Below are 56,662 nucleotides of genomic sequence, written 5' to 3' on the forward strand. Positions count from 1 at the left end.
TACTCGCAGCGTAATGGGACTGCGCTCAATCGATTTCTCTCGCAAAATTACGTCGGAATAGTGCCTTGAAGAATTAATTGCAGCACTTTTCAAAGTCATCGAAATTTTCGCCAAAAATCCAAAGGGGTTAGCCTTACTTTTTTTTGCGATTTTTGGAGTCGAAAATTTCTGATCTCCGAATTGATTTGTATGACCGTTTTTTGGCTGATTCGAACCCCAGGAAGTTAAAAAACACGTTAAAACAAGCGTAGGACCAACAACAGAGAAATGACGATGAAGATCTGCAGTTTTTTGGCTGTAACTTTCGATCCGTTGCTCGCAGCGTAATGGGACTGCGCTCAATCGATTTCTCTCGCAAAATTACGTCGGAATAGTGCCCCAAAGAATTAATTGCATCCCTTTCCAAAGTCGTCGAAATTTTCGCCAAAAATCCAAGGGGGTTAGCCTTACTTTTTTTGCGATTTTTGAAGCTGAAAATTTCTGGTCTCCGAATTGATTTGTATGACCGTTTTATGGCTAATTGGAACCCCCAGAACTCAAAAAACACATTGAAAAAAGCGTAGGACCAACAGCAGAGAAATGACGATGAAAATCTGCAGTTTTTCGGCTGTAACTTTCGATCCGTTGCTCTCAGCGTAATGGGACTGCGCTCAATCGATTTCTCTCGCAAAATTACGTCGGAATAGTGCCTGAAAGAATGAATTGCAGCACTTTTCAAAGTCATCGAAATTTTCGCCAAAAATCCAAAGGGGTTAGCCTTACTTTTTTTGCGATTTGTGGAGCCGAAAATTTCTGGTCTCCGAATTGATTTGTATGACCGCTTTATGGCTAATTGGAACCCCAGGAACTCAAAAAACACATTGAAAAAAGCGTAGGACCAACAGCAGAGAAATGACGATGAAAATCTGCAGTTTTTTGGCTGTAACTTTCGATCCGTTGCTCGCAGCGTAATGGGACTGCGCTCAATCGATTTCTCTCGCAAAATACGTCGGAATAGTGCCTGAAAATATTAATTGCAGCACTTTTCAAAGTCATCGAAATTTTCGCCAAAGATCCAAAGGGGTTAGCCTTACTTTTTTTGCGATTTTTAGAGCCGAAAATTTCTGGTCTCCGAATTGATTTGTTTGACCGTTTTATGGTTAATTGGAACCCCAGGAACTCAAAAAACACGTTAAAAAAAGCGTAGGACCAACAACAGAGAAATGACGATGAAGATCTGCAGTTTTTTGGCTGTAACTTTCGATCCGTTGCTCGCAGCGTAAGGGGACTGCGCTCAATCGATTTCTCTCGCAAAATTACGTCGGAATAGTGGCCTAAAGAATTAATTGCAGCCCTTTCCAAAGTCGTCGAAATTTTCGCCAAAAATCCAAAGGGGTTAGCCTTACTTTTTTTTGCGATTTTTGGAGTCGAAAATTTCTGATCTCCGAATTGATTTGTATGACCGTTTTTTGGCTAATTGGAACCCCAGGAACTCAAAAAACACGTTAAAAAAAGCGTAGGACCAACAGCAGAGAAATGACGATAAAGATCTGCAGTTTTTTGGCTGTAACTTTCGATCCGTTGCTCGCAGCGTAAGGGGACTGCGCTCAATCGATTTCTCTCGCAAAATTACGTCGGAATAGTGGCCTAAAGAATTAATTGCAGCCCTTTCCAAAGTCGTCGAAATTTTCGCCAAAAATCCAAAGGGGTTAGCCTTACTTTTTTTTGCGATTTTTGGAGTCGAAAATTTCTGATCTCCGAATTGATTTGTATGACCGTTTTTTGGCTAATTGGAACCCCAGGAACTCAAAAAACACGTTAAAAAAAGCGTAGGACCAACAGCAGAGAAATGACGATGAAGATCTGCAGTTTTTTGGCTGTAACTTTCGATCCGTAGCTCGCAGCGTAAGGGGACTGCGCTCAATCGATTTCTCTCGCAAAATTACGTCGGAATAGTGCCCTAAAGAATTAATTGCAGCCCTTTCCAAAGCCGTCGAAATTGTCGCCAAAAATCCAAAGGGGTTAGCCTTACTTTTTTTGCGATTTTTGGAGCTGAAAATTTCTGGTTTCCGAATTGATTTGTATGACCGTTTTAAGGCTAATTGGAACCCCAGGAACTCAAAAAACACATTGAAAAAAGCGTAGGACCAACAGCAGAGAAATGACGATGAAAATCTGCAGTTTTTTGGCTGTAACTTTCGATCCGTTGCTCGCAGCGTAATGGGACTGCGCTCAATCGATTTCTCTCGCAAAATTACGTCGGAATAGTGCCCTAAAGAATTAATTCCAGCCCTTTCCGAAGTCGTCGAAATTTTCGCCAAAAATCCAAAGGGGTTAGCCTTACTTTTTTTGCGATTTTTGGAGTCGAAAATTTCTGGTCTCCGAATTGATTTGTATGACCATTTTTTGGCTAATTGGAACCCCAGGAACGCAAAAAACACATGAAAAACAGCGTAGGACCCACAGCAGAGAAATGACGATGAAAATCTTCAGTTTTTCGGCTGTAACTTTCGATCCGTTGCTCGCAGCGTAATGGGACTGCGCTCAATCGATTTCTCTCGCAAAATTACGTCGGAATAGTGCCTGAAAGAATTAATTGCAGCACTTTCCAAAGTCGTCAAAATTTTCGCCAAAAATCCAAAGGGGTTAGCCTTACTTTTTTTGCGATTTTCGGAGTCGAAAATTTCTGGTCTCCGAATTGATTTGTATGACCATTTTTTGGCTAATTGGAACCCCAGGAACTCAAAAAACACATAAAAAAAAGCGTAGGACCAACAGCAGAGAAATGACGATGAAAATCTGCAGTTTTTCGGCTGTAACTTTTGAACCGTTACTCGCAGCGTAATGGGACTGCGCTCAATCGATTTCTCTCGCAAAATTACGTCGGAACAGTGCCTTGAAAAATTATTTGCAGCACTTTTCAAAGTCATCGAAATTTTCGCCAAAAATCCAAAGGGGTTAGCCTTACTTTTTTTTGCGATTTTTGAAGTCGAAAATTTCTGATCTCTGAATTGATTTGTATGACCGTTTTTTGGCTAATTGGAACCCCAGGAAGTCAAAAAACACGTTAAAAAAAGCGTAGGACCAACAACAGAGAAATGACGATGAAGATCTGCAGTTTTTTGGCTGTAACTTTCGATCCGTTGCTCGCAGCGTAATGGGACTGCGCTCAATCGATTTCTCTCGCAAAATTACGTCGGAATAGTGCCCTAAAGAATTAATTGCATCCCTTTCCAAAGTCGTCGAAATTTTCGCCAAAACCCAAAGGGGTTAGCCTTACTTTTTTTGCGATTTTTGGAGCTGAAAATTTCTGGTCTCCGAATTGATTTGTATGACCGTTTTATGGCTAATTGGAACCCCAGGAACTCAAAAAATACATTGAAAAAAGCGTAGGACCAACAGCAGAGAAATGACGATGAAAATCTGCAGTTTTTCGGCGGTAACTTTCGATCCGTTGCTCTCAGCGTAATGGGACTGCGCTCAATCGATTTCTCTCGCAAAATTACGTCGGAATAGTGCCTGAAAGAATTAATTGCAGCACTTTCCGAAGTCGTCGAAATTTTCGCCAAAAATCCAAAGGGGTTAGCCTTACTTTTTTTGCGATTTTTGAAGCCGAAAATTTCTGGCCTCCGAATTGATTTGTATGACCGTTTTATGGCTGATTGGAACCTCAGGAACTCAAAAAACACATTAAAAAAAGCGTAGGACCAACAGCAGAGAAATGACGATGAAAATCTGCAGTTTTTTGGCTGTAACTTTCGATCCGCTGCTCGCAGCGTAATGGGACTGCGCTCAATCGATTTCTCTCGCAAAATTACGTCGGAATAGTGCCCTAAAGAATTAATTCCAGCCCTTTCCAAAGTCGTCGAAATTTTCGCCAAAAATCCAAAGGGGTTAGCCTTACTTTTTTTGCGATTTTTGGAGTCGAAAATTTCTGGTCTCCGAATTGATTTGTATGACCGTTTTATGGCTAATTGGAACCCCAGGAACTCAAAAAACACATGAAAAACAGCGTAGGACCCACAGCAGAGAAATGACGATGAAAATCTGCAGTTTTTCGGCTGTAACTTTCGATCCGTTGCTCGCAGCGTAATGGGACTGCGCTCAATCAATTTCTCTCGCAAAATTACGTCGGAATAGTGCCTGAAAGGATTAATTGCAGCACTTTCCAAAGTCGTCGAAATTTTCGCCAAAAATCCAAAGGGGTTAGCCTTACTTTTTTTGCGATTTTTGGAGTCGAAAATTTCTGGTCGCCGAATTGATTTGTATGACCATTTTTTGGCTAATTGGAACCCCGGGAACTCAAAAAACACATGAAAAACAGCGTAGGACCAACAGCAGAGAAATGACGATGAAAATCTGCAGTTTTTTGGCTGTAACTTTCGATCCGTTACTCGCGGCGTAATAGGACTGCGCTCAATCGATTTCTCTCGCAAAATTACGTCGGAACAGTGCCTTGAAAAAATTATTTGCAGCACTTTTCAAAGTCATCGAAATTTTCGCCAAAAATCCAAAGGGGTTAGCCTTACTTTTTTTTGCGATTTTTGGAGTCGAAAATTTCTGATCTCTGAATTGATTTGTATGACCGTTTTTTGGCTAATTGGAACCCCAGGAAGTCAAAAAACACGTTAAAAAAAGCGAAGGACCAACAACAGAGAAATGACGATGAAAATCTGCAGTTTTTCGGCTGTAACTTTCGATCCGTTGCTCGCAGCGTAATGGGACTGCGCTCAATCGATTTCTCTCGCAAAATTACGTCGGAATAGTGCCCTAAAGAATTAATTCCAGCTCATTCCAAAGTCGTCGAAATTTTCGCCAAAAATCCAAAGGGGTTGGCCTTACTTTTTTTGCGATTTTTGGAGTCGAAAATTTCTGGTCTCTGAATTGATTTGTATGACCATTTTTTGTTTAATTGGAACCCCAGGAACTCAAAAAACACATTGAAAAAAGCGTAGGACCAACAGCAGAGAAATGACGATGAAAATCTGCAGTTTTTCGGCTGTAACTTTCGATCCGTTGCTCTCAGCGTAATGGGACTGCGCTCAATCGATTTCTCTCGCAAAATTACGTCGGAATAGTGCCCTAAAGAATTGATTGCAGCCCTTTCCAAAGTCGTCGAAATTTTCGCCAAAAATCCAAAGGGGTTAGCCTTACTTTTTTTGCGATTTTCGGAGCCGAAAATTTCTGGTCTCCGGATTGATTTGTATGACCGTTTTATGTCTAATTGGAACCCCAGGAACTCAAAAAACACATTGAAAAAAGCGTAAGACCAACAGCAGAGAAATGACGGTGAAAATCTGCCATTTTTTGGCTGTAACTTTCGATCCGTTACTCGCAGCGTAATGGGACTGCGCTTAATCGATTTCTCTCGCAAAATTACGTCGGAATAGTGCCTTGAAGAATTAATTGCAGCACTTTTCAAAGTCATCGAAATTTTCGCCAAAAATCCAAAGGGGTTAGCCTTACTTTTTTTTGCGATTTTTGGAGTCGAAAATTTCTGATCTCCGAATTGATTTGTATGACCGTTTTTCGGCTAATTGGAACCCCAGGAAGTCAAAAAACACGTTGAAAAAAGCGTAGGACCAACAACAGAGAAATGACGATGAAGATCTGCAGTTTTTTGACTGTAACTTTCGATCCGTTGCTCGCAGCGTAATGGGACTGCGCTCAATCGATTTCTCTCGCAAAATTACGTCGGAATAGTGCCCCCAAGAATTGATTGCATCCCTTTCCAAAGTCGTCGAAATTTTCGCCAAAAATCCAAAGGGGTTAGCCTTACTTTTTTCGCGATTTTTGGAGCTGAAAATTTCTGGTCTCCGAATTGATTTGTATGACCGTTTTATGGCTAATTGGAACCCCAGGAACTCAAAAAACACATTGAAAAAAGCGTAGGACCAACAGCAGAGAAATGACGATGAAAATCTGCAGTTTTTCGGCTGTAACTTTCGATCCGTTGCTCGCAGCGTAATGGGACTGCGCTCAATCGATTTCTCTCGCAAAATTACGTCGGAATAGTGCCCTAAAGAATTAATTCCAGCTCATTCCAAAGTCGTCGAAATTTTCGCCAAAAATCCAAAGGGGTTGGCCTTACTTTTTTTGCGATTTTTGGAGTCGAAAATTTCTGGTCTCCGAATTGATTTGTATGACCATTTTTTGTTTAATTGGAACCCCAGGAACTCAAAAAACACATGAAAAACAGCGTAGGACCAACAGCAGAGAAATGACGATGAAAATCTGCAGTTTTTCGGCTGTAACTTTCGATCTGTTGCTCGCAGCGTAATGGGACTGCGCTCAATCGATTTCTCTCGCAAAATTACGTCGGAATAGTGCCTGAAAGAATTAATTGCAGCACTTTCCAAAGTCGTCGAAATTTTCGCCAAAAATCCAAAGGGGTTAGCCTTACTTTTTTTGCGATTTTTGGAGCCGAAAATTTCTGGTCTCCGAATTGATTTGTATGACCGTTTTATGGCTAATTGGAACCCCAGGAACTCAAAAAACACATTGAAAAAAGCGTAAGACCAACGGCAGAGAAATGACGGTGAAAATCTGCAGTTTTTTGGCTGTAACTTTCGATCCGTTGCTCGCAGCGTAATGGGACTGCGCTCAATCGATTTCTCTCGCAAAATTACGTCGGAATAGTGCCCTAAAGAATTAATTGCATCCCTTTCCAAAGTCGTCGAAATTTTCGCCAAAAATCCAAAGAGGTTAGCCTTACTTTTTTTGCGATTTTTGGAGCTGAAAATTTCTGGTCTCCGAATTGATTTGTATGACCGTTTTATGGCTAATTGGAACCCCAGGAACTCAAAAAACACATTGAAAAAAGCGTAGGACCAACAGCAGAGAAATGACGATGAAAATCTGCAGTTTTTCGGCTGTAACTTTCGATCCGTTGCTCGCAGCGTAATGGGACTGCGCTCAATCGATTTCTCTCGCAAAATTACGTCGGAATAGTGCCCTAAAGAATTAATTCCAGCTCATTCCAAAGTCGTCGAAATTTTCGCCAAAAATCCAAAGGGGTTGGCCTTACTTTTTTTGCGATTTTTGGAGTCGAAAATTTCTGGTCTCCGAATTGATTTGTATGACCATTTTTTGTTTAATTGGAACCCCAGGAACTCAAAAAACACATGAAAAACAGCGTAGGACCAACAGCAGAGAAATGACGATGAAAATCTGCAGTTTTTCGGCTGTAACTTTCGATCTGTTGCTCGCAGCGTAATGGGACTGCGCTCAATCGATTTCTCTCGCAAAATTACGTCGGAATAGTGCCTGAAAGAATTAATTGCAGCACTTTCCAAAGTCGTCGAAATTTTCGCCAAAAATCCAAAGGGGTTAGCCTTACTTTTTTTGCGATTTTTGGAGCCGAAAATTTCTGGTCTCCGAATTGATTTGTATGACCGTTTTATGGCTAATTGGAACCCCAGGAACTCAAAAAACACATTGAAAAAAGCGTAAGACCAACGGCAGAGAAATGACGGTGAAAATCTGCAGTTTTTTGGCTGTAACTTTCGATCCGTTGCTCGCAGCGTAATGGGACTGCGCTCAATCGATTTCTCTCGCAAAATTACGTCGGAATAGTGCCCTAAAGAATTAATTGCATCCCTTTCCAAAGTCGTCGAAATTTTCGCCAAAAATCCAAAGAGGTTAGCCTTACTTTTTTTGCGATTTTTGGAGCTGAAAATTTCTGGTCTCCGAATTGATTTGTCCGACCGTTTTATGGCTAATTGGAACCCCAGGAACTCAAAAAACACATTGAAAAAAGCGTAGGACCAACAGCAGAGAAATGACGATGAAAATCTGCAGTTTTTCGGCTGTAACTTTCGATCCGTTGCTCTCAGCGTAATGGGACTGCGCTAAATCGATTTCTCTCGCAAAATTACGTCGGAATAGTGCCTGAAAGAATTAATTGCAGCACTTTCCAAAGTCGTCGAAATTTTCGACAAAAATCCAAAGGGGTTAGCCTTACTTTTTCTGCGATTTTAGAAGCCGAAAATTTCTGGCCTCCGAATTGATTTGTATGACCGTTTTATGGCTAATTGGAACCTCAGGAACTCAAAAAACACGTTAAAAAAAGCGTAGGACCAACAGCAGAGAAATGACGATGAAGATCTGCAGTTTTTTGGCTGTAACTTTCGATCCGTTGCTCGCAGCGTAAGGGGACTGCGCTCAATCGATTTCTCTTGCAAAATTACGTCGGAATAGTGCCCTAAAGAATTGATTGCAGCCCTTTTCAAAGTCGTCGAAATTTTCGCCAAAAATCCAAAGGGGTTAGCCTTACTTTTCTTGCGATTTTTGGAGCCGAAAATTTCTGGTCTCCGGATTGATTTGTAAGACCGTTTTATGTCTAATTGGAACCCCAGGAACTCAAAAAACACATTGAAAAAAGCGTAAGACCAACAGCAGAGAAATGACGGTGAAAATCTGCAGTTTTTTGGCTGTAACTTTCGATCCGTTACTCGCAGCGTAATGGGACTGCGCTTAATCGATTTCTCTCGCAAAATTACGTCGGAATAGTGCCTTGAAGAATTATTTGCAGCACTTTTCAAAGTCATCGAAATTTTCGCCAAAAATTCAAAGGGGTTAGCCTTACTTTTTTTTGCGATTTTCGGAGTCGAAAATTTCTGATCTCCGAATTGATTTGTATGACCGTTTTTTGGCTAATTGGAACCCCAGGAAGTCAAAAAACACGTTAAAAAAAGCGTAGGACCAACAACAGAGAAATGACGATGAAGATCTGCAGTTTTTTGGCTGTAACTTTCGATCCGTTGCTCGCAGCGTAATGGGACTGCGCTCAATCGATTTCTCTCGCAAAATTACGTCGGAATAGTGCCCTAAAGAATTAATTGCATCCCTTTCCAAAGTCGTCGAAATTTTCGCCAAAAATCCAAAGGGGTTAGCCTTACTTTTTTTGCGATTTTTGGAGCTGAAAATTTCCGGTCTCCGAATTGATTTGTATGACCGTTTTATGGCTAATTGGAACCCCAGGAACTCAAAAAACACATTGAAAAAAGCGTAGGACCAACAGCAGAGAAATGACGATGAAAATCTGCAGTTTTTCGGCTGTAACTTTCGATCCGTTGCTCTCAGCGTAATGAGACTGCGCTCAATCGATTTCTCTCGCAAAATTACGTCGGAATAGTGCCTGAAAGAATTAATTGCAGCACTTTCCGAAGTCGTCGAAATTTTCGCCACAAATCCAAAGGGGTTAGCCTTACTTTTTTTGCGATTTTTGAAGCCGAAAATTTCTGGCCTCCGAATTGATTTGTATGACCGTTTTATGGCTAATTGGAACCTCAGGAACTCAAAAAACACATTGAAAAAAGCGTAGGACCAACAGCAGAGAAATGACGATGAAAAACTGCAGTTTTTTGGCTGTAACTTTCGATCCGTTGCTCTCAGCGTAATGAGACTGCGCTCAATCGATTTCTCTCGCAAAATTACGTCGGAATAGTGCCTGAAAGAATTAATTGCAGCACTTTCCGAAGTCGTCGAAATTTTCGCCACAAATCCAAAGGGGTTAGCCTTACTTTTTTTGCGATTTTTGAAGCCGAAAATTTCTGGCCTCCGAATTGATTTGTATGACCGTTTTATGGCTAATTGGAACCTCAGGAACTCAAAAAACACATTGAAAAAAGCGTAGGACCAACAGCAGAGAAATGACGATGAAAAACTGCAGTTTTTTGGCTGTAACTTTCGATCCGTTGCTCGCAGCGTAATGGGACTGCGCTCAATCGATTTCTCTCGCAAAATTACGTCGGAATAGTGCCCTAAAGAATTAATTCCAGCCCTTTCCAAAGTCGTCGATATTTTCGCCAAAAATCCAAAGGGCTTAGCCTTACTTTTTTTGCGATTTTTGGAGTCGAAAATTTCTGGTCTCCGAATTGATTTGTATGACCATTTTTTTGGCTAATTGGAACCCCAGGAACTCAAAAAACACATGAAAAACAGCGTAGGACCAACAGCAGAGAAATGACGATGAAAATCTGCAGTTTTTCGGCTGTAACTTTCGATCCGTTGCTCGCAGCGTTAGGGGACTGCGCGCAATCGATTTCTCTCGCAAAATTACGTCGGAACAGTGCCCTGAAGAATTAATTGCAGCCCTTTTCAAAGTCGTCAAAATTTTCGCCAAAAATCCAAAGGGGTTAGCCTTACTTTTTCTGCGATTTTTGGAGACGGAAATTTGTGGTCTCCGAATTGATTTGTATGACCGTTTTTTGGCTAATTGCAACCCCAGGAACTCAAAAAACACATTGAAAAAAGCGTAGGACCAACAGCAGAGAAATGACGATGAAAATCTGCAGTTTTCCGGCCGTAACTTTTTAGCTATCGCTCACAGCTTATTGGAACTTTTTCCGTGATTTTCGGAGCCGAGAATTTCCCGGCTTGGAGTTGTATCGTATGACCCTCTCTGGATCAATTGGACGGCTAGGAACTCAGAAAGCACAGCAAAAAGCGCGTAGGACCAACAGCAGAGAAATTACTACGCAAAGACCAGCAGCAAAAAAATGGAGAAACTAAGTCATTCGTATTTTTGCTGTTACTATTGATCCGTTGCTCGCAGCGTATTGGGACTGCGCATCGATTCCCTATGCAAAAACACGTCGACACTGCGTTTCGATGAGTTCCTTCTCGTACTTTCCAAAATCGTTTAAAAATGCACCGAAAAAACGTACAGGGGTTAGCCTTACCTATCTCGTCTTTTTCGAAACCAACAATGCCACTGCCAAGTATCTGTTCAAGCGACTTTAAATCATCACATGTATGGGATGCAACGGGATTTACCACGGATTAGAAGCTTGTTCAGACTAATGGATTTTGAAATTACCAGGCGAATGTATCGAGAGGGAGGTAGATGAAATTTCAGTTTAGTACGCTTAATTCAAGAAAAGGGTAGATTAAAACCACGGCATATCAGTGTTGATTGAGTAAAAAATAAGATGAAATTCAATTAAGATACAAGCACTGGAATGCGTGACAGATCTAGATAGAACGTCCAAAGGCACAACTCGACGAAACAATTATAATAAATACTGCTTTTAGCAATACCAGTAATCGATATCTAGGTACTAGAAAAAAAAATTCACTGAAGAAATCTGCGAACAAATCTTGATTCTGCTGTAAAATCATAAATGATCAACTAACGATATACTTATTACGTTCTATAAACGACTTTCAATAGAATACTGACTGTCACACATCTGGCATTCCTGATACCACTACAAATACAAGGATTTGCATGTTGAGGGGATTATACAGGATTCAGGATTAATGAAGATTGTAGACAAGTTGTGGGTGAGGTACACAGAATTTATTATCTTAATAAGTAGTTTACCAAAAGTCATCAATAACGTTAGAAACTTAATAATGTATTTGCCAGTGAGAAAAAAACAATTACATTTCACAAAATAGGTGTTCATCTTTGATTCCACGCCTGGATTTACAGTTATTATAATTTTATCGCAATAACATATACAGCGCGGCAGCGTGACCTAGGACCAATGGTCGATTGGCTACAAATTTGTTCCTCGATGATATCTGCCACTTAGACGTTTTTACTTTCGGTGGAAAGTTATCGATCGCGAATTACAGCGTTTTGAAATTGGCCAATTCGGTTGCATATTATGGCTCACAATATAGCTGCATGATGATCATATAACGATCCATCAGCCCCTGGCTATTAGATGCTATCGGATAGGCCAATTACAGATAGATGTAATTGTTGGGACATGCGCTACGCGAAATACTGTGAATTGTAAAATTCACCATAAAATGCTTCCAAAAAATTTGAGATGATACTTTAAACATGTATAAATATAACTGTTTAAACATATATAAATATAAACAAAAACACTGTAAATTAATTAAATGTTTTCTAAAATTAAACTAAATTAAATTCCCCCTTAAAGTTGAAAGGCTCGGCAGGTTGATCTACTCTGCAAATTGTCTCAATAACGTTGAAGTAGCCCAAATACTCAGCAGTATCTGGAGTCGTGTCAACGTGGAAATGCCCTCCTTCGCCATGATCAGAGAAGGTATGGAAATGTTCAACTAGTAGATCCAAATCCTGTAATAACAATCAATATCAAATCTCTCATCTATAATTCTGTCGAAATCGAAATTTCAGGTATCAAATGCTTAAAAGAATAATATGATTATTAACTATCGAAAGTAATAAGTGACATAACAATATTTCTTCAATTACTCATATCATTATACCGTGTTTCCATGAGGAAAGTGCGCACCTTATGCGCGTGCGTCAAAAGAAAATGTTCCTAGGAGCCTGCCGTTAGCTGTGGACTTCTAGGGACATTTTCTGATAGTCGCGATTGGTATTGCATCGGGTTCTCAATCAGGCGGAAACTGTCGGCCAATAAAATTCGAACGATTTGAGGCACGCACATAAGGTGCGCACTTTCCTCATGGACACACGGTATATCATCACTATCATATATCATTATCTTACTGTTCTTGCAGTGGCCAGTGTACCAAGAGCTACCAGGGGTGCAGACATTTCGTAGAAGCGGAGCCATCCCTTCAAGTCATCATAACTTATTAGTGGTTTCTCCTTGTCAGTAAAATCCGACATAATGTGGAGTGTGGCTTTACCTTCTTTTAGAAGAAAGGCTCCACCCAAACCTGAGATCATGGAATGATAATGAAATTATCATAGAAATTATAGGGACACATAGTAAGCAATAACAAGCTTTTTAAAATAATATTATTGTTTGTTGATGTAATAAAAATTAAACTTACAAACAACTTGTTCGGTGTAACGAGCTGCTAGGGCTGCGCGAATGCTAGCAATAAAATCGTTACTACCCGTTCGTTTTTTGGCATGAACCTTTATGACTTTGCCAGGTTTGCCCTCACTTAGAAACAGATTGGCTGATATAGAGAAACGTGTTTCACTAGAAGATAAGGTCTGGTCAACACATTTTCCATCACCTTTGTCAACCATACAAATGTGAGTAGCATTCTTAGTAGAATTCTCTGCCGGAGAAATTGACATGTTCATCATCAACTGTAAAAATACAGTTCAATAGTCGAGGTGATGGAGACAAAAGATTATGATAAAATAGCGAGAAAATCAGTTTTTCGAGAATATCTTTTCTCCATCACCAACCAGGATGAAAATAGTTATTATATTAGCGATGACAAGAAGATATTTTTATTAAGAAGAGATTTTCTCGCCAGGGATCGTCCAAGTTTGAAATCTTAGAACCCTAATTAGGACACCAAACTGTACAAATCTACCAAATAAAAACTCTTCTTGGCCCTTTGCAACTCAGAACGTACCCATTGGCAGTAAAAAAAATGAGTTGTGGATTGAGAATTATTGGCAAGATGTTCTAGTGTATACAAATAATTGCTGAATTACCTCGCAATTTGAGTTAACAAGTGGCCATGGCCCAACTCCAGCACCAATGATGAACGCTTTGCCACTGTGATCTATGTTCTGAATTATGGATTTTATATCATACACCTTTTCTCTGTTGACATGAGGGAACAAGTATGAAATGCCACCGATTTCAATAAGTTTTGTACCACCGCCAAGACCTTTAGGTAAAAAAAAAAAAAAATTTTAAAACTGAACAATCGAAACTACATTATAAATTTATTACAAAATTCTAGAGAATAATTAGAAAAACTGATTGTCTGTGAAAAAGATGGTAATATTTTACAAATTTTTTCACTAGATATTATTTACCTGATTCAGCCAAAGAGAATGGCCGTTGAGTGAGGTCCGGACAATCAACTACATCTATTGTTACTTCGGCAAAGTTTGCAGGCAAGGCTTCCCTCAGGACTGTAACAGGTAAGTAAATACTATGATATACGTTTCACAATGTTCATTATTAAATTATTTTATCAATCGGTTACTGTCTCTTATTTCTTCTAGGGGTGGAACATGCAACCCTCTCTTCACTATCGGCAGTTTGCTCGAATCCAGGGTCGCCATTATATCTGTAATAAAGAAACATGCTACAGAAATGTAGAATAATATTCATTGTGATGTCCTTTTGAATATTTTGTATTCGAAAGAATTATTGTATTTTTGTATTGAAGAATTAACTGATTTGAACTAGTTTCGTATCAGAATAATCTGTTTACAAAGAAAAAAATCAAATTGAGGTAAAAAAATTAAGTTGTATCAGAAAAAAAATTCGCTGAATACATTGAATCTATAGTACGGTCTTGAAATTATATACACAAAATATTGAAACCCTGATTCACAGCGGGTTACAAACAGGGCATAATGTGCAAATAACGCAAGAAAATTTTGAACAGCTCGGTCAATAAGTGCAGTTGACGTGGCTTACAGCCTCAGATGCCAGCTTTGGTAAAGATTTCGTTAGATGTAGATGGATACGTTCAGAAACTGTGCCAAAACCGTATAGAAACGGACACAGAATAAATTTTCTGTCCGTTTCTTTGCGGTTTTTGGCACATATGCATCATATTGAAGTTAGTAACGTTATCGTTACGATTCACGCTGAGGAATAACCGTTATTTCGCGATTTTGGAGTTGTCTGAAATTCAGTAAGCCGTAATAAAACATAACACACTCATATTTCGAAATCTTAGCTCCTTCAAAATTATTGTAAGGTTAAGAAAATAGCGATTTTTCCCCAATGGTTCGTTACAAAAACGTTACTAACTTCAGTCTCGTACAAATTCTGTAAGTATCTATATGGATGTGAGGTTTACGGGGTCACTGATAACGAATTTGGAATTAGATTTTTGAAATTCAAGATGGTGGATCCAATATGGCGGACAAAAATCCAAAAAGTCACTCTACGCAACCATATTGGATCTACCATGATGAATTTTGAAATCTCGAGTTCAGATTCGTGATCAGTGACCTCGTTAACCCTCGAATACCGAGTGTCATCCAAATCAAGTGACTTTTCGGATTTCGGTCCGCCATCTTGAATTTCATCAAAAACCCCTGAGTACAGAGTTTTGATAGATTGCTTCACAGTGTCTATATATAGATTTTCCGGCGGCCTAAAGGTTAAGAGTTACAGCTCTTTACAGCTTTCGACGGATAGAAATGGCAAAAGGCAAGTGGATTACGTGGCGCGATTTATAACAGTTCAGAAAATATTGCAGTCGAATAGGTTGATGCGTGCCTCAGATGATCTTCGATAAGCTTGTATTAAGAACATATTTAATTGCGATGATTTCAGGAGAATGGCAAGAACTTCGAGTACAGTTTTATTCGTCTTAGAATACCGGTAATTAACTAATTTATTAAACAACGAAAATGAATCAGCTCGCTTGGCGTCTCAGGCAAAATTTAAATTGAATAAAACACTTACACTAATTTATTTTAACAGCGACCTCGACGTGAGAACTTTTAACAGCGCACAGACTCGTCTGTCTGTCGCTACGGAACATACTCTTCCTTTTACCTAATCTCTAATTTCAAGCACTCTCTTCTATACCACTCATACTCTCTCGCTCTCTCTCTCATACATACGTAGGTACCTACATTCAAATGCATGTTCATTCCTCCTCAGTCATATCCCATTCGTTCTTGCTCTCGCGCTCAAGGTTGTTTGGTCAAATGATTAATATAAGATCGTCTTTAACACTTGTATGATTTTATACCCTTCTCCGTCGTTAACACTAACGTGATAACTCAATTTGATGGAACGGAATTATACCGGATGCTAGTCTCCTCGCCTTGACTTAATTAGAATTCCGTACATTCGGACCCCACTCACCTGTGAAGCGTAGAAAGAGAGAGAAGGACACGTGACCCACACTCGAAAAAAAATTTGGTAATAATGACAGAAATTTGTTCCCGGAAACGAAATTTACATCCGACCAGATACTATTTTCACACAAACAAAAAGTTTAGTACATTTTATATTGTGTAGAAAACAAAATGCTTTAGTAATGACTAAAAAAAGGTTTGGTACCACATCCCACAGATTCTGTTGCGATTACGAAATAAGATCTACATAGTGAGATAATTTTATAAATATTGAAAAATGATCAGTTAATTTTTGTAACTGAAATAAGTATCCGTTGATTTTAATTTATGCTACATGAATTAAGTTTCACATGAAGCAATGACATAAAAATATTTTTTTATTATTTTTGGGGTCTAATCGTACGAACCATTGTTACATAGGGGAGGGGGGGGGTCTGAGATCGTCCAAAAAAAGAACGTACGGCCCCTTTTCCCCTTGACGCAAATTCGATCGAATTCGACCGAATTCGGTCGAAGGATCAAAATCTTTTCAACTCCATTAACCACTTTCATTTAACCCTCAGTGTTAAAGCTTCTAATTTTATGATTTCATTTTTTCTTCTCTATAACAGCTATGTTTCGCATAGTAGGAATTTGCAATGTATCTTTAATCTTTTGACATTACGCTTCCCATTGAAAAATGAAAATTTCAAAAAGATTACTGTTAAGTTGTTACCAAACACCTGCGGCGAATGCGATGATATCGAAAAAAGTCTGAGGGAATTTTTTATTACGTGTAAATACGTCAAAAAAGTAGAGAATTTCACAGCTTTGAGTATACAGCAAGTTACAGGTATTCCGACTGACTAATACGCTTAGCGAAAGATGTGAGAAAATCAAGTTTAAAATTGACCAATTTTTTATTTCATTTTTTCATAAGAAACGCAAACTTTAAATTACATGCGGTCGAAAATGATCTGTTAACAGAGCTTCAAGAATTGAAATTTTTGAAACTGTTGTCCGAACGGCAAATAAGTACTTGTAGATCATTATCGACGAGATAATAAAAGCAGCTATCTTTTTCACTCTTCTGGCCGGTGAGCTGCACTTAAGTTAATTTGGACACACACGTCATGGAAATTAAGTGCTTAACTCACAAACTTTGAGTTCATGAATAAGAGAGACGAATATTATCCAGTGTAGTAAAATTTGATTTAATGGTGAAGCAATTTTAATCCAACAAAACATAATTACGTGGTAACAACTAATCGATTGTCTAATGAGATTGTTTACAATTCTTATTAGATTTTTTAACTTCGGTCTTTCTCTGCTATTCATGATGGTTAAAGACAGAAACTGAACTGCAGTTTTCCGTGCTACTTTACACTTGAATACAGCTTTTCTACTCTATTTTTATGAAGGATAATTTCGTACATAAAATCTCCTGGATATACTGTTCCGCCTGAACATAGCAGTTTTGTAAAAAACACGGTATCAGATTATTTTTGTTTTAATAATTGAAATTTTCCAAATTCTTAGTTGTTTGTGCTCTTGATTTCTGGAGTTTTTTTTTACTTTAAAGAAATCTAGCAATAAATGTTGAAGAATTTGAATCAAAATTTGAATTGAATTACGAAAAAACAACTTTGCTGTATGTTATCAAGTAATAACTAAAACTAACTTATGTCCGTGTAGTTACTATATGATACATGTGCTACGCAGTAGAAAATTTCCTAGTAACAATAGAAAAAACTTACCGAAATGTCAGTCTGTGGTCACTGCACTAGAAGTGGTGTTGATATCTCTTGTCACGAACTCTGAACAGCAGAGACTGATTATGTTTATCTTTAACTGTGACTTATATAGAAACCCACAATTCGTTATCTTCTCAAGTTACGCACTCATGCTGACAACCTTATTTTTTAGTACCCCAAGAGAAATATTTGAAGATTATTGATTTCAAATTTAGATAAACAGAAGTGTAAGGAAACAAAGCACAGTTCATCTCAACTTTAGAGAATTCATATTGATTCCTTGTAATAATAAAAGCTGCAGTTGCTGCCCTTATGAAGTTTAGAATTTGAAAATTAAACAATTCAGCCACTCGAATTTATTAACATTTTATACGATATTTTTACTTTTTGACTAGAAAGAAAAAATTCAAAAAGAAGACTCACACTAACTTAGTAGTAACTTGAAGGGAATTGTATGATTCGCAACTGCACTAACCAATATTTTAATATTGCCTTTAGCTGCAGGAAAATTATGCAGGAATACAGAGTTAAATGTTTTTTTTCACAATTTAATTGTTACGTTATGGTTTAGTTCATAGCGTTGTTCAAACAGCTTTAAGATCAGTTTATTACTGTTTTATAAAATGCATAAATAATTATATCTTAAAGAAGTTGAATTCAAAGTTTCTTTAATTAGATATACATATATACTTTGATTTACACAACATCGTTCAAACATAGTTCAGAACTAAAATTCTTGAATTTTGAAAGCTTAAGCTTTAACGGATTTACAGAACACCTTACATGTTATATTAAAAAACCATCTGCAGGATTTAAAATCAATTAAAAGTCGCACTTTCAAGAACGTTTTTATCTATTACTTACAAATTAGAAATAGAAACTAAGAAAATAAGTTTACCAGGGATCGCGGTAAATTATCGACACATACGACGATAATGTTAATTAACTGTTAATCAACAATCAATATAAGTTTTTCAACGCATTATAACTTGAGCTGATGGTGGAACAATCAATACGCTAACTTCTCCCAACAAAACCTTCGTTCTCATTCAAACGTTACAAAATTATATAATTTAGTACCAAAGATAAATTTTATTCAGTATATTTGTAATTTTTCAAAAGATATACGAAGGTTTTTTGGATCACTGATTACGAATCTGGATTCGAAATTTAGAAATTCAAAATGGCGGATCCAATATGGCGGACAAACATCCCAAAAGTCACTTGGTATCGCCATATTAGATCCGCTCTTTCAAATTTCAGAATTTCAAGTCCAGATTCGTAATAAAATTAGGAAGTTAATTTTGAATTATTTGGAGCTGATTTAAGGGGTGAGACAATCGAAATCCAACAACGATATTTTACGGACCACCCTAGTGTACAAATATATATCTCACAAATATATATCTCACAAATATCAAATTTTCAAGTCAATTTACCACCTGACACATCATAATAATAAAACTATTAAAAAATCACGAAACACTTATCATGAAACGAAATGATTATAATTATCGGGGTACTCTGGAGAGATTGAGTTAAGATTTCATACATAGAAATATTCATACAGATACGTGGGATTGTTATCGCCAGGAAAGAATAAAGAGTTGTAAATATTGTTATATCTTGGTTTTCGTAAGGTGGTGGAATTTAATGTTAATCGTAGGTGTATATTTATTTGAATAAATCATGAATAGATACATATTTTATAAAGGAAAACGTTAATACTTGAGCCCGCTCAAGTTCTGACCCAACTAAACTAATTTTCCCAGCCCACTAAATTTATTGTAATTAAATATTTCTATTGTGTATTGAATCTATTACAGATAAGTTTAAATTACAACATTAGAATTGTACAAATTCATAGTAAATGAGATGAACAATGGATCATTTGATGCGCCATGCCGTGAGTCAGGCAAATACACTATTCATACTACCACATGCAGAATGAAAAAAGCAAAAAGAGTGTTGCTAAAGACATTAAAAATAACTTCTTTCATGGGATGATATCACACACTCCGTATATTTCTTTCTCAAATCCCATACAGATTACAGATACAAGCACTAGCACTGCTCCGACAATACTGGTCGGAGTAGGCATTTCACCGAAGAAGTACACCTGGACAACGTAAGCTAAGATTATGTCCAAAGATCTGGTGACGGAAACCTTTCCTGCTCCTTCGAGTTTCAATGCTTTGGCAACTAAAACTTGACCAGACAGTCCTGAAATTGCTACAGTAGTAATTTGTCCCCATTCCCACCAGTCGTGAGGGAGTTCAAGTTTGTACTTGTGATTCTCGGACATTACAAGGAAAAAAAATATTGCTGTTAAAAGAGACCAAACCGATAATGTGAATACTATAACACAGTAGTGCACATCCACGCACTTTCTCATTACAACTATGTTCATAGCTGTAAATAGTGTTGCTAATATTGCGTATACGTAGCCCATGACGTCATAAGGTACCATTCGATGCATCTAAAAAATACAGTTTTCATTTACTGTACAGATATTCATAATACTATACTGCTTCTTTGAAATGAAAAAAAAATCGAAGTCATGTAACTTGATATATTAGTAGTAATACGATATTCGTTCTGGATAAACAGATTCCTACTACCGACACTTACCGACACTGGACCAGACACAAATCCTTCTCCGCAGTGAAGTCACCGCAGAGAAGGGTTTGAGTCTGGGTAAGTGTCGGTAAGCGTGACCTCATCGCGGAGAAGGGTTTGAGTCTAGGTAAGTGTCGGTAAGTGCCGGTAGTGGAATCTGTTTATCCAGAACCGGTCTTGTATTACTACTTACACTTACTTCAAACACAAGTAAACGTATAATGTTCACAGTAAGAATAATTCATGTTTATAGTTTGAAAGGGTTACAGTGTACATACCTGAAATATAAATGGGGGTTTTGCAACCAATATTACACCCAGCATTAAAGCGCAGATGACGACAACACGTAATAGGCCACATGGTTCCTTTAGAAAAATAAACGAGAGCGCAATGACGATCACAGGAGAACTGAATATTATGGTCGTTGCATCTCCAAGGGGAAGTTTTCTGAAGCTGTAATATAGCAGTGCTAAGGTAAGACCACCGATCAGGCCCTGAAACATGAACGTAGAATATGTTCCAGTTAAAAGAAAATGTGATTGAATCGAAAATGAAATGTTTTTTGCAATCAATTTATGAGCATCGCATTCTACACTGCAAAATATTCAAGGCGAAACGCAACGATTGCTGTATTAAATGTAGTGGAACATAGATATAGTAATCTTACCTGAAATTGAACCAGCAGTCTTTGTCCTTTCGGCCCGAATAAATTTTTTGAGTGGTAGCAAGCGACAGCAGTCATCGCTGTAATCTGCAGAACTGCTCTTATGGCCAGCAAAATCATTGGATCGACAGTTTTGATAGCCTTAACCAGAGCTGAGCTAATGGTGAAAAATGTCCCAGACAAAAACGCCAGAAATACACCAAACCAATTAGTTCCCTCGTGATAGGTTTCCACATTGTTGTTAAAACGTTCAGTATATAAATATGCTGGGTGAATGCTATTGTAAGATGAAGTAGCGTCAATGCTGAACTTCATTCTGTGATATAATACAAGCGATTTATTAACAATGTAATTATTATGTTCTATAAACGACTTCCAATCGAATACTGACTGTTACACATCTGGTACGTCTGATACAACTGCAAATACGAAGCTTTGCATGTTGAGCAGATTAATAGGGATTGAGGAGTACTGAAGATTGTTTGTTGAAGTTGCGGGTGGTTGCACGGAGAATTCATCGTCTGATTGTGAATAAATCACACATACGTGTAGAGTAGTTTTCGTCGAATCAGTAAGCGCGATAGAAATTTACTGTATTCCCCAGCGAGATAAAATTCAGATTTTGTCAAATATAATGAACGAGCTTTGCTCATAAGATACATACACCCTCAATTTCATGCCTGAAACTGCAAATTTCCTAACTTTTTAAGGTTGAAAGATCAAAGTAACGTTAACAATGATTACTGCAATTTGTAAAACGATGAAGCTGAATAGTTACTATGTGGACATAGTATTTGAAACCGAAGCACTAATGCTTCCTGCTGTTGACTATTAACTGCAAATAATCAGTTTTAAAAGAGTTAATTCTTTTCAATGTTTTCACCTGGATAAGGTCAAGTGAATGAAAGTAAGACTCCGCAGATTCTTATCCCTGGTATACTTACTATTAGTTTCACTGTTTCATAATTGCTATGTACACCGATTTGATTCCAAGATGAAGTTCAACCAATTTACGTTTCTTCTACTTTTAGTGGTATCGGTATCCTTGTAACACCCAAAAATTGCGTGTACAATCTTCCGGAGAGAATTATAGATATAGTTATACTTTTGAACTTATTATTGATTACAGTAAATATTTATTAATGTGATATAATGAACGTACGGACAGTTATTATTCCTATAGATATGATTGCTTTCTACACTTATGTTCACATACTGTATAAAGTTGATAAATTATTCAAGTACAATAAAATTATTTGTAGATACTGTGGAGTGTGCAATGATTTATTCAGCAAGAAAAGACTTCCTAGTATAACCCAATCGTGATTTACCTACATTCATATTTTTGTCGATGTCATAAATTGGACACGTGATAAGAATTGATTTTTAAAAACTTGCGCAATGTTTGAATTCGCAGTTTCATTACTTTTACCCAATACGCACGTTGTGAATGGCTGAATGAATTAGAATGTTTTTCAAGGCTTCGGACACATGACTTTTATTTCAAGACCTCTCATTAGAAATGATAATTAAGAGGATTTGTCTTTTTAAAAGTTTTTATTCACTGCCTAAAAACTGCAATAGGTTTTGATAGAAAATGATTGTTTATGAAAGTAATATCCTGTCAGAATATATCACGTGATAAGCTCAATGTATTTTCTAGCAGTATATTCATAAAAACTAAACTTACATTTGGCAATTAATATATGCTAAGTAAACTTGTGGCTTGAAACAACAAATGGGCTGCAGATATTAGAGATAAGTTCAGTGTCTCCGGTGCACATTATTATGTGCACCTTCTACTTCGACGAGATTGTATGTGTTGAGCATTGAATTATTTCATTAACAATCTTCTCCGAGAGTGCCTGATTCTTCCACACTTGCCGTAGTCTCTCTTTCACGTTTCCAAATATCGGCATAAATCCTGGTGTAGGGATTGCCCAACTCCAGGTAATACTGAAATTTTTACAGTTAAATCATTAATTTCATCACATGCATCCATTTCACATTCGAATGAGAGTGAGAAAAAAGCATACCGTTTTCATCTGCTCTTCAATCAGCTCAGATATGTCAATCGTCAGCTTTTCGAACGAAGGTCTTTCCGATGGTTCCACTTTCCAGCAACGAAGCATCATTTGATACCTGAAACGTAGGTGCAGGAAGATGGTTTAAAATATCCTTATTGGTTTGAGGATTCATTCGTTGATAAGTCAGGTGAAATCGACACTTGCAACTCACATAATTCTCGGTGCATATTGCGGTTTCTCCATCCGATAACCTTCGGTTAGTTTACTGCACATATCCTCAGGTCTTATCAGGGGGTAAGGAGTTCTCGCCAAAGAAAACAGTTCCCACAAAACGACCCCGAAAGACCAGACGTCCGATTTGGTGGAAAATACTCGATCTCTCAGCGACTCGATGGCCATCCACTTCACAGGAAGAGGACCATTCTCCGTGCTCTTCTGATTCTCTTCTTCCCGAAGAGACTTGGATAAACCAAAGTCACAGATCTTCACTACATTGTTATCGGAGAGAAGTATATTCCTCGTTGCCAAGTCGCCGTGTATGATCTAAAATATGATCACTTGTTGATTCCGTTCTTTGTACTGAGGTCAGGGTACATATTACTATATCAGTCAATCTATCACGAAAGTAGGATGGCGAATGAGACCAAGTGTGGTCTACATCAGCATTCGGAACTGCATTTAGACAGCAAAAGTATACTCTTGAATTTCTTTCTACCTTTTTCGCGCTGAGATACTGCATGCCACATGAAACCTGCCAAGCCCAACACACCAAGTCATACGTGCATGTCAGCCTTGAGTTAAAATCTGTCCGATCGCCTGGGTACTTTAATGGCGTGTTGAGTTCCGGTGAAATAACATTGGTGAAATAACATTGGTAAAATAGTTGTCTACTCTCTCATCTGTAATCGTGGAAGTAATGTTGTTCGATCTGTTCATCGTTGTTGAACTGCCATCGGAATTTCCATCCGTCTTTGTACTGTAAGGATTACACGACAGGAATAAGGGAAGGTATGGATTGAGTATTGATGCACTTGTCTTTTTGCGATTCCTATTCACGAACGCGCAGAAGTGCTAAGAGTAATGGCTGGTTCTGGGAGATTTATGACCCATTGGTGATGACAAGATCACTTGTTGATCTCGAAAATAAATCATGATACTATCGTGAGACAAATTGATGATGAGAGATTAAAACTCTGATTTTCAAAATGGCAATCGGTTTGAAATCCATTGTAACGATCATCCGGCAAATCATTGTTTGTTATTTAAAACAACAAATCAAACCAATGTCGTTATAATTCAATAGAAAGAATGAACATAAACAAATGTAATGTAAGGTGGGTTGAAGATCACCAACGTTTTACCAACGACTTACCCAACATCATCGACATTGATCTTATCTTCATAGGCAATCGAAACGGAATTTTTCTTTCTGGAACTGTCCAATTGATCGACGAAATTGACTCTGCGGCGTATCAAGTAGTCGTGTAAATTCCCGTACCGACAGTATTCGACAATGACGAAGAGTTCGCCTATCGATAAACAATGGAAGCAGGTGTGCGTGTTAATATCAATTACGTTAGATGGTGTGAGAGAGACTTACTTTTAGTCACTTAGCCGACTTACCATAATCAAGATCTTTGGTACACGCGCCTAGGAGGTTGACAATGTTCAGATGTTGACCCAGGTAAACGAGAATCCTGAGTTCGCGAAGAAGGGCCTTCATGCAGTTCAGGTTGGCCGTCGGTCGGACCGTCTTCACCGCAACTGTTGTGACTGTTTCGCGTGAGCAAATGGTTGTTGCCTGTGCCTTCCTCACTACGCCGAATTCTCCGCTTCCTAGTATTTCGTCTGAAAGGTAATTAGTATGCGTGTCAGACCATCAATTGAGTATACTTGAAGAAAAGTGAAATGATTTATTACATTTGTAAAAACACGTGAAAATTTCTGATAATTAATTGAGACGTTCTGAAATTGGCACCTTTCGTGAGGAACTTTTTACAGTCGCATGGAAAAAGAGCGAGGTCAATACTTCGATCCGTATTCCAATTTCTAAAAAACTTCAATTTCTGAGCATGTCGAAAGAACTTGAACCTTTTGGGCGAAACTTCAACTAATTATAAACAATTTGGAATATTTGAAAAGCAAAACGAAGAGTGAGGTTATATCGCGATCTGTTCGACGAAGCTACTTTATTCGGCAGTTTGGGATGCGCACTTCGAACTGCGCATCAAAACTGCGGAATAAAGACTTTATTGCGCAACTTTGTTCGCTGCCGTATAAAGCGTCAATTTACGAAACGAAAACTGCCACAAAAAGTCGACTTTTCAATGCCCATGCCGTAAAAACAGATTAATACTGCTGTACCAAGTTTCAATAGATGGCGTGGAAATTCCCATTTCTTGTTATACGGCAGTAGCTCAGCCTGATCACTCACAGCCAATTCTGGATCCAGAGAAGCTGTAGTCCCGAAATTGAAGTACTCTAGCCTTGCTTTTATCAACTTCCGCTTCAATGCCTACAGAACAACGTTTGCCATATTGATTAATTGTTCCATTTACCTGGAATCCCTTACTGAATATGATCATGTCTCAAATCATGTAATGTTATGGCCCAAATTAACGTGTAAGTTATTACATGATTTATCTTATAAATTCGAAAAACATAAATACAAAATCACGTAATGAATCACACAAACGTGAATCCTCAGATATACTAGTTCAAAAATCATATAGTCAACTGTATGCTTTTGTAATTGATTATGTGATCTTTCATATATTTTTCTTGAATTTACAAGATAAATCAGGTAAGAAATTACATGTTGATTTCGGTCATAACGTCATATGATTTATCAGATGAATATTTTCGGCAAGGTAAATATTATACCTTTCTGCGAATGTTCCAACCAAGCAGAGATACAATGACGATGACAAACATAATAGCACTTGCTTCCATGATCAGCCAATTCAATTTTCAATTTTGTGGTGCATTTCTTTAGATCTTTTCGAGCGACCTTTTAATATTGATATTAAAATTTCATAATTTTTTTTTCTTTAATTTAGTATGAAAGAATCGATAACAATACACCACGACATGAATTAAAAATCAAACAAAATACTGAAAATGTAATTTTTTTAATTTAATTTTTTGACGATTTTTGACATTTAAAAAAATTTGGAGCGACCTCTTAAAATTTTTTTTTTGAGATGTACTTTGAAGTGGGCTCTTAAAACATCAAAAACTAACATTTTGTCATACGAGACTCAAAGAAAAAAAATAGTCGGTTTTTTTGCGCCACCCTAATGTATATATAATATCGTGGGAATACGTTTTCTCATACACCCCGACTTTGGGTAGAGAATTTGATGAAAAAAGCCATTATCGTTTATTGTACCTGTGATGCATGTAAAAGCTTCTTGTTCCTCGCTCCAATCACCGCATTGCGTCTTGTAGTCGCTACAGGCTGCTACTTTGAATCGATAACTTGTGTTCAGCAAAAGATTTTCAAAAGTGTGAGAATTCTGGGTTTTGTTCACGTACAGTGGTTCGTAGGCGAAGTAGTGAGTGCGCAACGCTAATTTATAGTAATAAACGCGGCTTTCCAAGTCCACTGGTGGTGCCTTCCACGCAACCGTTATCGAATCATCACCCGTTTCGGATACCGAAACATTGGGGGTAAATTTTGGGTCTGGAAATTTCAAGTTTCAGCGTGTTTTCCTCTACCAAAGTATGTACGTCAATGTAATATCAATACCTCTGTCTTTTGGGACGATGCCTTCCAATTGGGGACCGACGTCAAGAGTCTCTTTACAATAGCCATCAATGCATAAACGTAATTGAAACCCGTAGAAGGATGAAGCTGTCAGATTATCAAATTTTATATAAGTGTATTTTATATGAATGTATCTGTATGTCTCTTTGCCTGTATCCAAATGTGATTCACCAATCCCGTCTCTCTCGTGCATCCACAATAAGTAAACGGCAAAGCAACTTTCTATCTCAAGCGGTGGCTTCGACCATTCAATCGTTATTGAATCGACGGACGTTTCTCTAACCCAAACAATTGGAACGTATACAGGATCTGCATAAAAAATAAATCTTATCGAATCACCCCAAGTAAATAGCAAATGGATTTGCACAAATTTCACCAAACATAATGAGGTAAAGTAAATCATTTTTTACGGCATGGGCACTGAAAAGTCCACTTTTTGTGGCAGTTTTCGTTCCATAAAGTGACACTTTATACGGCAGCGAACAAAGTTGCGGAATAAAGTCTTTATTCCGCAGTTTTGATGCGCAGTTCGAAGTGCGCATCCCAAACTGCCGAATAAAGTAGCTTCGTCGAACAGATTGCGACATAATCTCACTCTTCGTTTTGCCTTTCAATGCCCATACCGTAAAAAATATTGTATGTACCATGCCCGTAAACAGTTTTGTGGCTCGGATAATTTCAGTACTCGCTTCCGGCTCGCCTTCAGTTCGTCCTGAAATCTTTATCCTTGCCAAAAAAACAGGCGGTTTACGGGCATGCCACATAAATAGATATTATTTACCAGAATATCGACTGGAAATCTTCTACAATACTATATTCCAGGAGAAAAAAACGTTCTTACAGAATTTTTCTCGTCAAAGAAATCATTTGCTTTAGGTAGGTATTTCTTAGCAAAATAAAATATTTGGCACTTCGTCCAACAATGCAAATTATTTAAGTGCTCACTGTTGTGTTTTGAATCTAATGATACTTTCTCGTTTGACAAAATCACTTGTATTTTTTCCACGCAAAGTAATATGCGTTTCCTCAACGGTTCACTTCACTCGCTGTAGCCACTAGCCCTTTTTTACGAAACAATAAGAAATCAATGAAATAAATTCGCAAGATACAAGTGTAAAAAACAGACATTCTAATATAACTTTAAAAATTTCTAAAGTCAAAGTGATATTCACTTACTCCAGATTATAATTGTACATCAACATACAAAAGCTGCTATACTTATACCTTTCTCCGTAGTTTTTGTCCACCTCGAAAATAAGTTGTTTGAATGGGAATGTGCTTCTACGAAAGTAAATTTGAACCAGTAGGCAGTGTTTCGTTTATCTGCTGTTGCGACAACGACATCTTGTAAAGAGACAGGAGACACTGTGGTTACGTCATGCCATTCGCGCGAGCCGTTTTCTAGGGATTGTATGCGCAGCTCCGAAGGCCGCTTTAGGTCGGAAAGATCCGGAAGTTTCCATCTAACACAAAATCTATGCGCATCCAAAGCAGTGACGAACACTTCCGGTGCGAGTGGGGCCACGCCGTACCAAACCAAAATGTCGCTGCTTATAATCGAATTATCGTATTCCTTAGCCCAGCATTGGTAAATTTCCTCGTCTCTCATCAACAGATTATCAATATAGAGACTCATTCTAAAATACGTCTCGTTGAAGCGCCAAATGTCGCTGAGGTTCCTTAAGTTTTCCTCGCTTTCTGGATAGCTGCCGAATTGCCGCCACCCATAGTCAGAGACAGGTCCTAGCACGTCGCATATTATAGCTAGTGGCTCCCCTACTGTCATTTCAATCCTGTCAGCGTCTGGAATTATCCTACCTGGACATAAAATATACAAAACCAACTGGAAGAATTGCTTTCCCACGATACTTTTCACCACCGTGAAAAGGGAAGAGTCTGTCGGTCTGTCAGGCAAACTTCCGCGATGATTTCGAAAACGGCCGAGTGAAAAATCTGATACTGATAAGACTTGGCAGTGAAGTGCACAAGTTTTGAAAGAAAAGTTGAAAAAAAACGTCTCAAAAACAAAAAGATTTATATATATATTTTTTTGTTGTTGTAAATAAACACATAAACTAGGAAGAACGTAATCTTTTATTCAGAAAAAGTAATGAGGGGAAGAAGTATATGCTTGTCGGTTAAACATTGAGAATCGATTCGTTTCCGGTAGAACCGGAGGTTCAAATTAAACGGGACATGACATTTTTTCATCTCCGTCAATTCGTTGCAACATCCGATAAGTTTTAGATTTTTTCATTTAGTCGTTTCCGAGATCATCGCGGTGATTTATCGGCAGACCGACAGCCAGACCAACATTTGAAAAAAAATGTTCTTCGGATTCTAGTGGTTTGAAAACTTAAAAATTTGATGATGATTGGTAACACAGGAATAAAAGTCGATTATTCTCTTGGGTGATAACTCGTTCGCGAAATATTCTTTGAATTTATTCCTTTGTTGCATAATGTACTATTTCTTGGGTCCAAATCAGATTAATTGTTTGGTTTTTACAGAATTTCGAAAAATCTCTCAGTTAGAATTTTTCGTTCCATTTTTTGTATGTTAAAATGAAGCGTGGAGCCTTCCGTCATGCAGGTATTACGAGTTGAAAAGTCAGATAACAATACTATATATGCATAATTAGATTGTTTAAATTAAGTTTTATCTTAGCACCTAGATATTTTTCACTTACTCTTGTCTTCAGAATTAACGTCAGCTAAAACGAAACAACCAGATAGTAATGATATTATCATTAGCAAGGCTTGACGATTCCCCAACATGACGTCCGTTCATATGCCCGTGGACCTTCGACTCTATTGTAATCCAGTTTTGAATAAAAACTAAGTTCGTAAAGCTTGGGCATAAAACTTACTACGTATTCATTTTGTTTGAAACTGAATATTGGAATTGACCGATTACTTGCTCACTATTAACATGATCACGATTCTATAACACGATTCCTTTCAACTGCAGAACTTCACTTTGGGAACTATATAAAGGCGTCGTACGTACGACAAAGGGTGTAAGCAAACTGCAAATACGAATGTTGTTTTACCGTAGAACCACAAATTCGTGGTTGGGGTCGATAAATGCACCGGAAATGTATCCAATGCATGTTATCAGCGAGTAGTAGTGTGGAAGCAAAGCATATTTCTAAGTTCGAAGTTTCGAGAAACTATAGTCTCTGTGATCGAATACCGGACCAGCCGCATAGCCTTCCTGCCACACTTCCTCCTGATCGGCCATTTCATCGTTTCCTGTTTAACCCTTTTCATCATGGTGGGTCACCCAGTGACATTGATCATATCAGTTATTTGGCGTTAAAACGTTTTTCCAACCATTTGTAATCAGGTTTTTTTACAGTATTTATGTTTAATATACCTCCACCTTTGCTTGAAAATTTTATTTGACTCGAAAAATGTATTAATTCATTTGTTATCAATAAGCAATCGCCCAAAAAATCCTTGTTTTCGGGTAAAAATTCATTTTCACTTTCGAAACGGTACCAAATTCTACTGCAGTTTGGATTTCGGGGTTTTTAGGGTCGCTGATTACGAAACCGGTATTAGATTTTCAAAATTCAAAATGGCGGATCCAATATGGCCGGCATCAAATTTAAAAAATTTAATATCCACCGTATTGGATCCGCTGTATTAGATCCACCATTTTGAATTTATAAAATCCATTGCCGGATTCGTAATTAGCGACCCCAAAAACTTTCTGACACCGATTTTTATCAAAATTGGTCCACACAATTAATTCGTGGCTAAAAGGATTAACAAAGAGACAACAAAGGTTACCTTTTGACTATTAAGTCCACAAAGCCATTGGGTTAGAAAGCGAAGAATACTCGAGAAAAACGTCTTTGTAAAATATAAAATGACTTACAATAAGACTGAATAGCCTAGACTGTATAAAAAAACGACTGTTTTTTCAAAATTCTAGTCGAAACTATTGTTTCAAATGCCGAAAAAAAGATGCTGTCTATGTTTCGGCTCTCAATATTATTATTCAGAGGTGCCTTATGGCGATTTTCTATTTCCCATTTAAATAATGTCGAATTTTTTTTTTCAAATTTGAAATTTCATTACTCGATAACGCGTGAGTATAATGATAAGACCAGAACGTATTTTCGCAGGGAATTCTAGGCACTGAGAAAAAGGTCTGTAATCATTTTATGATGCGCGTAGCTGTTTACTTTATTCATACAAAACCCTAATAATTTCAGATCAAAGATGGCATCGCAGTCATACACAACGTGATGTAGAAACGAAAACGCGACGGCACCTCTCCAGGGCTGAACCGCTCTTCGGAATATAGATAGGATATTTGTTTAACCAGGGAAATAATCCCCAAAGATGACCCTAAACTAGAGTGAAACTACAATAAATAAAATTTATTCTCTTATCAACTGTGTTCATTTGAAAATTCCTCTTAATCCCAATTAACTGAAATAACTACAGCCGGGACAGCAAACAAGTAATATGCACATAATTTGGAACCGCTAAAAATATTCACTTCGTTGCATTCCAATAATTCTTCTCAACAATTCGCAATACAATTTTGATTAGTTTTTATCTTCCCTTTTTCTTTGGGTTCGTAGCAACTAGTGATGGATGTTAGCGATGTGTAGACTGAAAAAAACGTTGAGTACGGCGAAGTAAACCGTTTCTAGTCCATCATCAAGTAAATTATTTATATAACGTTGTAGCACATTTTTAGTTCATACTAGAAACAAAGGATTTCGTAGGAAATCAAACAGGACATTCGACATGCGTCATTCTACGTTATTTACGGCGACGGACCATCAGGCAAACAGGAAAAATGATGTGGTCGTGATTAGGCGTCAAATTGAACGAAATGAAACAACTAATAGAAACAGTAACATTTCCCTAAATGACTTCATACAATATGGAGAATGCAATTTGTTTTGGTTGGTTGAGATTTATTATTCAACCTGCAAGCGAGTTTCAGTTTTGCATACGTTTACAAACTTTTCAAGAAGATAATCTTTTCGATTACGGTCAATCGTATTTAATACGTATTTTGTTGTAACTGTTGTAAAAATTTGATTTTGGCGCTATAATAAATTGAACTTAGTGTGTTATTCAACTAAAAAAATGTATCAAACTAAACAAACAGATTTATTGTTTCATTAACCAGAAAAAATAATACGAGTAACTGTAATCAGACTAAATAGTTACTTGAATTAAATTTTTGTATAATTTGAAGAATATATAAACAGTTTTTGTATAACGTTTGGCATTAACTGGATTTTCTAGTAACTATAGCATATCAAATTTTTCTCAGTGCAGAGTTTTCTACTGATATTCGGCCTGAGGTAGCCCTATAGATAGTTCTATTTTATAACACAGTCACTTTATATTACGATAAACAAATCGCACTACCATGAACTGCAAACAACCAAATCACATGCTGAAATTGATTGAGGAACGTTTATTAATCAGAGATATTGATGTTTGAGTCATAGAACGCGAATAGACTTTATTGATAGAAAAAATATATGCATGAAAAATATTTCATAACATTGTACAGAGGTATAATATCGAAATTCTGTAAAGTTTATAGACATGACTCTCTTGCCGCTAATCCTTTCCGAATGCTTGAGCCATGGGCGGTTTGTCTATTCTGTAAACTGCCTCACCAACATTGAAGTAGCCCAAATACTCGACAGTGTCTGGAGTTGTGTCGTAGTGGTAGTGCCCTCCTTCACCATGATGAGAGAAGCTATGGAAATGTTGAACTCGTAGATCCAAGTCCTGTAATAATAATTATTAGCAAATCTCTGATCCATGTTTCCACCGAAACTAAAATACCATTCACTTTCACCAATCGAATCAAATATCATCTTTGCATGTAAATAATACATCAATATTTGATGTAGTCGATAGATTAAAGAGTTTAATATCATTAACTTACTGTTTCAGCAGTAACGAGAGTACCAACAGCTACCAAAGGTGCAGACATTTCGTAGAAGCGCAGCCATTTGTTCAAGTCATCATCGCTTGTCAGTGGCACCTTGGAAAAATCTGGCATAATATGCTGATTGGCTTTACCTTCTTTGAGAAGGAAGGTTCCACCCAAACCTAAGACGATGAATTACAAGTTAAAGAAAGTATCACAGACACATGTGGATAGATAGTAGGAAATAACACGTTTTTTCACCATAAACTTACCAACAAGTTGCTCGGTGTAACGAGCAGCTAAAGCTTTTCGAATGCTGGCAATAAAATCATCACTACCAGTCCGTTTCTTGGCATGGACCTTTATGACCTTGCCAGGTTTACCCTCACTTAGAAACAGATTGGCAAGTAGAGCAAAACGTGTTTCACTGGAAGATAAAGTCTGGTCGATACATTTTCCGTCACCTTTGTCAACCATACAAATGTGAGTAGCATTTTTAGTTGAACTCTCTGCCGGAGAAATTGACACGTTCATTATCAACTGTAAGAATAGTAAATCTTAGTTAAAAAATTGAGTTGAATTGATAATTATCGATAAGGTGTTTAGTATACACATACAAACACTTGCTCAATTACCTCGCAATTTGTGTTCACAAGTGGCCACGGACCAGCTCCAGCACCAACGACGAATGCTTTGCCATTGTGACCTACGTTCTGACATATGGATTTTATATCGTATACCTTATCTCTGTTGACAAGAGGCAACAGGTAAGGGGGGCCACCAATTTCGAGAAGTTTCGTACCACCACCAAGACCTTTCCGTACAAAAAATGTTTTAATAACTCATTGTTAGATAATAAGGAGCACAAGTTAAACTATAATATTATAAAAATTATACAGAATTGTAGAGAATCGTTAATAAAATTTATTGCTTTTGGAAATGATGATATCTTTCAAGTTCAGTATTTATTACCTGCTTCAGCGAGGGTGAATGGCTGCTGAGTGAGGTCCGGGCAATCGATTACATCTACCGTCACCTCTGCAAAGTTTGCAGGCAAGGCCTTCTTCAGGACTATAACAGATAAATAAATATTATTATACGCTTATGTTTCACGTAACCACTTCACCGATTATTAGTGAATTATTTTTTCAATCAATTACTGTCTCTTATTTCTTCTAGGGGTGGAACATGCAGCGCTCTCCGCACTATCGGCAGCTTGCTTGAATCCAAGGTCGTCATTATCTGTAATAACAAGAAATATTAGACGAAAGACAACGCAATATCGATTATATAATGCTTATATGATATAAATATTTATTAGTATTCAACTTAATGTGCTGTGCAATTCATCTACTATCAGTTATACATAATAATAAAGATAACAGACAAACGATTGCGCTTTGCAAAATCTAAATATATCTTTCCATGAGAGTAATTCGGATTTTTTGTAACAAAAAATTATACCTACAACATGCAAAGAAATTCTTTGATATATACTATTTGATTTAACACATAAGACACATATGCGATTCTTCAATTGTAATTTCTTTTTTAGAAATATTTTCTATTCATGAGAGTATGGAAATGCGATAAAAAATTTCAGTTTTGAAAAAAAAGTGGTCTATGGTGTGTGTCTTTAGCTTAAATTTGACCAACAGTAATAATACAAGATTTTGCATGTTATACATAATTTTCTACATGCACTCTGAAAATATTGTGCCGTCTGCACAAAGTAGATTTAAAGAACAAAGGTTTTTGAAGTTCCAAGAAAGGTTGAGTCAATCCAAAACATCTCAATCACTTTTATGCATTTCTTAATAAATTTCAATTACAGTATTCCTAAAACGTATATTTTTGAGGAAATTTCAACAAATATCGAATTTTAATTTTCAGCCTTACGGCCTAATAAATTCTGGAAATTTCATTCATGGAAGTAACAGCATCCATAATAAAAAGTTCAAGTTGAATTAGACAGGATTTTTCATCTGAAATTATCAATTTATATTTTCGTTGTCTGTTGCCATAAGTAACAACTTGAAATAACTTAAATACTTATATTACGACGTGCTACATACTGGCTGCACCGTAAGAAATTATTGAGTAATCAGAGAAAAACTAACCGAAATGTAAATCTGTACTGGCTACACTAAGAACGACGCACACGCGCAAATTTGATATCTCTTGTCGCAAACTCTAAGCAGTAGAGACTGACCATGTTTATCATCAACTGTGAATTATATAGAAAATCACAATTCGTTATCTTATCAAGTTATACACTTATGCTCAACAACCTTATTTTTGTTTCAATAAAAAGAAACACTTCAAGTCCGTGGAGCAAAAATGGCCCATCTATGTATAATATCATCAGCCAATAAAACCTTTTCATTCTAAGGAGGTAATTTGTGTGTAGAGTTATGCAACAATGTGAAGGTAATGAACCACGGCATATTCTTGTTGACTTCATTAAAATCCTATCAGATTTAGATAAACAAAAGTATAAGGAAACAAAGCACAGTTCATCCCAAATTTTATAAAATTCATATTGATTCCATAATAAAAGCTGCAGTGGTCGTCTTTCGTAAGTTTATAATTTGCAAATTAAAAAGTTTCGCTTCATTATCTTACTATCAGTTTGATCATATTTTTTCTTTCCACTTTTTAGCCACAGAGAAAACATTCAGAAATACTTAGGTGAAAATATTTCTGTAAATATTTTTCTAATAACCTGTGATCTCCTCCGAGATTTAGTTGGAAAATGAAACTTTGCCTGCTTCTGAAGTTACAGATTATTCCCTCAATTTTTTCTTAACGGCATGTTCCAGAATCAAATTTTCAACTATAATTTTTCAAATTAAATTCCAAAATTTGCAACAAACTTCATAGTACTTTAGAGCTATTTTCAAGGAAAAAATTTAACCATAGACAGAGTAATTTCAGATTGTATGTATTATATCGGTCACATTGTTAATGAATATTGGTAATACAAAATAAATATACACAAAAAGCAAAATTAATTATTGATTTGTGAATAGCAACTGTCGAAGGTTTCATAGTCAAGATAGATTTTACGTAGTTTCTACATTGCGTAAACGCAAATAACAGTATTTTGTAACTCGATATTATTATCGTAACGTACAACTGGCAAATCAGCTGTTACGATTTGTAATCGCGGCTGCAACCGCATTGCAAGTATTATTATATGTGAGATGGATTTAATTATAATAAAAAACATCGTGAATATACATTTATAAAAATACATCAAGTTTATTCTTACTTATGAAACTAAATAGCGTGCTAGCTAAAGTAAATAGCTTACAAAATAAAGTCGAGTCAACAGGTTGTTTGGCACGAATCTGGCCACAAGTGAGCACAGTTGACTAATGCGTTCGAAAATCAGAGTTTCTTACTTGTCGCTCAGGATATAAATAATTTCTCTTTTTACAAGAAATAGAAAAAAAATTAAAGTTACCTAGATTCTCCATGGTGGGATCTAAACGGAAATATGAGACAGGATTAAGTAATAGGATTGAAATTTGAGGTTACCAATAATGCACACGCGTTTTTAAAGTAGGTTTTCTTTGTCAGGGTATATTTTTTCTGGTATATAGCAACCCCGTCAAAATCTAACTGGATGATTCATTTCGGTTACAATTTTCGTATCATCGAATAATATATTCTCGAAAATCTAGCCGCCACTAAGCGAATCACAGCTCATATTTCGGCAAGAATTTCAGAGAGCTGTGGACATTGATTCGTTCTCAACGAACTCCAGCTGAATTCGGTGGCAGCTAAGCGAGTTTTGTTGCATATGTTGGTACGATTTGCGTAAATATTTATACTGTAAAATTGATATAATTAACATTAATGGTAACGCAGTTATTTCAGTCTGTATCGAAATTCAGCGTGGCCTTTAGTTTCTCTTTTAAACTTATTTTTGCTTATTCTTGCGTGAAAATAGTTCTACCATCGACGTGAAGTACGAACTACGCTTAAGGTGCTTAGAAAGAAGCGTTGTAAACATCGAAAACGCGGGGAAGCAAAACTCCTATACCGCTCAAGCGATCAGAGTGAAACTTGGGCAATTAATGCCTTATTTTGGCAAAAAGTGGAGCGTCTTTTTATTTTTTCAAAATTTGGAAAAAAAATTTGCAGATTGGTTACCACCCACAGATATTGGCCAAATTTTCATAGTTGCACTAAATGATTCGAATTTTTCGGTATGATGATACTCGACGGTGATGAAACACACATTTCGAGCCCAGTCCCATGAGATTTGATGGTGAAATGACGAAATGGCAACTGATCTGGTTTTCGATTACGAAGTACACCGGAATCTCATTTTGGCGAGATTTGTTACCGACCTTTCATGCATGCCGGTAATTTTTTATCGACATTACACGCATACATTACCGGCATGCGCGTAATGTCGGTAACAAATGTCGCCGATAGAATATAGACGGCTGGTAGACAGAGATAGTAACCGGTGGAGGTCAATCTCAGTCTCTTTCTATTCAAGAGCGTAGCAATATGATTTGGGGCCCTTGACGCACCGGGCCAACACAAATTTTGGCGCACGCACTGCGCATTCGGATTTGCAATAAAATGAATAAACTTATAGGGACCCAAATTAGTAGTTTCAACCACAAGCAAGCGTTAGATAAATAAAAATGTATCAATGTCATTGTACAATATTGATAGAGGCAGTATCCTCGTTTATTAATTTTGTAACCCGCAACCTAAATTGCTAGTATTTTTTTTTTTTAACATATTAATAATTGTAAGTTTCAAAATTTTAGAACTTCAAATTTTTATGGAAACTCAATGTTCTTAGTAAATATTGAGGATTAGTTACGATAAAATAAAAATGTACATGAACTAAAATTTAAAAATGTTAGTATATATATTTCTTTTTTTATTCGCATATGGTCGACAACTTTTAATAACCTCAAATTGTTTCTTAGCCATTTGCGATTGTTACAATACTGGGGCAAATGAATATTCTAAAAAAGTTCAGTTACTCAAAAGAGTCTTTAAGATCTATATGAAAATTGTAACAATAACTTAGCTTGTAACAATATAATTCAATCAAAATACATTAATATAAATAATAAATATGTACACATTTGAGGTAGTTTTAATTAAATTCATGTTCCAGCATTGAATGATTTATATTTGAAATAAAACAACATTTAGTTGACATAATATAAAACATGATTCTAAAAAAAGTCCAGTTGCTTAAAAGAGTATAAGACCCATATAACAATTGTGACAATAAATTGAAATAATATAATTCAATTAAAATCCCTTTCAATCTTGTGTACATATCCATAAGAAGATGAAGACATCCATTACTATAATAATGTATTTGTTAAAAATTCATATAAATATAGTGACAGCTCGTTTCCACACCACCACTAGGGGTAGAGCACTCAGTGCGTTTTTTTTAAACGTGGTATCCCCAATAGGCCTATTCCACGAAGAAGGAATGTAAAATTGATCTCAACGACATTGACAAATTTGTTTTTGTATGCAATGCAAATACTGAGAGGAGAAAAGGAGGAAGAAAAATCCCAATCACCACAAAACGTAAGATCTTTCGAATTCTACAGTTCAATCCAAAACTAAAACTTCATGAAGGAGTATTAATAAAACCGATGATCAACAACTGGGGAGGAAACTATTTTAAAATAAAACTAGAACATAACGAAAACGTCTGAAAGAAATCGTAATAAGTAATTTAGGTAATAAATCGTAATTTGTTTGTTAGTTTGAGTCGTTGGCATTTAATTTTCACATTGTAATTAATGACATTCACAATGCACTGAAGCAGAGCAAAAGTTTGATTAGCTGAAACAGACAAAAGGTTTAATTAGCTGAAACATAGGAAAGGTTTAATTAACTGCAACATTGGAGATGTTTAATTAGCTGAAACAGAGAAAAAGTTTAATTAGCTGAAACAGACAAAGGTTTAATTAGCTGAAACAGAGGAAAAGTTTGATTAGCTGAAACAAAGGAAAGGTTTGATTAGCATAAAAAGAGGAACAATTTGATAAACTGAAACAGACAAAAGATTTAATTAGCTGAAACAGAGGAAAAGTTTGATTAGCATAAACAGAGGAACAATTTGATAAACTGAAACAGACAAAAGATTTAATTAGCTGAAACAGAGGAAAAGTTTGAGTAGCTGAAACAGAGGAAAGGTTTGATTAGCATAAAAAGAGGAACAATTTGATAAGCTGAAACAGACAAAAGATTTAATTAGCTGAAACAGAGGAAAAGTTTGATTAGTATAAACAGAGGAACAATTTGATAAACTGAAACAGACAAAAGATTTAATTAGCTGAAACAGAGGAAAAGTTTGATTAGCTGAAACAGAGGAAAGGTTTGATTAGCATGAAAAGAGGAACAATTTGATAAGCTGAAACAGACAAAAGATTTAATTAGCTGAAACAGAGGAAAAGTTTGATTAGCATAAACAGAGGAACAATTTGATAAACTGAAACAGACAAAAGATTTAATTAGCTGAAACAGAGGAAAAGTTTGATTAGCTGAAACAGAGGAAAGGTTTGATTAGCATGAAAAGAGGAACAATTTGATAAGCTGAAACAGACAAAAGATTTAATTAGCTGAAACAGAGGAAAAGTTTGATTAGCATAAACAGAGGAACAATTTGATAAACTGAAACAGACAAAAGATTTAATTAGCTGAAACAGAGGAAAAGTTTGATTAGCTGAAACAGAGGAAAGGTTTGATTAGCATAAAAAGAGGAACAATTTGATAAGCTGAAACAGACAAAAGATTTAATTAGCTGAAACAGAGGAAAAGTTTGATTAGCATAAAGAGAAAAAATATATGATAAGCTGAAACAGATAAAGGTTTAATTAGCTGAAACAGAGGAAAAGTTTGATTAGCTGAAACAGAGGAAAAAATTGATAAACTGAAACAGACAAAAGGTTTAATTAGCTGAATCAGAGGAAAGATATGATTAGCTGAAATAAAGAAAAGGTTTAATTGACTGAAACAGAGGAAAGGTTTCATTATCCGAAAGATACGAAAGGTTTATAAAGCTGAAACAGATAAAAGGTTTGATTAGCTGAAAGAGAGAAAGTTGCTACAAGTACAGTGATAGAATTTATGTAGAGTTCAACATTATATTCGCGGCAACAAAATTTAACTATTATTTTTAACAATGACATAAAAATTGCATATTTTTTTAACCATTATCTATTTCCCACCAAGAGTTATGGAAATAAATATTTTTGGCGACTGGAATTTATAGGTATCAGTGTACTTGTAAAAAAAAATTGCTTTGTTGCCCTGGAAAAAAAATAATACCATGGTTAAAAACAAATAATTTTGTACACCTCAGATATATTTAAAAAATACCTAAGGCAAGGTTCTTCACTATCAATATACACTCTATGATTTTTATCCCCGCGCGTTAACCACCGGCTTATATATGCCGCGCTTTCTCTCATAACCACAAGGTATCAAGTGGACGCGCAAAAGGCGCGGTCAAACTTAAAAACTTTTTGTTTATAACAAAATTGACTCAACAGCTGAAAGCTAAGCATATGCTCAACTTTCCCACGTACTACTAGCGAAATCGATGCGCAAACGGCACGAGCAATCGATTCGCATTATCAATTGTCGCGTTAAAAGTGCGTCCGGTTTCAGTGATTACTTGGCGCACAAAAAGGCGCAATCGAATGAATTTTCAAAAAGTTTCTAATATTTAAGACTTGTCGTAAAAACTCTGTAGAAACCCAATCCACATCTGCGTTTTTTCAAATCAGATACATTACGATGCGGATTGTTGTTCTCAGATACGAATCAAGTCCGGGAGGGAGGTTGGAGAGCATGCATTATTGTGTGGCGTGACGGTCGGCGGTCCTCTTCGACGCGAAGTCTTCGAGCTCAGCATCTCTCCCCATCTAGCGTACCACGGAACGCGATAGATGGTCCAGAGATGCGTTTTGCCCATTCAAACGATCACAGAGAATAATTAAATGAAACAATGCTGGATAATGACTGAATAATTGAATCGAATAACGGCTGGTAAATAATTGGAGTGTGATAATAAATGGAAAATTCAACCTCCTTAATATTCTAATACTGACAAATGGTCTAGACTCGTATTACAGTCTTTCAAGTGTTTTCGGAGAAAAATTTCTGTGATAGTTTGACGCTGTGGATTACAAAAGTTAGTAACATCACGGTACATCGCGACCTTCCTACCCTCGCCTGATTCCCAACGGAACCACCCAACGGAAATGTTGAAAAAAGATTCACACGCACATCCACATCAAACCCCGCGACGGATCCCAAAACGGCCACCTACCTCCCCGGTTACCTATATTCGATCTAAACGATTCTCCATTTTTTCCAACACACATCATTCTTCCTCATTCGCGCCGTGGTCACTGTCACTTACTTTTTCGTTGATTGCCTGTAGGGAGCAAAATGTTTTTGTACCATAGTCCGCCGACTCAGAATACAGTATCGCGGTTGAATCACGCCAACTCTAATATTGTATGCATTATTTTATAAAATACTGGCAGACTATCGGTACACCAACCTTTTGTAAAATGGATTAAAAACATCCTGTATGCCAACCGCATTTTTCTAAACGAGCTAAGCTTACAGTTGACAGATACTTGTTGCTTGATAAAAAATTGAAAATGATTCATAATACAGAATGCAATTTCATTACGTTACTTTATGCTGGACTGTGTAGTTTCATCAATTTAACAATAATGTGAATAATTGAATACATTTAGACCTCAGGTGAAACCACCACTTAAACGACATAATTGTTAAATTCAAATCTAGATTATTACATCAGTAGCGAAACACGATTCGATCTTGCGATTTGCGAATGAGTGATGGTTACCTGTCGCGATGCTCATTCCACATTTAGCAACGTGCAAAATTTCTAACTTTAAGTAAGCTATAGTAAATCATAGTGCAAAAAAAAAAAACGATTTAACTGAAAGTCAAGCACCGCTGCGATTGCGAATGAGCCTACCCATGCAGCTAAGAAATCGAAGATTGATGTAATATTATTGTTACCGCCACGCCACGTGACAGGGAATACCAAGGAAATAACCGTAACCTAAACACATGCAAACTCACCAATTTTCACGTCCTCCGGGCTGCTCCACACTTTAGATGTAGTAGTTCTGGTAGATCTCAGGTTGAATCGTGAAGTGACGCACTTTTTACACTGCAATAAGAATATAATAGATCAATACTCATCTGACATACTTGCATCAGATTTAGTTTCATTAGAAACTGTCTATTTTAAACAATTTTCTTTTCATTAAATTCAATGCTTTTTGATGCACCGATACATGAACCACAGAATCAGTAATAGAAAGCATTGAAAATTTATTACCATTTTCATGAAACGTAAGTAAGAAGTGAATAATATTGAATTTCAACTAAAAAGTTTAACTTTCTTAGAGTGAATTTAACGTGATAGTGTAATCGAAAATGATCTTAGTCGTGTACCTGTTTTTTTATTTTCCAACAGCACTGAAGCCTGGTCAGATGTTGTGTTTTATTTTTCGATATTTTTTGCTGGCTTCAATTGAAATAATCGTGAACCTCTATTAGTCTTACTGCAGTTTATTTCTGTAATCAGATAAAACAAAACTAGATTTTGTTAATATTTCATTTCCAAAATCCATGTACTTAAAGTAATCAGCACGTATATTTCAAATGTGTTGTAATAATTATGCTTAAACTCAAAAAATATAATCGATTGCATTGTACCTGTCGTTTTTCTGAAATAAATTGATCTCCTCAGTCAATGTAGGATGTTTTCCTGGATTTATAGATAGGGTCAGCAGATCCAGATGATCACTAACTCCAATCAATGTTGTTGCAGTTTGTTTCTGTAAACAGATAAGATACCACGATATAACTTTAAAATGGATCTACTGATCAAGCATAACTTAACTACCATTTTCAGAAAAAATAATACGACGATTAAAGAACAATTAATCATTTACGTTCCTTGGTTTTTATCGTTATATACTTCGTCGCCGTCAGATAGATAATAAGATTATAATTTTAAAACGAGAAAACTAAGCTACCAAAACGTACGAGGTATTCGAAATTCGAAAATAAGTAACGTCGTAATATATGAACTTATGGAAAAAGATAATATAATAGAATACGAAACGACGTATTATAATATCGAACCTCAGAAAAAAACGCGACGGAAGATGAATGTGTTGATTCGTAATTCAAGGAAACGCTCACAATGATAAACAGGAATCTCGGTATGTTTTCGAAGGGTAAGCTGCACCAGCCGCCACACAAGCACCACTGTATGTAAACAATGCATTCTTAAGCTCGACCGACATTATTTTTTTCATCAACTTGTTTTCAGCGCGCAAGAATCGGTGCTAAAGTGATGTGCGATCCGAAATCAGAAACAATTATTCAAACAAAGGTTATCGTTCGCAAGGTCCGTTTTATATCTAACTTTAATCCGCTGATTTCATATTGAAAGGTTTGACAACACTCGATATCGATCGAGTAGTTACCAAAAAATGCGCGGGCAAAAAAACAAAACACAACACTGTACCCTGCGGACAGAGTCAACTTCAAGTTACGCGTACGATGGTTAAATGCAACGAATGTAACTCACCTTCAACAATCCAGGCTGTTTTGATGTTAATAATACTTTGATTCAATGAGCCACTTTTCTGTATGTTGTGTAGTAATTACCGAATGTAAATTACTAAAAATATGCACTGATTATAACAGTGCGGTTTGGATTCTACAACACTGAAGTGCGCAGCTCTTTTAGAGTTATTTTTTTTTTTTTCGTTGTTCCAACAGTTATTGGATATTAGCCCATTTACCAAATCTTCGAACTATCTGAATCGGAGCCAACTCACTTTTCAGACGCAACTGCCAGTATCAGCGAGCATTGACCGAATCCGAATGAGCGCTGCGCGACGACTGCTCGCCTTTTATATATCTAAGACCGATCGGTCCGACTACGCTGCGCACGGCAGTTGCGCACAACACAACCAGATTTTGCATGTCGCAGCAGCAGGCGTAGATTTGAAAACCACGAACGAAAGGTCATAGAAATTTTTTGATTTTTCGCCACCCATTGACAAGCTTGGATACAATGACAAATTTGCCATAAGACGATAATCGAAAACTTTATTTATTAAAACATCGATATCATTGAAGTCAGATCGATAATAATGTTACCGACAATTTCAACAGGCTCTACCGGTACTGCAGAACTCGACTACTGATTGACGCCCATTGACGCCACTATATGTCGATGAGTTTCAGTCCGTTTCAGTTCTACGATCGCCACCGAACCTACTCGCTTATCGACTTTCGTCGACGTTGCTTTGGGTGCGTTCCGAAACTAGCTGGCAGCGCAAAAAATTGCCTAGGACAGAGACAGAGCTAGTCACAGAGTTGGCAGCGCAAAAGAGATAAAAGATTATTGACAGCTCTGGGAGCTAATTTCGGAACGCACCCTTTGTAGCGGTGAAATTTTCAAACGTGTTTTATAACCTAAACGATGACTGACAACAACGCCGATGAATATGGTCGTTTTATAAAATGAGTAGTATTAATACGATAACGTCGGTCCACATAAAAAAATTAGGTAACCTGAAGTTGTAGCGATTCTTTCGATATCTAGATAATATATCCAATTTCGTACATAAATATATTTTCTAAATTTGGGATGTCTATTTTCAGGCCATTCGCTCGACGAAATTCGCCTGAGAGCACTCGACAGTATCATTTCAAAATTTGATCACGGTTTCGGTTGCGATTGTGAAGCGGTCAAGAAGGAGCTTATTCTCAAGCTATTCAATTGGTTCACGTTTTCAAATGTCCCGCAGCCAGAAAAAGTTTTGGATTTACTCCTACGATTAATTCAGGTAAATGAGAAACCGAGCCCAAGATGAAAGACAGTTACACTTATCACGTTACTAATTGCCGCTATTTACCATTGGACCGATAAAAAGTGTACCAGTGGCTAAGCCAGGAATGTCAGTATGATTAGGATGTCCCAGAATTCAAAACACATTTTTTCCAAGCCTTATTTGTCATTCTGATCGTATCGTTTGTCTGTTCGCAGGCAAGTGGAGAAAATTATGCAAACGCTTTTGGTAGACTCAGATTCCAAAATGAAGTACGTGAATTACGAGCCAACCTTGATCCGTCACATCACAATAAATTGTATGAAATTGAGGCTGTTGTTACAGCTACAAATAATTCACAGCGGTCGGCTGAATTGGAGGTCCAAACTATCAAGGTAGGAATTTTTATATTCTGCCATTGATTTCAAAGTATAAGTATCAACAAGATAGATGTGGCTGAATGTGTAAATGGTGAGGGCATTTGAACAGTTTCAATTTCAATTACTACACACACAATTCTATGATTTCAGAGACCAGGTCGGTTTGTTACATCTTCCACAGAAACTGCAGATCTCCAGCTTAGAGACATCGAAGAGAGTAATAGCATTTTGCAAACTTCTACAACAAAAACTACATCGTTCGCAAGGTATGCAGCTCGAAGTTGAAAATACAAAATTCATTTTTTCCATATGTGAAAGAAGTTCAAGACAAAATTGTACACATAAAACAATTTCGAATTCTCGACACATGATAATGGGTGAATAAATCGCAAATGAAAATACGATATAGATTTTCCTTCATGCTTGGAGAGGGCATTGATTCAACACTGTCTGATCCTATATCAAATTATTCACAGGATTTACAACATTATGTAAAATTGGGAAACATAAATTTAATGTTATGCCAATTTCCTCTCCATAGACAATTCATTACTCAAAAGAAAATTGGTTTTGTTTTTTTCTGCAGAATTAATTAGAAGCACTGAATTAGAAAACACATACGCACAGAATAGTAATTTTTAATTTGTCAAGAAAAGATATACGATCATCTTGAATGTTACGAGTGAAGATGAAATGAAACTATGTTTATAAATTTGTAGTTTTTGAATGATACTATAAATGTTTTTCATACAGTACATCACTATTTGATCCGAGTCTTCAATGTGGAGATGGAACACATATTGACAAAAAGACGAATGGCGGTATAAGGTGGCTCGTTATGCCCTGGCAGCCTCTAGTTACTTCGGACAGAGGTGTGCTAGCTGCTATTGAAGAAGCACTGCACAATGTAACTGATACAAGTCTAATACTACATACGTGTCAATTCATCACAAACGTTATGTTGCAAGACTTTCCAGCAGAAGTTTTTTTACAACGGCCAGCTATTGTCACGGTAATATTTTTTTGTTTTGTATATTGTATGGATTAATATGTATAAACCACACGTATGTCCCAATGAACAAGTATGGCTATACGTACTATTAATGCTTCATTAATTTTTACATTTGGTTTACAGTGTTTGGAGTAATGGTTAATATATTTTACAGGTTTTACATAATCTTATTTCAGCAAACGAGGATTACGAGGAGGGTAATTTTTCAGAGATAGCTACAGCACTGCTGAAAACTTTGTACAAGTTGACACGTTCTCTAAGATTTCGTATTTACTATTATTGTGATCCTTGTGTCGCCAATAAAAAACAAAAGGTAAATTATGAATAGTATTATTCCATCATTTTATTTCATCTTCATGTTTTATTCACTCTTTTATATTTCTTTCCAACTCTTACGAAATGAGTTGTAACACTTTTCTATTTTTGTATATTATTCTTTGATCACAGCTGCTGGCAGAAAATGTGGAAAGTGCGACGTACCCCTCGTCCGAGGAAAGAGACAGTCCAGATGCCGGACTTCCAGAAGCGAATTATCAAGCGTATCAATCCGCGGTGAGTGGTACAAGTCTGGAATATGACAACTTTTGTTCCGACCTTACCATAGTTCAATTTTTGCAAACAATTTTACGTAATAATAATATCAAAAATACCTCTAGGAGTGTTCTAAGTTGTTATATATCTGAAATATATTTTTTTCATTCAGGGTACAAGCGAACGAAGTCAAAGTATTGTAGATAACATAGAAGAAACTGTCTTACAATCGCAGCAAATGACAATACCTACCTATTGCATACAAACACTGCAGAATATTTTGTTACTTTTGGGTCTTCCAATCGATCCTGCATTTCCATTGACACATGTTATACATGTAACAGATTTGGCCTATGAGCTTATTCGGCTACTAAACATAAGCCTTTTGCCCAATATTTGGCTGTGTGGTGACAGCGAGTCTTTGAAAGTGAACGAAAGCTTGAAGACCTTGTTAAATCTGCTTGGCGAGATAATTGAATATCTAGCATCCTATTCCAGTGTGGATCACTGCAGAGTCACATATTTGCAACTTGTGTGCATTACGACAAAACTGCTCAGCAATCTCGTTCCACTAGAATTAGCGGACTTGATACTTGCCAAACCATTAAAGCTTGCAATTGTCACTGCTGTCATGGACGCACCAACGTACTTAATGTATCCAGATATACACGCAATTTTACAAGAATATGCAAGAGTAAGTCTGCATTATTTTACCAAATCAGACAATGGATTTTCTGTAAAGTTACTAAATGGATGAATTACGGATGAATATTTAGCTGATTATTCTTGTTATGTTTCATCACAATCACAGCAATTTCATGGAAAAGAAGAGCGCGAGAATATGAAATTCTTTGACGAAACATGTCTAATAACAAAATCGATGCAGGCTGCTATTTCGTTAATGAAAAATAGTCCTGAAGTATTCGGGCCAATTGCGCTAAAAAAGATTTATGCCTCAAAATTATGCTTTTCGTATCATAAAAATTTCAGTATAATTACTCAGGCAGTTTCAATCTTACAAAATCTTGAAGAGTAAGTATTGATATTTTATGCTTTTGGTTAAATTTTATCGCTTACTTCATTGATAACATTGATCACGTTTTCAAGGTGCCACATAGATCCTAATGACAAAGCGGTAGCTACGAAACTGGTACTCAATTTATTAGCGAATAATGATGTGGATGTACAACTGGCAATGTATGTAGAATGCCATAAACTAGTCGTAGCGATTTTAGGAGTAACATTCACTAAAGGAAAACATTCGTGGAGTAGAATATCGTTTCTTCTGGAACCAAGTATTTTGGTGGAAATTATTTGTCATGGACTGGGCAATGAGAATCCAGAGGTATAAATAAACATTGATTGCATATTTATTGAAGTTATCAGTTATCCGAAATTCCTCAAACATACCTGTTTTATTTTCCAGCTAAGAAACTTGGCTGAAGAAATTGTAGTGTATTTACTCAAAGCGAAAATTCAATTGGGAGAAGAAGGATGGCGCACCTTCTTAGAAGTCCTTGCACCGGCTCATGCCCTTTTGCAATGTTTTGCTAGTACTAAGTCAACGTTAGGATCATGTGTTTTGAAAATGTTAGACCCGGATTTGTGGTCTAGTATTCAGCTTCCATATATTGAGGTAACTTATACACAGATCTGAAATTCTACCACATATTTCTGATTTTTATTATAGTTTGCCCTTTTTCTTCCTTGTCCCCTTTCAAGGTTTTAAAGGGCAACACTAGGCTTTTGTTTGCTATCAATTCTGAAGTTAGAGAAGAGGCAGTTTGTCGGCTCATCTGGCTGTTGGGAAAGGAAACTGATTCTGTTAAAAAGTTACCGCGGTTATCCTCGCTTCATGGTCTGCCGCTAAGTTCTGTCTGCATAATCGATAGAAATACTTCAATCAGACAAAGCCAAGGCAATTATCAGGTTACATATTTATGCTTTTAATACTTTGCAATCCAAAACCTAGATTCACCCCAGAATAAAAGAAGCGAATTTATGTTAAAACTCGCAACTGTATCGTAAAATGCATATTATTGTGACTGAAATAATTCCTGTTTAGAAAAGCAGTTTGTTGTCTGTTATTGAGATGCTAAATGCACCTGGAGTTGATCCGAAAATGCGAAAATCAGCATTGGTACAAATTAGCGTGATGCTTACTGATTCATCGCTTCATAGTATTTTTATCAACGAAAACGGCGTGGAGTTGATTTTAAAAATTTTCGACAGCGCCTTGGTATGTTCTTGATTAACAACACATTCTAATTTATTGTTAGTTACATACTCATTATTTGCTTTGAATTTATTTCCAGATTGAACAGGAGTACACAAATTATCCAGATTCTGTAATCCCTATATTGACAATACTGAAGTTGATTTGCTCAATGGATAGCTCTACAAGACACGAATTGGCAGGCCGGCCTGACATATATTTGAATATTCTCCGAAGTAATTATTGCATACTTATTACATAGATGTCTGCTTGAGACATTTTTTTTTTTTTCTTAAAGACGAAATTGCAAATTTGTAATATCTTTGTGGAGAACACCCGTTTTTTAAATTCCTATTCTCTCTAATGGTAAACAAAGCTCGCAAATGTCAGAATGATTCCGATGCTTAAGTGTCTTCTTTTCTTTCAATCATACCCTGTTACTAAACTACAGTAATTTCAAATGTATTATGTATTCTTTGTAGGTTTATTTTTGTTTCCAAATAACGATTGCGTGAAGAACGATGGGTCACATCTTCTGTGTTTGCTATTGTACAGCGATTACATTCTCAGAGTTGGAGACAAAGAAACAGATAGAACAAATTCTATGAATGTATCTCTTCCGTATCTTGTCGTAGCAAGGATGAGGTTGCCATTCACAAGTAAATGCCATTGGAAAACCAGTATCCACAGGCGTCCAGATTTGTCAGGTATGTGGCAGTTCAGCTCATTAAAAAAAATTCAACATTATATATGTTAGTAGAGGAAGTCTGAAGAGGTGAAAGTTTCCCTTTTTTTTTTCTTAACAAACCCTGAATCAGTTCTTCACAGCAGCAATGAAAGGGCATTGACATTTGTGAGGCAATATTGGGCTTGGGAATGGAATGATAAATTCGATATGTTGTGGAAATCTATCCAAACAATAAACGACACTCGGATATCAGAAAGACTAATGATCCACGAATCTGAATTCACGTGTCTCCAACTGAGTTCGGTACGTTACTGTTGTCAGCAACAACTGTATAACATACAGAATTCAACTACCCATGGTGGCGTAATATATGCACTCGATTTCCTCATTATGTAAGTGGTATGAAATGAATTGCAAGGGTATTGAATTTATATTTTAATCCGATTCTTCATGTTACTCATATAATACCTACAATACAGGTATCTGAAGTTGTATGATATGTCAAAGTGTATCGAATTATCTGACGTTACTTCTCTGCCGTGGGAACAATCGTTTGAGCGATTTTTATTATCACATCCCACCAGCTCAGAAGATTCCAAACTATTCGTCCATGTTCTATCGTTTCTCTACTCATTTGTGAACGTCACAAAAAGTGGTAGGTTTGAAGGATCAAAGTGATTTCAAAATTGTAACTTTCCTCGTTTGAGATTTAATGTTTATATTCATTGTAATTGCTTATGTAATTCGTACCTTATATCGGATACCAGGAAGCAATGCTTGGCTCTGTAAGATTATGAAAAACATGACAAAATCTCTGTCCGATTTACTTCGAAATCTTGATACAAACAACCAGGATGCACATCAGGCCATACTCAAGCTGGCTCGAGCATGTTCAGCGACTGAGTCGATGGATGAAACTCACAGTAAATCGAAAGATGAATCGTGGATTAATTTCATTGAGCTTGTTGTTTCAAATCTTTGTTTTGGTGATCAGCAGCACTTCTATAATCTGGGTATGTAATACGATCCAAAAATACCTCTTTGATAGAATCCTGCAGTTACTTTTATGATTGCATAATAGGTGATTACTGCAATTTTTAGCCTATCTCGACTGGCTCCTCTCGTGCCTTTCTTACTTGACGGGAAAATGTCAGTGGAATAAACATAAGAACTTGTTAATTTCACTTGCCAATGCATTGATCGAACTGATCATATCATTTCATGGAGCAGGAACTTATAGTTACATGGGGCTTTCGATAACGAGGAATTCAATTTTGTGCTTAAATCATTTACTATATCAGATGCAAAAGAATTTTGATAAAAAGGTGAGTAAAAAGAAATGTATTCCTGAAGCAGTTATCTTCTCTAAATGTTTTTACATTCAAATAAAAGTTGACTCTGTGTTTCTGCATTTTTTTTCTTGTACTCTACAATAGTTGCACTTTTTAAAATTCCATTACAAAGAGACATGTTTAATTATAAGAGTAACATTAATTCTCAGATGTGGTCGACATTTTGGTACGACGAGGGACGTGGTCTCAGCTGGTTGCCAATGCTTTGGCAGAATCGAGATCCTCTGGTTAGAGCATCGGCACTGCAGTTACTCGCAGGATTGACTGCTGCGCAACATACAGCTGCACAACTTTTGAACGCTGTTGCATTAGCTCCAAATGAATTGTGCCATACATTGCTCGATCACATTACGAATAGGATGGAATCTTGTATAGTAAGAGAACAAGCAACTGTAGCTTTGAGCAATGTTCTACGGAATTGCAAATCATCGGCATATCAATATGTGAGCATCCTTGTTTAAAGTCATCCTAAATGTGAAGCTCATTGCTACATCGGAAAGTTGTAATTGCAAAATAACTTTAATTTTTATTTTAAATTAATGAATTTTAGGCAGATTCACTAAAGTCTGAAGCTATTCTAATATTTGCTGAACAAAGCAATATTTATTACGAAATAAGTCTGGTATGCTCCAACGTTTATATGCTGTCAACGCTGGATCCAGATCCATCTAGTAATGTTAGTGAAGAACTTATGCTGTGGCAATCCGAACACAGTGACACGTTTGATAGTACATTGTTATCACGAAAACATGTCACCCAGGTTTATAATTGTCACGAGGAGTATAATTTGCGTACGTTGACACTATTGTCCCTAAATTTTTTTCTCAAATTTTCTTTCTGAAAATTAATATTTCTTAAATTTTTAACAAATATATTTACAGTTTCAGGCAAGGACTCCGAAATAACCGAGGAAGATAATTCTCTTCAATTTGTATCCACTCCGTCTCTAATCACAGCCATTTGTACCTTACTTACTGATTTAATATACGCTGATGAGCATAATGTCATTCGGCACTTCTATGAACATTCGATAGATAAATATTTTTTTGGGTACGTAATTTTTTAAATACATTATGTTCCTCAGATTTTTTTCATTCATCAAACTCATCACACTGACAACACATTTTATTCGGATTTATAGGTGTTTCAAAGGGATTCCACAGAATATTGACTCAAGGAAAGGTCTAGTGCATTACTGTGATGTCATTGAAATGTATACTGGCTTATGTACAGTAATCACAAAGTGTGTTACACATAACAGCAAGCTTACGACCACAGTAAACTTTTCCCCCGACTCGCTTTATCTAGTTATAAGTCTATTAAATCATAGTTTATATTGTAAGTACACATCATTTCTAAATAATTTTTACATTCCATAAATCTATGTTAGGTTTAGCTGCAATAATTAAACTGATTATGCATTTTGCCTGTACAGATACACAAACACCAAGATTAATTTACCTACGTAATCAGCTTTGGACAGAAATTTACAAGTTGTTAGCTGTTCTCGCCATTTCGGAGAATCAATGCTCGGAGGCTGTGCAATCTGCAATCGAATTATGCGGGCCAGAATTAGTGGTGTCTTCGATGTGCATCGCCATTAAAAATTCTACCTCTGAGCTTCAAATGAGCGCAATTGGTTCACTCGCATCTCTCCTGTCATATGAAGTTCAGAGTGATGTGCCATTGAGGAAGGATGCATCGTTGAAAGTCATACTAGACACAAGTCACACTAGAATTCCCGATAGGTGTAAAGAAGTAAGCTTGAGGAATGTTGCGTCAGATATAAATAAACTGTCGATAAAAAACGTGAACATGCATCTGAAGAAATTAGATAATAGTGATCTAAATGGGGAAAATATGTCCAACAAAACTGAAAGGATAACTGCAGATAAAAAACTAACTCTGATTGGTTCGGAAATTTGTAAAACATTGTTGCAACTCTATGTTGCGCACAGTTATACCAGATTTAAAAAAAATCGTAAACCAACGGACGACAAGGATCTCATAATTGGAGCCCTTACAAACTTACTATGCGTATCCATAGAAGCTAAGAAAACTGCACTCGAGGAGGGATTACCCGACACTACAATGGTGCAGCTAAAAGAATTATACGTCAAACTCAATTTACAACCCTTGGAACTTCAGAAGAATGGCTCTGACAGAGAAAATAAAGTAAGTTCTGGGCAATAGAGTTCGAAAAGATGTGTGTTTTGGTCAGTTGTACAATTAATTTGGTCAAATCGATATTTGTAAATTCAATGATACCCAGCTTATGAATACTGTAGTGGTGCCACAATTTTTACAAACTCATGCAGTAATTGCTACACATAAACTGTGTGTTAGACAAATACTTAAAATAATTCTTTAGTTATAAAAAGTGAATGATACAAAAAATGTATCAGCATGTTTTTTACAGATGAATCCTTTACTTCACGAGGCAGAATGTATTTTCACGCTACTCATGAATTTCATGTACAATGGTCTACAAATGAAAAAAACTATGGCAAAAGCTGGATTAGCGGACATCTTGCATAAGTTGTGGGCTTGGGTTTCAACGAATAAATCTGTTACAATTTCTGCACTGAAATTGCTGGCAACTTTCACAACTCATTGCCAAGAAGGTACATTATATTAAGAGCACTTTTATAGTTCCTTAATTTTTTTGCACAGGTTTAAAACTTTTTTATTTCATAATTCTGTCGTATTTTGAACATTATTACAATAGAGAATATCATTTTTCCTTAATTCCAACTGCATCGGTTAGGAGATATAAATTTTCTCTTAAGAAAATGTATTTTCTGTTTCTATTGTCCTCAGCTACACAGTCTTTGACATTAACGTCAACGCTACCTGGAGTTGGACTTAGAAAAACGCCAAATACCGTTGCTTTGATTCATGTTATGATACACTTGGCTGCGAAAGAAATTGAAAAAGCTGGTCGTAACTTTGACAATCATAAACTCCATTTTGCTTTTCATATTTTACGGAATGCTACTCATATCCATGAGTGCAGAGTCTCAATTTCAAAGGTGAGCTGAGCGATGCTCTGTGTATTGTAAAAAACTATTGTTGTGCAACTCAACGTCTCGAAACATGGCTCAGCTATTTATTTATAACTTATATTAAATATTAAGATTTCTAAAATAGAAACGTAATCAAAAATGTATGTAATATTTTCAGATTTAGAATTACAGTTATATTACAACTTTTTGACATTTAGCTAGCGCCTACACATTCTATCCATTTTCAGAGTAATCTACTACAGTTTTTCTCTAAAATTCACCCAATGACAACGAAAAGAGTGAAACCATGGCCTCTGGTGGAAATATATTGCTTGGAATTTTTAATCGACTTCACATATCACGAAGAAGGACAGATAGCTGTATCAAAAGTATGTAAATTTATAATTCTGAAATTTATTTGATTATAGTCTCTTCCTTTTAGGATTACTCACCAAAATAGTACTATTAATCTTTTCAATTTCTTCTTTATCCTCTTTATTTCATAGTAACAAGTATAATAATTCACAATCTATCAATAATTTATGATCATTAAATTGTAGGCTACGGATGGTCTGGATGTTCTAATCCAATTAGCTAAGTGCTCATCATCGTCAATTAGAATTTTGGCTATATCAATACTGCGGAACCTGGGATTCAACACAGCAAACAGACCAAGGCTTTTGAGTTTAGGTAATAATCCAATTCAAATTACTCTCAAATAGTTGTTAAACGGATCTCAGTTGATTTGTAGCTTGGATGATATAAACTTTCAAGGATTGCAAACTTTGCCTTTTTCAAATAGCGTTTCCAGTTTGAATCAGTGTAAAAAATAATATCGAAACGTTCCGTGCATCACGTTTCTCTGTAGTACCTGTTGTAAGTTGATCACTCTAAAAAATTTGAACATTATGGTAATCGTGGTTGCATTGTATTTGATATTGACGCATTCTACGTATACAACGCCTTATGGTATCTAGAGTAAGTTGTCAAAATCTCGCATTTGCACCACTGTTTTCGTTACATTCCTACATATTTTGAATAGTTAACATCAATTAATCAAATAAGCTGTTTGCAATACCATACTAATTTCCATTCTGGTCTTACTACCTCTGCTCCTATCTACTTTTATAATTACTATTCGGTTATTCGGCGCAGAGTGATACCATGAGTCAAGCCTACTCGTTTAGAATATTCAAATCTCAATCACTCAATGCTAATTTCTATTGGCGAAACCAGAATTACAATATCATAAGTATGACTTTCTTTAAAAGAGGTTTGACTTCGTGGGCACGTATGATTTGTTTACGCCATTATCCAGTTCTGATCACTTATATTATTTTTCCTTATTGCAGTTGATTTCATCAACTTGCTGCATAATATATTCAGAAAAGGATCATTGGCTGAAATTGGAGTAGCGGGTGCTACCCTTTGGTCTCTAGTCAGCAACAACCAAAAGGGTAAACTTATTGCTAGGAATGCTGGTTTTCTCCAAAGTATTCAAGAAGTACTGGGTCGATTGACACTCTCTGTTCCACATGCCGAACAACAGCAAGAATTAGTAAAAATGTTGCAATACCTGATACGCATTTTATCAACTTCTGAAAATCCAAACCACGGAACTTAATTTCTACAAAGGTAAGAATTTTATATTGATTCAATATTCAATGAATTTGTAAATATGTTTCAAATCCAGTTATTCTCTTGCAGAATAATCGATTTAGTTAAACTTATAACTAATTAAAATACTGTAATTTTAACTTATATCATAGACTGATTATTTGAATAAGATCTGTTAAGCGTATTTACATAAAGCTTATAAATTTTATACGCAGATATCCTGACTTTAATTGATCATTTGTAATATTAAACACAAAGCGTCTCGTTTATTCGTTGAAATGTTCTTAGATCGTCAAACGTTTCCTGCAGACATTTGTGATTTACAAAAATTCGCAAAAACTATAATGCTGTTTTATTTGAGATTTTTTTGATTACAAAAGTAATATGCCTACGGGGACAAGGTTAGTCCGGATCGTTGTGTCTTTAAAAAACTTGCCTGCCAACGCGCTGATTTAAATATTTATCGTTAAATTAATGAGGAGGAAAAGCTGGTTTTTGTTCTTTTTCTTTTAGACATTCTGTATATAGACGAAGATACCATATTTGTTTGTACATACATACGTTGGTATAAACAGCTTGTATAAAACAAATTTCACAGCTAAAACACTCAACCATGTGTCAGATAAATTTCTTTGGATTTTTTTATTAGTAATGAATGAATTATACTGTATATACATATCAACATGAATTCAAAATCGCGCCGGGCAGATATTTTTTTTAAATTCGGTAAAGTAAAAATTATTTCACCGTTAAAAACGACGTTTAAAACCTTTCGATCAAGTGAATACATATTGCTGGTGAATCTCACCAATACGATTCCAATTTTCTCAACAGCGATCGACGATGGTTTTAAATTAAGGAACAATCGATGGTATGCACGTATCTTATAAGTTTCACCGAAAGTATAAGTGAAAATTGCTACTCGCTTGTTATAATCAATTCATGAATCAGTTTGACGAATTTTAGGCGGATGATTGGTGCAGACTTCAGCCCATACAAATAAAATAAAAACTGTGCTATTAGTCAACTGGGTTGAAAAATGTCGGTTACACAGCTGTGTTTTTTTTCTTTCAAGTTCTGGCATAATGTAATTAGTTGTTTTTCACCGAAACGCGTAAGAACTTGAATTTTACGTGAGACCGTTAAAATTCCCGGAATCTTACAACGGTTTAAAGAACTTCGTTCCATTAACGCTTTTGTACATTTTTTATTATTCAATTCTTTCTGTAGTCTGACAGCTACAGTTCCTCTCTACACCTACTTGTGTCTTAAATGTACTATTTAATCGTCTGTAAACTACGTTTCAAAGCCGTTCTACGTTTAAGCAAAATCGTGTCCTCGCTGTTCAAACTCAACGACTCCTAAGTGTTCATTTCATTTCCGTTAAACAATACGCCGATCATTTATTTAGTACCAAACGTAGTTTACCATATTTGAGTGATCTATTAAACTAAATGTACGGTGGATGGTAGCAAGCTAATTATATAATTTTTTACGTTAAGACATCGGCGTTATC

At 36.3% G+C, this 56,662-nt stretch overlaps 5 protein-coding genes across 7 annotated transcripts; 1 reads left to right on the forward strand and 4 right to left on the reverse strand.

The window, feature by feature from the left end:
* Positions 1-11,851: 11,851 nt before the first annotated feature.
* Positions 11,852-35,843, reverse strand: LOC124410309 (ester hydrolase C11orf54 homolog). Of its 2 annotated transcripts, none has more exons than XM_046888571.1 (7): positions 35,751-35,843; positions 13,858-13,939; positions 13,685-13,783; positions 13,355-13,533; positions 12,730-12,997; positions 12,440-12,612; positions 11,852-12,040 (listed from the first exon to the last, which is right to left on the reverse strand). In XM_046888571.1, the coding sequence occupies exons 2-7, from the start codon at positions 13,934-13,936 to the stop codon at positions 11,855-11,857; spliced, it is 984 nt and encodes a 327-aa protein (XP_046744527.1). In that variant the 5' UTR covers positions 13,937-13,939; positions 35,751-35,843; the 3' UTR covers positions 11,852-11,854. The 2 variants fall into 2 exon arrangements, with proteins under 2 accessions (XP_046744527.1, XP_046744526.1); XM_046888570.1 differs by lacking the exon at positions 35,751-35,843 and adding an exon at positions 17,437-17,519 and having other exon boundaries at positions 13,858-13,941.
* LOC124410308 (solute carrier family 35 member G1-like) lies at positions 19,181-21,083 on the reverse strand. The gene is made up of 3 exons (XM_046888569.1): positions 20,720-21,083; positions 20,331-20,546; positions 19,181-19,912 (listed from the first exon to the last, which is right to left on the reverse strand). The coding sequence occupies exons 1-3, from the start codon at positions 21,029-21,031 to the stop codon at positions 19,430-19,432; spliced, it is 1,011 nt and encodes a 336-aa protein (XP_046744525.1). The 5' UTR covers positions 21,032-21,083; the 3' UTR covers positions 19,181-19,429.
* Positions 22,559-29,289, reverse strand: LOC124410164. The gene is given in 13 exon segments (XM_046888328.1): positions 22,559-22,672; positions 22,753-22,858; positions 22,955-23,286; positions 23,459-23,601; positions 23,604-23,719; positions 24,116-24,272; positions 24,367-24,591; positions 25,108-25,258; positions 25,627-25,708; positions 26,104-26,428; positions 26,495-26,821; positions 27,737-28,330; positions 29,202-29,289. Coding segments are annotated over 13 exon segments (2,760 nt in total).
* On the reverse strand, positions 31,993-34,693 carry LOC124410310 (ester hydrolase C11orf54 homolog). Its single transcript, XM_046888572.1, has 7 exons — positions 34,555-34,693; positions 33,595-33,676; positions 33,407-33,505; positions 33,070-33,248; positions 32,707-32,974; positions 32,450-32,616; positions 31,993-32,289 (listed from the first exon to the last, which is right to left on the reverse strand). The coding sequence occupies exons 2-7, from the start codon at positions 33,671-33,673 to the stop codon at positions 32,116-32,118; spliced, it is 966 nt and encodes a 321-aa protein (XP_046744528.1). The 5' UTR covers positions 33,674-33,676; positions 34,555-34,693; the 3' UTR covers positions 31,993-32,115.
* An 8,052-nt stretch (positions 35,844-43,895) lies between the features above and the next one.
* On the forward strand, positions 43,896-55,757 carry LOC124410343 (rotatin). Of its 2 annotated transcripts, XM_046888624.1 has the most exons (30): positions 43,896-44,084; positions 44,180-44,364; positions 44,565-44,741; positions 44,877-44,992; positions 45,480-45,738; positions 45,893-46,051; positions 46,186-46,290; positions 46,442-46,963; positions 47,081-47,301; positions 47,377-47,614; positions 47,696-47,905; positions 47,992-48,198; positions 48,335-48,508; positions 48,585-48,720; positions 48,967-49,191; positions 49,303-49,564; positions 49,652-49,827; positions 49,940-50,185; positions 50,274-50,497; positions 50,674-50,967; positions 51,075-51,315; positions 51,406-51,574; positions 51,666-51,862; positions 51,960-52,699; positions 52,944-53,148; positions 53,345-53,556; positions 53,778-53,918; positions 54,090-54,219; positions 54,882-55,164; positions 55,237-55,757. In XM_046888624.1, the coding sequence occupies exons 1-29, from the start codon at positions 44,039-44,041 to the stop codon at positions 55,151-55,153; spliced, it is 6,489 nt and encodes a 2,162-aa protein (XP_046744580.1). In that variant the 5' UTR covers positions 43,896-44,038; the 3' UTR covers positions 55,154-55,164; positions 55,237-55,757. The 2 variants fall into 2 exon arrangements, with proteins under 2 accessions (XP_046744580.1, XP_046744579.1); XM_046888623.1 differs by having other exon boundaries at positions 54,882-55,757.
* Positions 55,758-56,662: the final 905 nt, after the last annotated feature.

This window comes from Diprion similis, chromosome 9 (genome assembly GCF_021155765.1).
Source record: "Diprion similis isolate iyDipSimi1 chromosome 9, iyDipSimi1.1, whole genome shotgun sequence".
Taxonomy (NCBI): Eukaryota; Metazoa; Arthropoda; class Insecta; order Hymenoptera; family Diprionidae; genus Diprion; species Diprion similis.

What these genes read in the sequence shown, in the direction of transcription:
- LOC124410309 (XM_046888571.1), bottom strand. Translation starts at nt 13,936, where the DNA reads ATGGCGACCCTGGATTCGAGCAAACTGCCGATAGTGAAGAGAGGGTTG. An exon ending in CCTAGAAGAAATAAGAGACA is followed by an intron (nt 13,784 to 13,857) that starts GTAACCGATTGA and finishes TACCTGTTACAG; the next exon opens with TCCTGAGGGAAGCCTTGCCT. An exon ending in ATTCTCTTTGGCTGAATCAG is followed by an intron (nt 13,534 to 13,684) that starts GTAAATAATATC and finishes TTTTACCTAAAG; the next exon opens with GTCTTGGCGGTGGTACAAAA.
- LOC124410308 (XM_046888569.1), bottom strand. Translation starts at nt 21,031, where the DNA reads ATGAAGTTCAGCATTGACGCTACTTCATCTTACAATAGCATTCACCCA. An exon ending in GACTGCTGGTTCAATTTCAG is followed by an intron (nt 20,547 to 20,719) that starts GTAAGATTACTA and finishes TTCATGTTTCAG; the next exon opens with GGCCTGATCGGTGGTCTTAC. An exon ending in AACCCCCATTTATATTTCAG is followed by an intron (nt 19,913 to 20,330) that starts GTATGTACACTG and finishes TGTATTTTTTAG; the next exon opens with ATGCATCGAATGGTACCTTA.
- LOC124410343 (XM_046888623.1), top strand. Translation starts at nt 44,039, where the DNA reads ATGAGTAGTATTAATACGATAACGTCGGTCCACATAAAAAAATTAG. An exon ending in TTTTACAAGAATATGCAAGA is followed by an intron (nt 46,964 to 47,080) that starts GTAAGTCTGCAT and finishes TCACAATCACAG; the next exon opens with CAATTTCATGGAAAAGAAGA. An exon ending in ATCTTACAAAATCTTGAAGA is followed by an intron (nt 47,302 to 47,376) that starts GTAAGTATTGAT and finishes CACGTTTTCAAG; the next exon opens with GTGCCACATAGATCCTAATG.
- LOC124410310 (XM_046888572.1), bottom strand. Translation starts at nt 33,673, where the DNA reads ATGACGACCTTGGATTCAAGCAAGCTGCCGATAGTGCGGAGAGCGCTG. An exon ending in CCTAGAAGAAATAAGAGACA is followed by an intron (nt 33,506 to 33,594) that starts GTAATTGATTGA and finishes TATCTGTTATAG; the next exon opens with TCCTGAAGAAGGCCTTGCCT. An exon ending in TTGTGAACACAAATTGCGAG is followed by an intron (nt 32,975 to 33,069) that starts GTAATTGAGCAA and finishes CTATTCTTACAG; the next exon opens with TTGATAATGAACGTGTCAAT.